The sequence below is a fragment of the Myodes glareolus genome, chromosome 6 (genome assembly GCF_982192425.1).
Source record: "Myodes glareolus chromosome 6, mMyoGla1.1, whole genome shotgun sequence".
Taxonomy (NCBI): Eukaryota; Metazoa; Chordata; class Mammalia; order Rodentia; family Cricetidae; genus Myodes; species Myodes glareolus.
Window position 1 is genome coordinate 41,195,668 of NC_142031.1, and position 72,089 is coordinate 41,267,756.

The window sequence follows — 72,089 nt, forward strand, 5'->3', positions numbered from 1 at the left end:
AGGAAAATGAAATAAACGAACAAACTGGAAATTATTATAATTATTACTAGAAACTTAAGGAAATTAAATTTTGTTGTAAAACTATTCATGAAAACTGTTGTAACTATATAAATAGAAACCATTCAGGCTATCCTGGGCCACTTCTCTGAAACAGGTGTGCAGAGTTTCCTCACTGAGCTGACTTCACACATCTGTCCCAGGTCATTGGGCCTGTTGGGAATTTGGAGTTAGTTTCCCAACACTGTGTGTGTGTGTGTGTGTGTGTGTGTAACTACAGAATTACAATATACTCAAACCAAATGATGTTTCTTGTACACATGCGATTGAAGGACTGGCCATTTGTTATTGGAAAATCAGTCTGGGAGGTTTATGCTGTGAAGACTGTCTCTTCAGTCTTTGACTGTCTCAGAATCCCTTAGTTGCCTGTAGCTCTATGTACATGGTTGAGGCCACAAAAGATTTCTCTAAGCCTATTTGATTTTTACAAGCCCTCATCAATCAACCTATTCAAGCACTAATATCTTCTAGAAATCCAGAACACGAACAAAGAAATAACAGTTATTGACTATTGGGACATTCTTTAGATCTGTTAAGTTAATATAAAATTAAACGTTACAAGTTAAACTATTACTTTTTGGGAATTATATCCAAATTCTTAAACTGTGTTTTTTTTTATTACAAATAAGGTTATAGTTCTGGCTCTTGTAATTCATCCAATGAATGAATGGAAACACACTGCCTCTTTTACAGTTGAAAAGGAAGGCGTTAAGTGATAATGTCCTCCACTGATACTCGATACACAAGACTATACATTGAACTATACTTAATACTTGGACATTTTATTACATTTCTTCTTTGCAATTTTATAGAGTCAAAGAGAGCATCTTATTTAGAAGAAAACATTCTAATCCTACTTATTACTTTTTAACTATATTATTCCATTTAATTGAAGAAATCAATATATTTATATTTATGGTGCCTCCTTTTTTTCTATTTTTTCAACTTTCATTATATACTCCAACCACAGTTCTTCTTCCCTTCACCCACTCTTTCTTTGTCTTTCCCCCCCAGTTTACCCTCCATCTATTCCTTCCAACAGGTAAGGGTTCCCATGGGAAATCAACAAAGTCTGGCACATTAAATTGGGGTAGACCAAGCCTTCACCCTCCTGCATTAAGATTGAGTATGGCATTCCACCATGAAAATGGGCTCCAATAAGCTAGTTCATGAACCAGGATAGAACTGCTAGGTGCCTCACAGATAGTTCAAGCTTTACTGTGGTCTTCCACTTACAGAAGGCCTAATTTGGTCCCATGGAAGCACCAGTGCTGTTGGGGTAGAGTTAATGTGTTTATGAGAGCTTGGTTCACCTGTTATTGTAGATTTTTCCAACATGATCTTGACCTCCTTGGCCATATATTCCCTCCTCCCACTTTCAATTGGATTCCTGGAGCTCTGTTTGGTGCTTGTTTGTGTGTCTATGTGTTTGGTTCTGTCAGTTGCTGGATGAAGGCTCTATGATGATCGTTGGAATATTCACCAGTCTAATTACATGGGAAGGCCAGTTTAGGCACCCTCTCTGCTAGGAGTATTAGCTGAGGTCATTCTTGTGGATTATTGGGAATTTCCCTAGCAATAATTTTCTCTCAATAGGTAATGTACAACTAAGTTTATCTTGTCATGTTTTCTAATTTTACTATTTTTTTCTTTTGGTTTACTCTAATAAAGTCTTTGAATCAGCTGAAGAACATTTAGACTGTTTCTGTTTTCTAGCTTTTGTGTCTAGAACTGCAATGAAGTTGGCTAAGTAAGTATATGTGTGGTGGGTTGTTGAATCCTTTGTGCTTATAGCAAAGAGTGGTACAGTCGGGAAATGTTATTTTATATTATTTTCATAACTATAGTCATTTAAGTTATATACTAGTGCCATAAACGTAGACCTGAAGACATTAGAAGAAAAACGAAGACTCAAGCATGAGTGCGAATGATTACAGTCATTTAATATTTCACTAAGATTACAACAAAAACAAACAAATAAGAAAATCTGGAGAAAATAAAGCATCAACATAACGGTGCTATGGGAAATGGATGTACACATGTAGAAGAAAGAGATTATATCTGTGTCTGCTGTCTGAAGTTTTCTGTTCTTCCCGGGTCCCTGTAGCCATTAAGTCCCCAAGAAATCACACAGAGGTCGACATTGGTTATAAACTGATTGGCCTAGTAGCTCAGACTTGTTATTAACTCTTATAACGTACATTAGTCCATTATTCTTGTCTATGTTAGCCATGTCGCTTGGTACCTTATCCGGTGATGCAGTCCCATCTTGCTTCTTCCATGGCTGGGTCACAACTGCGGAAAGCAGAATCCTCTTCCCAGAATTCTCCTATTCTTGTAGCCTCACCTCTACTTCCTGACTGGTTGTCCCACCTATACTTTCTGACTGACTACTGGTCAATCAGCATTTTATTAAAATACAATTGACAGGGTACAGACCATTGTCCCACAGCATGTCTCCCTATACAAATGATAACTCCAAATGCAACAAAGACCTAATGTGACAGGTGAAGAGCAAGTCCATAGAATAAGCAAAAATCTTTATTAGCTATACAATGTAAAGGAGATTAATATCCAGAGTATATAAAGACCTAAAAAAAATCAAAGGCAAATGTCTTATTAAGAAATGAGTCTGAGGCCTGAACAAAGAGTACTAAAAAGAAGGAAATGGTGGCCACCCAAACTGTCATCATAGAACCTATGCCCAGTAACTGATGGAAGCAGATACAATGACCCACAGCCAAACACTGGGCTCAGTTCCTGGAATTTCAGCTGAAGAGAGGGAGGAAGGGTCACATGAGAAAGTGAGGTCAAGATTACGATGGGAAAAACCAGAGGTAGTGGGAGCTCAGAGATCCTAAACTGACAGCTGGGGAACCTTCATGGGATCAAACTGACCCTCCTAATGAGTGAGACATGTATGTGGTTTGCTCTGTTGGGGGTAGACCCTGGCAGTGGGACAAGAACTTAGCACAGATGCTTGAACTGGCTTTTTGGAGCCGATTGTCTATGTTTGAATGTCTTGCTTGCTCAGCCTTAATACAGAGTGGAGGGGCTTGGTCCTGCCTCAAGCTGGTAGTCCAGATTTTGTTAACTCCCCATGAGAGGCCTAACTCCTCTGAGGAGTAGATAGGTCGTGGGAAGGGCAAAAATGGGGGGCAGAAAATGGGAGGAAAAAGGTAAGGAAACTAGAGTTGGTATGTAAAATAAAAAAATAAATAAAAATAAAGATGATTAAGAAATAAATTTCAAAAGATGTTCATCATCCCTACCAATTAGAGAAATGTAAGTCAAAACAACTTTGAGATGAACAAAACTAGCAATGACGTGTTGCAGTGCATGTTAGGAAAAGGGAACCCCCCCCCCCTTCACTCTTGGTACAATTGCAAACACTTCTAGACACTGTGCAAATTCTTTTTTAAACAATCTTTTCTCATTTTACATACCAATCTCAGTTCCCCTTCCCTACTTTCAACTTACCCCACCCATATCAACTCCTCAGCGGGTGATGTTTCCCATGGGGAGTCAACAAATTCTGACACATTGCTTTGAGGTAGGACCAAGGCCTTCCCGACTATGTCTAAAAGGAATGATCTCAAAAAGCCAGTTTAAACACTATAGATAAATCCTGGTTCCACTGCCAGTGGCCTCACAAACTGCCAAAGGTGAACAACTGTCACCCACATTTAGAGAACCTAAATTGGTGCTATGCAGATTTCTTTTCTATCAGTCTGGAGATATGAGCTCACACTAGCTCAGGTCAGCTGTTCCTATGGATATCCCCACCATGGTCTAGATCCTTTTGCTCATATTATCGCTCCTACCTCTCTTCTTCTGGTCTCCAGAAGCTCCACCCAGTGCTTACCTGTGGATCTCTGTATCTGCTTCCATCAGATGGAATGAAGGTTCTATAAAGACAATTAAGGTAGTACTCAATCTGTTTACAGGGAAAGGTCAGTTCAGGCACCTGCTCCACTATTGCTTAGGGTCTTAGCTGGGATCATCCTTGTGAATTCCTGGTCATCTCCCTAGTGCCAGGTTTTATACTAGGCCCAAATGGTTCCCTTAATCAAAGTATCTCTTTCCTTGCTCTCCCTCTCAGTCCTTCCCCATTCTGACCATGCTGTTCTCTCATGTTCTCTTCCTCCCTCTCCTTCTCCCCTCCCTCCATTCTTTCCCTCTCCCACCACACTCCCAATTTTCTCAGGAGATCTTGTCTATTTCTCTTTGCCAGGGGGATCCATGCATGTCTCTCTTAGGGGTGTCCTTGTTACCTCACTTCCCTGGGGTCATTGACTATAGGCTGGTTATCCTTTGCTTTATGTCCAGTATCCACTTATGAATGAGTACAAACCGTGTTTGTCTTTCTGGGTCTAGGTTACCTTACTCAGGGTGTTATTTTGCTAGTTCTATCCATTTGCCTGCAAATTTCAAGATGTCATTTTTTTTTTTTTACCACTGAGTAATACTCCATTGTGTTAATGAATCAAAAACCTCAACAGAAATCTAGCCACACCGAACCTCATAGAAGAGAAAGTGGAAAGTAACTTTGAACACTTGGGCACAGAAGACCACTTCCTAAATATAACACCAGTAGCATAGACACCGAGATAAGCAATAAATAAATGGGACCTCCTAAAACTGAGAAGCTTCTGTAACGCAAATTATTTTCTTTCTTAATGAAGTATTTTGACTTCTATTCCTGATTATATTTATAAAAATTTGATTGTGATAATGCATGCCAAGGGAATTTTAAATATGTGTAGAGGCCTCATGGGATTGCTCCTCTTTACGAGACTTATAACCAAACAGTGACATTCATATGATGACTTAGTAGATTCACATTGCTCATCAACTTCAAGAAAAATATTGGACAGATTTTCAATATCCTTTGTAGGATTTATTTTACATCTTGGTTTCTCAAGCTATAGATCAAGGCATTCAGCGATGGGGATGCCAAGGTGTATAATAAAGAAGTTACTTTCTCATTGCCTAGGAATGAGGAGACTGTGAGTGAGACATATAAATATCAGACTCCCATAGAAGACAGTCAGCACTTGTGGAGAGTGTTTAGATTCCACAGTCATAAATTTTTCTTTGTCCCATTACTTTCCTTTTTATTTCTCAGAGACAGAAATAGTTAGCCTTGCTTCTCTTGTCTTTCATTATCTAGAGATTTAGAAATTTTGAACTCATTTTAGTTACTATCTTCCCTCCTCTGTCCTTCACACAATCTAGTAATTTCTGTTGGTTCACTTTTCTAGTTTTCTCATACGTGAAGGTCTTTCGTATTTGTCTTTGAGTGTTTGTGTTGTATCATATTACAAAGCATGGTCCAGATCTATTTATTTTGCAACAAATAACAGAACATTATACATTTACACACATACATGCATACATATATTGTTTAACCATTCATCTATTTATGTGCATTAAGTTACAAAAATCTTTATTATCCTGGGTATACCAGTATTTCTTGGACATTCTTATTTTTTATTTCCTTTGTATATACAACCTGAACTGAAATAACTGGGTCATACAATGCTTAACCTATTCCTCCATTTATTATTTTGATGGTAGGGGCTCCAAACTGTTCTCCATGATGATTGTATTACCAGTTGTCTGAGTTGTTTCATTTCATGGTTTTGTTCAGTTCAAAATGAATTCACTAATAAGAATTAGTGGGGACAAATAGCTCTGAGCTTACGGTATTAGCCTCTCTATTGTCAACATTACAAGTGTGGGCCCTGTGTGTCAGCAGCGAGTTCATAGCTCTAAACTTAAGTTGTGGCATCTTCAGTATTCAGTCCTCATCTATTAATTCTCATATGATTTATGTGATAATTTTTGTGGGACATGGCCCTTTTCTCCCTTCTTATGCTTATCTTTCTTCAGCCCAAGGCCATGTCTCACACCTTCATGGCGTGTTTATAGTTGTTTGTAGTCTCAGCTCTCCACACTTGTCTGAAGTCCTCACACTTTGGCTCAGGTCTCTTGTTGATCAAGGAATTATTAGTTCTTTGATATTTTAATACAATATATTCTGACTAAATTTGTTTTGTCACTCTCAGACCTTCTTGAACTCAGTGCTCCTTTTGAATTCTTCACCTACCATCTGAATATTTTCAACTGTGTTTGGGGCTAACTCACATGAATAGTCACCGGAGCCAGTTCAGCCCCCTCTACTTGTCATCAAAAAAGAAAAATCAAAAGTAGGAAGGAATATAACTTCACAGATTGGCTTTATTGAGGTATACCTGACATTTTAATGTCTACATAGTAAGATTGGCTCTTCAATGATAATCAGAGTACAAAGAGCTTTGTTCATATGAAAAATCACTTTTCAGTGCTAGCTATCATGGATGTGGGCGAAATAGTGTATGCCAGTATATTAAGTTCATATGGCAGCTATCCAAAGCTGTCTTGCCTTCAGCAAACATTGGGGAATTAAGCTGTGCTTGAGGCTCTTGCCATGGCAGATACAGTGGTTTCCAGAACAAGAATGAAGTCTATCTGTGACATGTGTGGATAATTTATCTTTGCTATTATGAGCATATTTTATGTGTGAAATAAACTTTATTTACATTTAAAATTTTAGCTCATAATTTCTTTGATAGCTTATGAGCAATTTCTCTTTCTATCATTCACTTTTTTCTTTTATTTTTGAAATTATAATATACTTAGAGCATTTCTCATTTTCCTTCCACCCTCTAAAACTTCTCATATATTCCTACTTTTCTCTTTCTAACCCACTGCTTCTTTTTATTAATTGTTCCATGCATACATGTATATGTAAATATACATACATATTTCTAAAAAGAACCTTCTCGGTCCATAAAATAATATTTTTATGTATGTTTTCAGGGCTGACCACTTGGTGTTAGATAGCCAGTTGCTATGCTCTTCCCTGAGAACTTCTCTTTTCCTATGCTTGAGAACTTGTGGTTTTCCCCTGTTCTCTTTGGCATGCCTATTGTTGTCTTTGTTCAACCACGTTTAAGCAGTATCTGTTTACACTTGAATTTTTGCTTCCTGAATCCAATCATATATGTCGTTGTTTAAATTGTAAATACTATACTTAATGGAAATAAAAGGGACAATTATTCATAAGAGACATAAGAGTCCATTAAGTCCATTATTCTTATTGCTACTTTTATTAAGTTCATTAATACATATGAATTTTTACAAAACAATATTTTTCATTATATTTTCACTCACTGTATGTGAGTGTGGCATACACACACATATACTGTATGTATATATATATATGTGTGTGTGTGTGTGTGTGTATGATCCTTTGCTGTTACTTACTTACTTACTATCACATAACCCACCCTCATCCACCTTCCCTGCCCACTGTTCAGCTTTCTGTTTCCTAATGATCTTGTTTCTACTTTTATAAATTTTAAAAAAATCACATAAGATAAATTATGCAATACTCATCTTTATGAGTTTGGCTTATTTTGCTTAAAACGATGATCTCCATCATCATCGTGCTGTAAATGTTCATTTCTGACATAATCTCCCCCTTCTTCATGTCCAAGATAATTGTGTATATGGGTCACATGTCTTTATCCATCCAGTTGCTGTTAGGAGGTGACACTGACTTTTTTGTTCCGGCTGCTGTAAGAATGTGAGCGCAAACACTGATATTCAGATGCCTCTGCTTTAGCCTGTTTTTGTTATTTCTCTGTGTAGATATTCAAGATCATATTAATGGATCAGATCTTGTTTATCCTTTTGATTATTTAGTATTATAGCAATACTCTTTGCAAAGTATATGTATAGAACATAGAACAGGGATAATATTTTTACATATCAGCACTTCAGTACTTGATATGTACTTCTATATGTAGGTCACATAGGAAAGAAAACTGCTCATTTCAATACATTAAGATCTCATTAGCCAAATGAAAGTCTAAGGTGAGGTACATATGTGAATCTGTCCTTTCCATTTCACCAGGGGTGGCTGTGAATGTAAGGCGAGTGGCAGAATTCAGGCACTAGCATGGAACGTGTGAAAACAAGATTAATACCAAAATGAGAGCCAGTATTTATACACTGCATATTGAAAACAAGAGAAACATTTCAACTTTTCCAGTCCAGTGCATTTAGAAGTCTAACACATATTATATGCACTTGAATATAATAGAATTTATTAGATAAACAGTTTGGGTCTATTTTTGTTTTATTTATTTAATTCTTGTAGGACTCAGGATTTTCAGCATGGATGTGCATGTGTTAGGCAGGCTTTGTGCTGGTAGGCTACCTCCACTTTCTATTGCATTTCAAATACAAGCTTTACACAGTTTTTTCCATAGCTTCTGAAGGGCATCTTTTACCTCTTTGTTTCTCAAGCTGTAGATAATGGGATTCAGCATGGGGATTACCAAGGTGTAGAACACAGAGGCCATTTTATCAGTCTCAAAAGAGTGACTAGATTTGGGCTGTACATACATAAAAAACAGAGTACTGTATAAAATAACTACCACCGTCAGGTGAGAGCCACAGGTAGAGAAGGCCTTGTGTCTGCCCTCTGCAGAGTTCATCCTGATGATGGCCACCAGAATCAATATGTAGGACACAAGTACCACAGAAAGCGATGAAACCAAATTAAATGCTGAGAAGATCAATATTATGAGTTCAATGTCATGTGTACCTGAACAGATCAAGGTTAACAAAGGAAGACTGTCACAGTAGAAGTGACTGATGACATTATGGCCACAGAAAGATGAAATGAAGATTTTGATGGTGGTGATCAGAGAGAGGAAGGCACTGAAGAGATAGGGAATTATCACCAATACCCAACAAACTTTCTGAGACATAATGACTGTATAGAGCAGGGGGCTGCAGATGGCCACATAGCGGTCATAGGCCATTGCTGCCAGAACGAATAACTCACTAATGATGAAGAAGATGAACAAAGATAGCTGAATGGCACACCAGTTGTAGGGGATAGTATTTTCTCTTGTTACAAAACTTACCAACATTTTGGGTCCCACAGCTGTTGAATAACCAAAATCAATGAAAGCCAGATGTCTGAGAAAAAAGTACATAGGTGTTTGTAGCCTGTTATCCAACTTGGTGAGGATGATCATGCCCAAATTTCCCACCATGGAGGCAACGTAGATGAGAAAGAACAGTACAAAAAAAGGAGCCTGTAGTTCAGGGAGGTCTGTGACACCCATGAGAATGAACTCATTCAGCACAGAGAGGTTCTGCTTCTCCATCTAGACTGCTAAGGAAATGTTTACTTGGAGGGATCTTCAAAGACCACTGAGATAAGGAAATGTTTACTTGGAGGGATCTTCAAAGACCACTGCGATTCCCGGAAGTTACCTGTTAAAAAATCAGAATTTGTCACATTGTATAAGAGAGTACTGTATTTTTATGTTCTTCTTTTGTTTGATTTTTAACAGGAAGTAATGGTGTTATGCCTTCTGGACATGACATGGCCATCACGCTTTTGAGATCTCAGCAACCGTATTTACTTGCACAGCAAGACCTGCATAGAATCAAATCATCAGAAATCCTGGCACAGAGAGGGAGCACTCTCCTCCAGGCCCTTCCAGTTACCAAAGAACTATTGGGAACTGTATTTTCTGGTGGAGAGAAATTCATTCTTCATCATGGACATGTTTCCTGGTATGTTTCTCATGCTCCAGTGAATGGCCTCATAGCCATTTGTCTTTGAGCAGCATTAAGGAGATTTAGGAGATTATAAGAAAGATGAAATGATTTTAATGATAGTCATCCAGCAACTGAAAGAAATAGATGCAAAGGCCCACAGCCAAACAATAGGCAGCGCTTGGGACTCCTACTGAAGTGAGAGAAGAAGGATTGGAGGAACCAGAAGAGTGAAGGACACCACAAGAAAACTCACAGAAGCAACTAACCTGGGCTCAAAGGAACTCACAGGTATTGAATGACAACCAGGGCCACTGCATGGGACAGATACTGGCCTTCTGCATGTATGTTACAACTGTGTTACTTGGTCTTTTTGTGAGACTACTAACAATGAGAGCAGGGGCTGTCTGGGACTCTTTTGCCTGCTTTTGAGGTGCATTTCCTCATACTGTGTTGCCTAGGCCAGCCTTGATAAGAGGGGCGGTGCCTACCTTACTACAAGTTGATACACCATTTTTGGTTGATATCCATAGTAGATCTGCACTTTTCTGATGAGAAATGAAGGAGTAATAGATGGGGAGTATAGAGACGAGGTTGAGTGAGGACTGGGAACAGAGAAGGGAAGGGAAACTACAGTTGGATGTAAAAAAAAATGTAGGAAAAAAATAACAGAAATGAATTTGCTAAAGCTGTGTACAGGGAGATATATGGGAGAACTTAAAGGGACAATATGAAGGATATCCTTTATCACAATTATTTTTATACATGTCTGAAACTCTCAAAAATAAAGGAAAATTTGAAAAACACACATAGTAACAATTTTGGATAATTTATAAGTAGCATTAATGCATCATTGATAGCAATGTCTAAAATAAATTATATCTATATTTTATGATTAAAATTAAAAGAAGTATAATTTACAATATTGCATTGAGAATAAATAACATTAGGTTGGGTTAATGAATTTAAGAATGGAAAATCTGTGCATACAATTTAGCAAGCTATGCAGTTAAATAGGATACAAAGGGTATTTGAGCATATGAGTGAATAATGCAGTTATAATGTCTTCCAAGATCATGATTGGTAAAATATGTTGTAAAAATTATAATACTAAATTTTAGTACTTCCTAAAAGGGAGAAGTTAAAGTTATATGGAAAAAGATCATAGAATTTCTAACTAAATTGGCAAAGGAAGTATGTTCCTGGCTCTAACATCTCAAGGTTATAAAACTGTCCATTTTTTAAATTGAGACATATTTGTAAATCTTCAGGGTATGCATTTAAAATTTGGCATGTGTGAAATTTGTGATGGCAAAATCAATTGATTCTTCTATTTTCATCCTCAAATGTTAATTATTTTAATGTTACTAATTTCATACTAATCTTATATTTTCAGATATCAGCTAGATTCTTTTATTTTCCCCTAATATTTTTTTTTAATTTTTGAGATTATAATTTGATTATATTTCTCCCTTCCCTTCCCTCCCTACAAACCATACCATGTAACCATCACATTCCCCTTCAATCTTGTGGTCTCATTTCCACTAACTTTCATTGCATGCATAGAAGTGAGGGATTCTTTTACACAATAGCTACCCAACTGTACAGTTAAAATCATGGCAATTTCTTCTGCTTGGAGTCCATCTCCATTTTTCCCATCTTTCATCCTTCTTATCCCACTGAGTCCCTAATTAACTTTCTTGTCTTTCAGTTCTGTCGTGAAGATTGGTTCTGTTGTGACATCAGTTCTTTTAGTTTTCACCAATCTGAAAATGCAAAATTTATTTCTTGTGCCTTGTGTATGTCATTCAACATAATGACCTCTATTTTCCTCCATGCTGCTGTAATCAATACAAAAAGAGTTTATTCCCTTTTTAACAAGATCTTAATATGCTTACTTTGTAGAATTTCCTAATGAATATGACATTTATCTAGAAAAATGTAGCTATAACCCTAGTATTTGCTTATTTACCATTATCAGAGTTTCACGTAGTTATGTAGGCTATACTGAAAATAATGATGCCTTTGCTACAGCCTCTCAACTAGCTAGAATATGCCCAAGAGCAGGGTCTTAACCAGTCTCACTTAGCCAGTCTCACTCTTACCTGACAGAAGCACAAATTCCAAGGAGACACCAAGTGTTGGGTAAAGGATTTGAAGTACATGGGTTCCCCGTTATGTAGATAGTAACAATCAATGCCACTAAATTAGCCTATAAAATTAAGCAAGTAGAGTAACTGAGGTCAACAAGTGAGAAAAACATTGTAGCCAAAGAGAAGAAAGAAAGATGCAAGAGAAGGAAGAATTATCAGTTACTTAAAATATACAGCAGACTCAGCTGCCTAGGTGAGTAAACATTGCTAAAAATGTCAGAAATAAAAACATCCCTGTTTCTGAAATACATTTCACCACATACATCTGAAAAACTCAGGAGACAATGCTACCCCACCCCAGCACATAAATTAAAACCAAAATCTACTACTTTATCTAAATAGGTAAAAACCAATTGCAGCATGTTTGTGAATTACATAAAACCAGTATAAATTGCCTCAGCTTTCAAATTTGGAAAATGTGATAATGTACAAATTTTATATCTCATGAATTCATCTAATTCAGGGGGAATCTGTGAGTCTTATATTTTAATGTCAGCCTACAAATCAATATTATGTGCCTTCTGATGATTCCTGTATGTATTTCCTCTACTACTGCGTACTAAGCCCAGATGATAGAATCAATCTCTACCAGTAAGCTAGATTTCTTAAGACTTTTGCCATCTAAATATCTATTTTATCCTTTCCGAACAGAAACAGAGGAAGAGGAGTGGATTGGAGGAGGGCAGAGGGGAAGAGGGGAATGGAATGGGATAAGAGTTGGGAAGGGAAAGTGTGAGTGGGATGTAAAATAAATAAATAATTTATTAAAAAGTTCTACTTTATCTGTGCTACTATAATTCATAATTTTAGGATAAAACTGTGTGACATAAGTTTTACTAATTATCACCTTGTGTGTATATATATATACACATAATTATATAAAAAACTATATATAACTAATATATGTAAATATATAACTATAACTATTTATAGTTAATGCTATTAAGTATATTCCTATTAGGGAAAGATTACTTATATTTTCAAAGTTGTTTATAATTTCTCCTTAAACATTATATGAAATTAACAAAATTAGTTATTTTAATTTTTTATTTTTAAATTTTTTTTTTATTTTTATTTTTATTTTTATTTTTATTTTATTTTTATTTTTATTTTTTTTATTTTATTTTATTTTTATTTTTTTATTTTATTTTATTTTATTTATTTTATTTTATTTTATTTTTATTTTTATTTTATTTTATTTTATTTTATTTTATTTTTATTTTTATTTTATTTTTATTTTTAAAGTTATTTTAAGATTGCTTTTATCCATTATACCTCATTGAGTGATTCTCAACTGCTTGGTCAAGCTTCTGAGTGTTCAGATGACTTGCTTTTTGGTCCCCTGACATATATCTATTGTCTGTTATTATTATCTGTATTAGCCTAAATACAGTTTATTCTTACCTTTGAGATTTTGTGTCTCTTCCTACTGTAGGTATGACTGTGAATAACTGTCTCTATCTTCTGCACTTACTATGTTGAGCCAGTTTGCACTTGCCCTGCAGAAATGTTGGTATATATGACAACTATGTTTCCCCCTAAACTGCTAAGAGTGTAAAATGTAACTGAAAAGAGGGTGGGATTTAAAGTGATAAGAAGCAATATGTAAGTCATTAAGGACTGGAATGAATGAGTCAAGACTCAAGGTTCTCTGTTCTCTGTAACAACTCCGTAGAAGTTTCCTTAAAGATGTCTTCATATGTTTTGAGCTTGCTTTCCACTTTTCTCTCTCTCTCTCTCTCTCTCTCTCTCTCTCTCTCTCTGTGTGTGTCTGTCTGTCTGTCTGTCTGTCTCTCTCTTGTTGTTAAGTGGTGTGTTTTTTACAACCATGATATTTGTTTCTGTGCCAGCTCTTGTGTACAGTGGTACATATCTAGGCTTGTATAATACTAGTAAAACAAACAGTTTCAGAAAAAATGAAGATACAACTGCAGAAAAACTAGGGAAAGTGACATGACTTCACTGAATAACTGGAAACTCCCTTTAAAAACCCTTTTTATTGGAAATATCTATACTCACTTTACATTATCCCTCTGCTTAAAACAAACATATGGACAACACATTTTCTGCAATAACATTCTACTTGACAAATTAAAAAAAATGCTCATATTTCATAGACTTCTCATTTGTGTGAAAATAAATAGAAACAGAACTATTAGTAAATGAAAAATGGCACATACATGTTTAAATATGATGACCCTAATTGTGGCTGTAGCTGAACTGAAGACATCAGGAATAATCTGCCAATCTAATTTGATACCAAGTAGACCATTAAAACCACTCACCCAGAATGATAGAAGGGTTTGTGTTCTACTGTTGGATTAACCACCAAACTGCAATCAAGGGCCCTTCAACGTGGCTCTTACTTTTAAGCTATGCATCTAAGAACTTGAATGCAATTTCTTGATTATTCCCAAAACATCTTACAACTGACAGCAATGTCACTGGGTATTTGTTAATGATCCAGGGACCGATTGATTTCCCTGCTGAGAAATTATCTTACACAGCATTCAGTTTATTTCCTCTGTTATTATATTTAACTGGAAATATTCATATACATCCATGTAAGTATCATATATTTTGGTAATTCATTTATTCACTTCTCAGTGTAACCACATAACTTTCAGTGATTCCCACCGTGTGTTGAAGCAAGTGGCATATGCATATTTGTGGTTAAAGAACAATTTACATATGCCTAATGGTTACTTTTAAATATAAAAGAGTTTAGTATTATCAACTTTTTAATAAAATGACAGTAAATGACAGGGTAATGGTCTATCTAGAATTATTAAGAATCCATCAGTCCTCATGACTCATTTCTTTCTTATAGAGAAATACCTCTACTGTAAAACTGACAAAAGTACCTGAAATAAAAGTGTTTTTATGAAGTGGATACAGTACATATTTTAATTTTCAAAGTCATTTAATATCTTTTGAATAGACAAACTTTTGCTTAAATATAATTTATGAATTACTTATTTTCAATATTTTATTTAATTTCACTGATCAAAATTATGATAATGTCTCTCAGAAAACATATATTTATTTTACAGCAATGGATAATCTGTTAGTTAGAAATTCCTGATTTCTCCTTTTGAGAGGTTTTTTTAATTCTTTGTTCTTTCTACTCTGATATTAAATATTCCCGGAATTTATGGAAATATGACAGAAACTAGATCTGGAGAGTTGACTCTCTACTGACTCATGACATCCTTTCTCTTGACTATCAGGTGGTCAGATCCATCAGTTGCATTTCCTATTGTATCCTTTGTATCTGGGATGTGATTTAACACATTTACCTTAAGAAATGACAAGAATGAAACCCAGTCCTGGCTGTTCTTAAATTTTCTTTAATGATCAGGAGGGGACCCGTCCCCCTCACTTTTTGGAGATTTCATAATATTGCCTTCATATAGTGAATGAAATTTTCACTGCACTAGGTTTCTATAATTGAGATGTTTGCCAAAGAGACTCACGGAAATCCCCAAACAATTTATGCTGTTACTAAAAAAATAGGTCTTTCCCACAAAAACAATTGAAGACAACACACTCCCAACTAATTGAAAATGGAGGTCAAGGTAGTACCTATAAAGAACCTTCACCCTCATGTTCTAGTGTCTATGACTTGGGAAGGTACTCTGCAGGTTAGCAGAAGAAAAGAGTGAACACCAACCCAACCTCATAACATTTTATCCACAATCTATTTTTTTCCTGTAAATTATGCTAGGGCAATTTTGGTACAAAGATTGTGGAGTAACCAAACAAGGTCTGATTTTACTTAAGGCCAACTCCATATGATGAAACCCATACCTGATACTGCATGGGTGACCAAAAACACTAGTCTAGACAGCACAGAGTCCTAAGGCATGAACAAATACTTCTGGTCTAAAAAATCTAATAATAAATGACTCATTATGATTATTCTATTATAGTCATAAATTGTTGCCATATTCAGTCATCATCAGTGAAGATTTCCCTCTATTTGATGGGAACAAATACAGAGACCCAAAGCAATACATTACACATACAGACATAGACAGATAAGAGACACACACACAACTTCAAACACACAGCTCTAAATGAGGTTTCTCTATTAAATTCCTCCCCTCAGGAAACACTGAAGTAGAGGAGTCAGAATGAGTGGCAGAGACAGGGAAGATTGAAAATACCAGTAGAACAAAGGTTTTTAATACAACAGAGCAAACCTATTAGGAACTCACAGAAACTGAAGCTAGCCGCAATGGGCCCACATGGGTCATCATCATGTCCTCTATGTATCTATTATAGTTTTATATTTATTCCTTTAATGAAGCTCCTGCATTTTAAAAGAGGTGAGTCTCTGGTTCTTCAACCTTCTCTTAGGGATTTTTTTCCTTCTGGCTTGGCTTGTCCAACTTTGAATATATAGTTTTATTTTATCTTCATGTATTTTACTTTCTTATTTTTGTTGTTATCTTCTAGAAGTTTTTTCTTTTCTAATGAGAGACAGAAAGAGAGTAGATCCAAATGGAAGAGGAGGTTGGGAAATACTAGAAGGAGTAGCCAGAGAAGAAAAAGTGTATTCATATTACATAGCATGAATAAATAATCTATGTGTTTTAAATGGAAGAAAAAAGTGACAAGGACTATTTATAACATTGTCAAACCTTTAAATTAAATTTATTTATATTACAAGTAATAAAGCTTCTGTGTGTTTACATTTAGCAAAATCATTATACCTAGGAGGCACGGTACACAGTGTCTAGATTTTCTGTGAGATTATGATATTGAATACTAATGGATAAAGAAAGGCAGATTTTTATATATTTATTAGTCATACAGTAAATCAAAGAGATGTGGCAGAACAGTTCTTTTTCCAAATACTGATATTCTACAATACAGTGTTTATGCCCATATGCTGTGGGTCAGACTTTTTGTTGTTTTTATTCATTTGTTTGCTTGTTTGTTTGTTTTAAACCATCATAAAATAAATAGAGAAAAAGGAATGGAGAAGAGACCAATTTTGGCTTCTAGATTCCAAGTTTTCTGTATACAAAGATTTGGTGCTATTTCTTTGGACCAGAACAAGGAAGGAACATAGTAAGAGTGAGGGACTTTTGTAGAAGAACATATACTCCTGGTAAAATTGAAAAAGAAAGACATCAGAAGTGGGATGGGCCCTCTATCATTGACTTGTTTCTTAGTTAGTACCTATCTACTCTACCTCATCCAGGACCTACATATTCAAATTTCTATCACTGTCAAAAGTTGTACCACCAGTTACAGACTGAGTGTTTAAAGCATGAGTTATTGAACCAATTTTCAAATTCAAATGACTTACAAATCATTTCCATCTTTTAGTGCAAAGTGTACTTATTCCATTCCCAAGAATATACAACCTTAACAGAACTTTCAAAACTCCAAGCTTATAGTCTCCTCTGAAACTCATGGGTATTTATTCTGTAAGACCATGTAAAGTTTATAAAGCAAGTTACTGAGTATAACCAAGAGCAAGAGAGAGGGTCTTCCCCTAGCAATAACACACAAATTTGTTTTCCAGCACTAATCTGTCAGTCCTAAAGCATACATACAAGTAACATCATATTGACTGAGCAAATTATATTAAAACATATCTATCTATCTATCTGAATATATGTTCATACAAATATATATAAGCATACAATTGCAACTAGTAAAAGGAAAGACTGTAAATGTGAAGAAGAATGGGGAGGGGAGTGTAAGAGGCATTGCATAGAAGAAGGAAAAGAAGAAATCAATGAAAACAATTTGAATCTTGAAGAAAAATGTTACAGATTCCTATTGAACAATTGCCCACGAAACATGACTTCACTTCAAACTAAATGTGATGTGCATAACCATAGCTTAGGTAGTTGGTTTTCTATGGCCATGCCTACCATAATACCAAGAAATGAGACCATTTTTGTAGAAAACCTGAATATGTGGCTCTCAGGCCTTTGAAGGAAGTTTATGGAAAGAATATGAAAGATTTTGAAATTTTAAGCTGGAAAATATTTACAAAGCTTAAGTAGAATTTGATGAACATTTTTGGTGAGAGTCTGGAAGATTAGAATGCCTAGAGAATTCAGACAGTTTTGGAGGAGCAAAGAGATTTATCAAGAACCAGTCTAGAGGTCATTCTTTGGTTTTTTTTTTACTTCTTTGTTTTTATTTTTTAAAATTTATTTATTCATTAAAAATTTCCATCTCCTCCACTCCTCCCATTTCCCTCCCACTCTCCCTACTCCCCTCCCCCTCCCTCTCCAGTCCTAAGAGCAGTCAGGGTTCCCTGCCCTGTGGAAAGTCCAAGGCCCTCCTCCCTCCCTCCAGGTCTAGGAAGGTGAGCATCCAAACAGACTAGGCTCCCAAAAAGCCAGTACATGCAGTAGAATCAAAACCCAGTGCCACTATCATTGGCTTCTCAATCAGCCCTCATTGTCAGTCACATTCAGAGTGTCCAGTCTGATCACATGCTCTTTCATCATTCTTGTCCATGGTATGTGGTGTAAGACCCTACACACATGTGCATATAAAGAAGGCAGGGACATGATGTTCGATGAGTGTCTGCGTGGGTATTTGGGAAGATTCGGAGGGGATGGGGGAGTATGATTTTATCACACCACACACATATATGAAGTTAAAAAAATACTTAAACTATATTATTTAAATCACTGCTTGGCCAACCAGTTAAGTGTATTGCTAGCAAGCTCTTATATCTTAAATTAAGCGATTTCTATTAATCTGTATATCACCATGTGGCTGTGGCTCACTGGGTAAAGTTCCATCCAGTGTCTGTCTCTTGAGGGGTTCCGTGGCTCCTCCCTGGCTCCACCTTCTTTCTTTCAGCTTTTAGTTAGTTTTCCTACCCAGCTAAACTCTGCCCTATCACAGTCCAAAGCAGCTTCTTTACCATCAACCAACAAAAGCAGCACATATACAAAATGACTTCCCACATCACAGTATTTCCTCACTATGCTCTGTTTCCCACATTTTTTAACAGTAATGTTTATCCTGTAGCATTACATGTTGGAAGTATGATTTTTTTATTTTGAAATTATAAGGGGTTGCAGTTAAGGACTTGTGTGAATCTCAAAATATATAAAATTGTATACTATATAATTTGGCCAAAGCTTAAGCATATTGCTAGCTAGCTCTTACATCTAGAATTAACCTATTTCCATTATTTTATATTTTACCACAAAACTTGTGGCCTACTGGCAAGGTTCCTGTTGGCAGCTCCTGTCTTTCCCCTCTAGCAGCTACATGGTGTCCCTGTGACTCCACCTTCTTTATCCGAGAATTGAGTTTAGCTTTCCCTGCCTAGCTCTGTTCTGCTCTATCACACAAGCCAAGCCAGCTTCTTCATTCATTAACCAATAAAGGCAATACACACACACACACACACACACACACACACACACACACACATACACACACACAAGGACTTCCCACACCTGTCTGTTGAAGGTCATATAACTTTTCTAAGCCATTTCTGACAAAACAAAAATCTCACTAATGATGAAGAAGATGAACAAAACTATCTCAATGGCACACTTATGGTATTTTCCTTTCCTTCAAATTTCCTAACATTTTTTGGCCCCAAAGCAGTTGAGAAATCAAAAGTAGTGAAAGCTGAATGCTTATGAAAAAAAGTTCATAGGTGTTTTTTGGTTGTTGTTCAACTTGGTTAGCATGATTGTGCCCAGATTCCATTCAAAGGAAATGACATAAATGAGAAAGAACAGCACAAATAAAGAAGCCTGTAGTTCAGGATTCTCAGTACACCCACAAGAATGGAAGCATTCAAGATGGAGGGGTTCTCTTTCTCCATTTAGGATCCTGAGAAAATATGTTGTGGAAACAGTCACCAGATTTAAGAATCACCCATTAAAATTGCAGTGTTTAAGTCATAAGTGTAAATCACTATTAATTTATCCCATGAGGAAGTTTAAAAGGGTGCACCTCCAATGAGAACATAGAACTAACTTTATGCATTGTAATGTGTATACAGCATAAAATAGACATTTTTTCTTCTTGTTATGTACTGACTGCAAATGAAAAATTAATATCATGTGTTTAATATCATTTAAAACATCCATTAGAGGTAAATATTTAGCCTAGAGTAGAAATACTGATCTTCTAAGATGATTTTCAAAGGGCTAAAGAGATTTCTCAGTGGTTAAGAGCACTGACTGCCCTCCCATAGGACCAGAGTTCAATTACCAGCACTCACATGGAAGCTCACAATTGCCTGTAACCCTCACACTGACATACATGCAGCAAAACATCAATGTGCATAAAAATAAAAATTAAAACCAGCTATTTCACCTGAAAATACAATTTTTGAAATATACTTCTTATGAAAGAACATATGATAATGAAATATATCATCCAATCGTTTCTCAGATTGAAATCTTTAGTTCTAATTCAGAAAGTAGGTCTTCATTTCAGTTAAAAGTTGTGTTTGTAATTATCACGGTAGCATTATATATCAAATGACAATGCCTTTCTCTTATTTCTTTGAATTTTAAAATTATATTCTTATTTTACTTTGTGTTTAATATTTTAAAACATGTTTAAGAGAACTTCATTTTGACAAAATTGTAATTTAGATGGGCTGTGGGTCTCCTCTGTCTAATGAAGCACACATGTAATGTATCAGAGTCCTCCATAATCTTTTCTAAAAATTTCGTACCAAGAATGATTGTTTGGATTCTTAGTTTTAATATTTACGAAGTATAATTGACTGAGATGAAATTGAGGGGAAGTCTCACATGTGGTTTAAGATTCACAATTCCATGGTTGAAGCGTCCATTTTCTACCTTAAGCTCTCAAAGTCCTATAGCATCCTTCTCACAGTGTACATTTTCTCCCTCAGTTGGTTTTGTGCTGAGTAGTTCTATTGATTATTTTCAGTTTGGGAGCTCAAATTTTTCAGTTGTTAAATAAATGTGGAAAAACTTTGATATGGGAAGTAATCCATCAGAAAAATGATGACACATACAGACAAGATATCATTACACAGAAGGAACAATATTTTTATATCTTACAAGAAATTTTCTCAGTTTTATGACTCATAAATCACTTACCTTATATAATGAATTATCATTTCTTTTGTACAGATAACTATTACTTTATTTCAATTAATTTGATTTTACAGGTACTATGAACATTATATAAAACAATATTATATAGTTTGAAGTATCTTTAAGAACTAGAAAATCCTATTTGACCACTGTAGTTCACTATCCCATGGCTGACAAAATGTTTTGAATTGAGTGAGAAAATGGGAAGTGCCAGGAAAGGTTGGTGCTGACAGGAGTGAGGGAAAACGGACTAGTGGTAGGAAGAGCTTCTTGAATTCACTTAAAATTGTAAAGAATGCATTCAATAAAGTTTTAAAACAGGATAGAAAAATGACAGAAAGATCCCCTAAAAAGTCTGTCCACATATTCCTTAGATCTCCTTATGCTGCCTGTTATCTATCTATACAGATATTTATAATACACAATACCTAATTTCTGAAAAAGTATTCTTGAAGGATATTGGCTTTCATAAAATAATAGTCCTGTTTAACCTCAAGTAAGAAAAATGCATAGATTGGCAAACAGAAATGTAATGAAGGCAGCAGGAAAATACGGGTTAGAGAGAGACTCCATTGGTATTAGTTTAATGCGAGCAAATTTTCAAGATTGCTACATATTCAGCAGGCATAATGCAGGGTTCTCATCCATGCTATAGCATGTGTTAGCTAATATTAATTGTAATAGCTGTTATCATAAACCTCCATCATGGTGACATGGTGACATATTCACTACATTGATTGTATTCTGGTGTCATATGAAACAGGATATTACTATTCCTAAAGAATATCTTTGTGCCATTTTTGTGACTTCTATCTTCTCTTACCGCCTCAATTATTCTCCCCAATTCCTAGTGAAATTAATTTTTCCAATTGTTCTTTTGAATGTTAAAGTACAATATTTGTCTGTCTTTACCTTGCTTATTTCTCTTGCTATCTTCAGTGATCATCTGAATAATTACAAATGATAATGATCTCATGTTTTTAGTGCCTAATGACATTTAATATATAACTGCATATTTTCCATCTGCTAATCTGCAGATGAACGTGTAAGCTGTTCATATACTGGCTGCTGTGGCAAATATTATTACACTCAAGGGAATGTAAGAAGGATTCCAACAAATTGGCAAACTTTTCTTTGCTTGAATACAGAGTAGTGGAATTATAGAGTTGGTAATTGTTCTTTATTTCTCATTCATATTTGCATCACTATGGGTTTAACTCAGATTAGTATGCATGGTATACAATTGCTACACTGCTAATCTCTATTCCAAGCCTTTCTTCAATTTTTGAGGAACCATTACATTGTTAAAATTAATAAATTTTATTAATTTATTATACACTGTTAGACATTGATGATTACAGTGTTTGAATTCTTTCTCTAGAGTCTCACAAGAAGTTTGTCCTTTTGAAAATAGTCTTATCACTGCAATTAATTGCATTTTATTGTGGTCTGGATGTTCATTTTTTAAGAATTAAGAATATTGAGAGTATTTTACATATATTATTTTTAATTTGTAAACCAAATTTTGAGAAATATGTATTCAGAACACTAATGACGGTCTAAACATTTTGAGCTTTTCTTTCTTACTATAGTTAGCTATGATTTCCTTGCATATTCTCAACATTGAATCCTTGTTACATGTATGTTTTTGCAATATTTCATGTGTTTCTTTGCTGTTTCTCTGCTATGTATTTTTTTTATATATTCATAATGAGATCATTAATTTCAATGTCAATTTTATTGTCTATGTGTTTGTGTTCATTTCTGAATTTTCTATTGAATTTCTGGAGTTCTTCAGCAATTTCTCAACTTTTTTTTATTAGTTTCACTAGGCTCAACTAGCAGAAAGGCCTTTGGATTTACAAAGATGACATTAGTTTCTCAATTAACAATATTCAAATATTAAAGAGAAATAAAAACAATTATAAGTCTTAAGTTTCTAATTTAAAATTAATTAGATAATTATTTTGTTAGTGTAATAAAATTACTGAGGCTCAATGATCTGAGTTATGAAAATGAAAAAAAGAGTCATATAAACACACACACACATACTTTGTTGTACAAATTTGTATGGTTCAAAATCAAATATGTATACTTAAAGAAAAGAATTGACTAGATGATATTGGCTTATATGATTAGTTCTTTTATAATTAAACAATTGCCTTCATCTCTACAAACAAAGTACCATGTTTACTAAGCAAAGAGCCTCTCCAAGCAATGAGTCCCCAAACAACAGGGTAGAAATCAATAGTACAGTAAGTGTCTGGAAGATCTGTAAAGCAGCTGGTGTGACCAATATTGGAAAGGTAAAGAGAAGTTGGAGTCCGATGTCGAAATATAATGGGTGCACATTTGGGTGTATGGACCATGAATACAGTGGCTGTTTCCTCTTTTCCTAGTTTCATTTTATGGTGATCTTCACTACTTCATGGAATGCTCACATTAAATAAACAGTTTTCTGAGAAGTTGCTATGTTACATTTTAAACATTTCATAGACAAACATAAAAGTTTCTTTCTACTAGTAACGGGAATTTGGTTCACTCAAGTGAGGAATGAAGATTATCTATTAGAATATTGCTTTGCTAAAAAAACATCATTATAAATGTTACTTTACATGGGAAAAAATCTATTGGTATAAGTACTTTTATGTGAGTTGGTTCTGTGGATGACTAGTTTTATTCAATAGTAATAACAAAAAAAAGAAGAATGAAAAACTGTCTACGTCAGAAAAGCCTTGGCAATAGAAACAGTGTTTAGAATTCATATTTACAGTCTTGAAAAGAATAAAAGCGAACGATTATGAATGAGTTCCAGGAGTTGAGAAATTAAAAGGAGGAGATAATGGTGTTGAGTTTCTAGAAGGAATACCAAGAAGACACGAATAAATAAAATAATATAAAAATATAAACATCACGGGCAACAGCAATAGTCTCTGTAAACAAGGAATTCCCATGGTGTGAAGTGAACTTTCCTTTCGCTGGTCCTTATTTAGTTCCAACCCAGACAGAGGATTGCTGATCTGAAGTCTGTGTATTCTGAACTCTTTGATTTCTGATGTTCCTGGAAATGCAGTTTCTTCCTAGATACTGGCTATACTTCTCATGTCTTCCAATCTGTCTTTGTACCAATGCATACATACACATTCCGTACACAGCATCTTTTAACTTTTAGAGCAGTTTTGGTTTTAAGAGCCTTCATGAGTTTGTGATAAAAATTATTTTTATCATTACTCTGAATGGTACTGAAAAATTAAATTGAAGTAATATTTCATGCAATTCTATCACCACAAAAGTAACCATATGTAATACTTTATCAGATTCGTAGTTATACACTTACGTTAGGTTGAACCGTGGGCATGGATTTTTCAGGAATTCTTTCAAGGCACACTTTACATCCTTATTCCTAAAGCTGTAGATGACTGGGTTCAGCATCGGTATCACCAGGGTGTAGAACACAGAAGCCATCTTGTCAGTGTCTAGCGAGTGGTTGGTCCGTGGTTGCAGATACATGAAGAGAAGTGTGCCATAGAACACCGTGACTGCCATCACGTGGGAAGCACAGGTGGAGAAGGCTTTCTTCCTTCCTTCAGAGGAACGGATCCTCAAAATTGCAAGGATGATGTTGAAGTAGGATATAAGAACAATAGTCATAGAGAAAAACAAGTTTGTTCCCGAGAAGAAAAATACTACAGTTTCTGGAAGGTAGGTGTCCGAACAGGACAGTGCCAACAGAGGGACATTGTCACAGTAAAAGTGGTTGATTACATTGGAAGAGCAATAACTCACAGAGAAGACACAGGGAGTCACAACGATGGCTGTGAAAAAGCTGAAGAAGTATGTGAGGGAGACCAGCAGAAGGCACATGTGCCGAGACACCACCACCATGTAGAGCAGGGGATTGCAGATGGCCACATAGCGGTCATAGGCCATCACAGCCAGCATGAAGATGTCTGCCACCATGAAAAGCAGGAATCCTCCCAGCTGGGTGGCACATTCATAGTACAAGGTGGTTTTCTTACTGACTAAGAAGTTGACCAGCATTTTTGGTGCAATGACAGTTGCATCGCCAAGGTTGATGACAGCCAAGTGTCTGAGGAAGAAGTACATGGGAGTTTGAAGTCGTGAGTTCACGGTGGTGAGGGTGATGATGCCCACATTTCCTGCTACTGTCAGTGTGTAGAGGACTAGGAATACAAGGAAAAGTGGTACCTGCAGGTCTGGACGTTGGGATAACCCCATGAGTATGAACTCAGTGACATGAGTGAGATTCTCAGGAGCCATTTAACTGCTATGCACATCTTCTAATCATTAGAAACAAAAGTATTAAGACATTGTTAAAATTATTATCTTTTAATATGTAGTTAAATGTTTTATTGTGGATCAATGTGCTTAAAACCAAAACAGTTATTTATAATAAATATTAGTTATATCTTGCCTCATTTGTTTTAATATGAACTAAAACTTTATCAGAGGGTAATGAGTGTTTAGAAAGGTTTGCATTATTTATTTACCTACTTTGTCTGCTATAAGACTCCAAAGGTTACTTTAGTCTAAGCTACGTATGTTTTCATATGTAAAAATGCATACACACTCTCTCTCTCTCTCTCTCTCTCTCTCTCTCTCTCTCTCACACACACACACACACACACACACATACACACTCACACACACCTACCTCACTAGTCAAGCAGTCATAGGTTTGAACAGATTGTAGACTGACTTTAGAGCATGTATTCCTTAGGATCAGCTGCTCAGAGTATCCTTCACTGATTTCTCCTCCGGTTTTCTGTTTCAGTTGCCCCAACTCAACTCTAGTCCTTGATCATCCTTTATGTTAGATACTATACTATTGTAAATTCTCATTATTTAATTTTTATCATTTGCTTCTGGAATCTCTTTCTGTATTTGACTACAGCTTACTCACATTCTCTTTAAATTATTTTTATTTCACTTAAAATGTTCTGCATATTTTTATGGTATTGGATCTCACTTAACATTCCAGTCTGACTTCTAAAATGAAATCTTGAACCCCACCCCACCCAGTCTTGGTGCAGGATTGCTGACATGTGTAACCACCCTTAATAATTTTATATTACATATATAAAAGTATTATTATTTTATATAATATTAATCATGCATATTAGCTATATAAATCTGTTTTAATTGTTTCAATTAAGCAAAATATGAAGCACAGGCTATTTCTTTTTTGTAAATCACATACTCTATCAATAAAATTATATCAAGAAAGTTTTGTATGTTACTATTCCACAGGATCATGCTACAGTACATTTCCAAGTATTTTAACATATATGAGATAAATGAGTAACGTCATTTGAGTATCTTGGTAAAACAGGCACTAATGTTATAGTCTTTGCATTATAAATTTGTGGTTTTTATTGCTTTATGAACTATCTGTTGTTTATCCTCTTATTTTAGTACATACATTAAAAATAAATATTTAATACATTATTTAAAAATAAATAATATGATTCAAATGTATATGTTTATATACTAAAGAAATCTTATTTGTAATTGTTCTACATTTCAATATTCCTCTATTAATGATCAATAATCAATTATTTCTGTGAAGGACCTTTGAGCCTGAAATTTAAATGACAAATAAATTATGGATTTGTATACTGAAAAATTTTAGAGCAGATTATAAAATAACATAAAAAATGAGTAGAACATGTTCCAGATCAGAGAAGTGATAAATGTCTGAGTAGGTGGAAATGTGATTACAGTGTTGTACAATGACCTTGTACATGCATTAAAATTTCCTATTGTACCATATGATAACTATGCACAAATACCATGTGTCAATAAACATTGTGTGTTTATAATACTATGTCACATAATATCAAGCAACATATTTAATAATACAAAACAATATAAATCTGGAATATTGTTATAATATAAATGCAATTTATTCAATCCATATGTCCTATATCTGAAAAGTTGATATGTCTGTTTCCCTGTTTCTCCCGTATTTCCTGTGACATATCACTCTGCCTTTATACACATTTGTTTTGGTAGGAGGATAGCTTACACTTGATGTCATGTGACTAAACTTACATTAAGGAGTCTATTTCCTGTCAAGTTGTACACATGAAACTCAAGACTTTATTCCCTTTGACAAACAATGCAGAGAATATATGTACTCTTGTTTTAACAATAAGAACCAAGGATAGAATAAGCAATAGTTAATTGACTTTTTATAAGAATTTGTGCAATTTCTATACTGGTGTTTGACTACTTATATATATCTAATATCTTTAATTACTACAAATTTATCCAAGTACTGAAAAATGACTAAAGACATGGCCAAAACAGCATCATTGTTATAAATACATATTGTTGAAATGAGTATCAGGTAGAACAGAATAAGACTTTCTTTTTGTTTTAAAAAGTATCTTATTTACTTAAACATTTCTTCCAGAATAAAGCATTTTGAATTTTTATATTCATACAAATTTAGTTTTAGTTAGAAATATTTAATCAACTAAATCACACAAAACCTCAATAGCATTTAAAAACAATGTTAATCATGTCACAGTCCCATATTAACTCTGAAAGTGTCAGGGTTGATTAAGAAATGAAACTTAAAATGTTCATAATTTATTTTTGAGATTTTGAGAATTTATTCTATTGAGTCCTCAACATGTATTTTGTCTTTTTCACTCAATTAACAGTGTTCTAGAAACAAGATGTAAGTCTTGGTAAACAAAAGACTGGCACCCTACCATTTTGTTAAACCCTTACACATTCTCAGACTTATAATGTCTGTGAAAAAACTGAAAGTTTATCTTCCAAAAGTTCATTGGAACAAAAAGACTAACTGTTAGCACTAGGGTATGTTTAAGTTTTATGGTTTCTTACACTTGATTATGCAAAGTTAAAAGAGAGAAGAACAAAATCAGTAATTTTGCAATTATTTTCTAGAATAGTAGAACTAAATGCAGAGATAGTTTAGACACAACCTAGCCACAAGTTCTAAGGCAGATGAGAGCTCTCTGTACCTATGAAAAATATACCTCTTTCATTATCATTTCTTCCTGAGAATAAACATCTCTATTTAATTTATCAATAAATGTATAGGATATTATTGGGGTCTCTTAACATCACTGAAAGGGGAAATCAGAACTGATGCTGAAGTTACAAGGTAAATGAAAATTCCAGCTTGAATATATTTTAAATTAGTTGTTTTGGAAGACACGTGGACTCTGCGTCTACACTAACAATAAATAAAATATTTGGTATAACCAACCTGCATGGAGCAACCATCAAGACTTACCACCAGTGTTCCCATTTTAAGATAAATGAAAAGTTTTGCATTTGTCCTGTCCCTGAAGACTTCCTCACTGAAATGTATTTACTTGTTTCCTAAAGTCCCTGAACACAAAAAATAAATTTTCCAATAAAACATTGATTCCAGAGGGATAGGCAAATGGTAAGCTCAATTAGGCAAGTCCCCATTCAAGTTTCCACAAAAAGTTTGCATATAACTGTTCCCGAATGATTGTGCTATTTGATGGATTAAATGATTGTTTTGTTTTTTTACTTTTTTGTGTCTTCTATGCTATAACTCAGTATGACAAATTGATTAAGAGATACTGACGTTTCCACAGGGAAAAGGCGACTGTTTAAAAGAGCAGCATATTTAGCTTTCTTGGACAAGTTGTCTTGGACAGTGTCTCATCACAGTAATAGAAATGTAATTAAGGCAAAATTTTTGTTTTTTAAATTTTATTTTACAAATAATATAAAAGAACATGATGAAAATAGTTCAACTTTGCCTTTTCATCTTTTTCAAATCATTTTCATTAAGTATACCAAACAAAAGGGTTTTTGTGGCATATTCATACATGTACATGATTTACCTTTCCATTACTTTTAAACCTAGCTTTGTTGATATTCTTCTATTACCCAAATAATTCTCATTTCATGATATGCAAATATGTATGTGTGTATGTAAGAGGAGTTTCTTGAACTTCCAGCTCCTAAATAATGACATGAAAATTCTTATTAAGCATGAAATCTTGGCATTTGTTTAGGCTTGTTTTAAATTAGCTCTTATAAGTTTAACCTGTATATAATAGTCTACATTCTGACAATGGCATGTTACCTCTCCTCAGTACATTAAGTCTGACTCCCTACACATCTTGTAAGCAAATCGCCTGCCTCAGTTTCTTCCCTGGGGCTCCTATATCTCCTGGGACATCCTGCCCATCCTCTTCTGCCTAGCTACTGTCCATTGGTCTCTAAATTAAGCCAATCAGAAGATATGTTAGCAGATGAGGTAAAACAGTGGCACATCTTCACACAGTGTGATCAAATATTATACATGTGCATGCATACATAAATTTATATTAGGTCAAATTTGTTATCTCTATGTAAGAAAAATGTGCAGCATCTTGTCATTTTTTCTATTATACTCTCTTATTCTCCTTCACTCTCCTCCTAAACCCTTTCTATTTACAAATATAAGTATTAATCTTTCTAATATTAATATCTAATATAATTCAAAAGAGAAAATTGATGTTAAAATTTAAATGTTACCCCAAATGCTGAAAGAATTAATGAATAAATGTGTAGTAGATATAAAATGCTATTCTGATGGTTTATTACAAATGGCATGATCAATCTTCAATGATATTTTAACATTGAAAAAGAAATTGTGAAAAGCTGAATAACATAATCTGGAATATTTATTAGAGAAATGTACTACATTTCTACCACATAAAGGGATCAGTAACTTTTTCTCTGCATTGTGACCATATTTGAGTGTGTTCATTGTTACCCACTGAAAAAAGCAGATTTTTCTGCCACAAGTTCAAAGTTATAATTGTCTTTGGGTATAAGTATAAATATGTTGGAAGCAGTTTTACTTGTTTATTTTATAAAGAAAACAGTAGTGAATTTTCTTCTTTGGCTAATCACATGAAATGGGAATTATTTTAAAGCTTAAGCAGTGAGACTGTGCATGCAGAACAAGCGTCCTGCCATTGAAATTCGTGACAGTACTCTCACTCATAATATTTTGAGCAAATATATAATTATCCACAAAGGCTGTACTAAGTCATATTCCATGGAATGTCTTTTCATTTTTCTTAATGATTATTCTCATTAAAATGCTTGTGTGTGTGCATGTTTGATTATAGCCATGGTTATTGCCCTAAGATTATAACTCAGGATTACTATTTATATTTCTCTAATAGATAGTATTGAGATTTTTATATAATTAGTTGTCATCCATAGGTCACATATTGAGAAATATATTTTTAGAATATTACTTAGTTTTAAAATTTTGAAGATTTATTTTCTTTATTTTACTTTTTTATTTTTTCTTTCAAAAATTTAAACTTCCTCCCCACCTCCCATTCCTCTCCCGCTCCCCCACTTCCCCTCCTCCCTTCTCCTCCCTGCCTGAGAGAGGGCAGTGCCCTGTGGGAAGTCCAAAGCCCTCTCCCCTACATTCAGGCCTAGGAAGCTTTGCTTCCAAATAGACAAGGGTCCCAAAAAGCCAGTACATGCAGTAGAAACAAGTCCCAGAGCCTTTATCAATGGCTTCTCAGTCAGCCCCCATTGTCAGCCACATTCAGAGAGTCCAGTTTGATCACATGCTTGTTCAGTCCTGGTCTTGCTGGATTTGGTGAGCTCCCATTAGAACAGGCACACTGTCTCAGTGGGTGGACCAACCCCTCAAGGTCCAGACTTCCTTGCTCATCTTCTCCCTCCTTCTGCTCTTCAACTGGACGTTGGGAGCTCAGTCCTTTGCTCTGATGAGGGTCTCTGTTCCTATCTCCATCTGTCGCCAGACGAAGTTTCTATGGTGATATTCGAGATAATCATCAGTGTGATAGTGGGGCAAGGCCAGTTCAGGCACCCTCTGCTCTGCTCCCCAAGAACCTAGCAAGGATATCCCCGTGGACACCTGGGATTCCCTCTAGAGCCAAGTCTCTTGCCAACCCTAAAATGGCTCCCTGAGTGTAGATATCTTCTTCCCTGCTCCTATATGCATCCTGCCTCCATCACCACCCTCCCACTCCCCCAGGCTCTCCCCAGTCTTTCCCTCTGCCTTCTTCTCTCCCCCTTTCCATTTCCACCAACCCCACCCAATCCTACCCCCACCTCCATGCTCACAACTTTTTGCCCAGCAATCTTGTTTAATTCCAATTTCCAAGAGAATCTTTATCTGTTTTTCTTTGCGTTCACCTTGTTATTTGGCTTTTCTAAGCTTGTGAACTATAGGCTTAATGTCCTTTGTTTATGGCTAGAGTGTGCTAATGAGTGAGTATATACCATATTCATCTTTTTAGGTCTGGGTTATCTCACTCAGGATAGTGTTTTCTATTTTTAATTATGTGGATGCATGCACCTGTGTGTAGATGTATGCATGAGTGCAGGCATCTGCAGAGGATGGAGAGTGGCACTTGTTTCCAGAAATCTGCAATTAGATCCAGTTGTAATCAGCCTGACATGGGTGCTTGAAACAAAACTCAGAACCTATGCAAGAATAATACGCATTTTAACCGCTGAACCGTCTGTCCAGCCCCTATAATTATTTTTACAACTATTTTGCAAATATTTTCTTTTATTCAGCATCACCATGTGTTGTCTACACGTGTGCCAGTGTATATACACAAAGGTCAGAATACAGCTTTCTGGATCAGCGCTCTCTTTCAAGCTTTGGTGAGTCCTGGTTACAAAACTGGTGTCATCACGTGTGGCAGTGCATTTAATGACCGAGCCATTTTACATGTAATCTACTCCACATGTTATAATCTCCAGGAATGAAAACCTATTGCATCACTACTGTGTCCTCAACTCAGGCTATGTTTTCATGGATACTCTGTTTTTCTCATTTATTTTAAGGTTCTTCTTCTAACCAGCATTTAATACTTTGGATGGCCTTTATAAAGAATATTATAATTAAGTGAAACAAATTTTCTTTGTAATTGTTTCATCTAATTCTATTTTTTGTGAAAATTGTATACTATAGGAAAATATATGAAACATTTTGAAATTCTCTTGACTTTGCATAATAATAAAATATAAAATATTTTTCAACATAATTGATATGAATAATTGCAAATGTCATCACACTTTATTCTTTTATGATCTGTCATTTGATGTGAAATCAAAAGTGACATTGTTTATATTAGAAATGTACTATTGAGGCTCATTCATTTCAGAATGTTTCTTCAAGTGTGGATGTCAGTGAATTTTTATCTCTCTCTGAAATATAATTTATACCTATTCACTGAAATTGTTTGATGTAGAGAAAATATGTTAAAACTGCAGTAATTTTAATGTTTTATTAATTGATGGATACCAACAACAAATAGTGTCAATTTACCTTTTGGTGTTGAACTTTCTGTTATTAAATTACAGTATTTTCAAAATATAAGTCTTATGTATTCTTGTGATTTAACTGTATAATTTTATTCTAAGAAATTCAGTTGTATGATTGACCTTTCCTAACTCTTCATTTACAGATCGCCATCTGATTATTCATACACTTTTACTAACCCAAAGAACTCTTACTTAGCCATTGATTGGTGGCACAGATGTATTTAGTACATTATGCAAATAAAATGACATGAAACCTAAGGAAGAAATACTTTTCTGAGCCTTGAGGGATTAGGAAGAATATATATAAGGAATTGAAACAGTACATTAAAATGTATTTCTTAACAGTTATTACTGAACTATTGTAAGAAATATAGCACATTGTTGTTTGTGAAAATATGCTTGTTCTAACAAATAATATGACTATCATATTATTAGGTATATATCAATGATTATAATTAATATAATATAATAGTTTTATTTTGTTATGTTTGTTACCATCAGCAAACATACTGAATCCAATAGGTCACTCAGTGTTGTGTGGGTCAAATAAAAGGATGTACTCTCATCAGAGAAGAGCAAGAAATACATTCATACATTCAGGTATTATATGCAAGAGTAAAGACAATAGGACATTTACAGTAATTTTATTATTTTGATTTAGAGAATTAAATAATATACAAAGAACAGGCAATAAAAATAAAGATTGAGCCACTGAATAATAAATAAAAGGAACATTTTACAAACTTTTGCAGCAGAACTTAAACATTTATTTGAAGTGATATATGCAGTTAAAGGCACATATACACTGAATTATTAAAAAAAGGACATCACAAAGAAACTACAGGTTATTTGAGAAGCAGAATATACCAAATTAACCAGAACTATGGGTATCATAAACGACATTAATTTTGTTATGAGAAAAAAAGAAAGAGGTCATAGATGCCCTTCTCGGGATCGGGCAATTAAACAAGGTCTATGGTGATTTACAAGCCAAGTGGGGGAACATGCTTTTAGATCAATTTAGACTTTCACAGAACTCATAGAAATGAATGAATCCCAAAAGGAAAATATGTTTCCATAAAAATTGCAATACATTACAAAACTTGATGAATGTATGAAGAACACAACGAGCATTTAACCACTCTACCGCTCCTGCTCCTGTTGTATCTAAGTGTGTAAAGTGCTACAGACAAATCATGTGACCTTTATATTCTAAAAATATTTATGTGATAACATTTTTCCATTATTAGAACTAGAGTTCAACTCTCTTCAGTAAAATGAGATAAAATCTATTGTACTCCTTATGAATTCATTTATAGCATTTAGATATTTGACTACCAGGACGAATGTTAACATTTAATTTTATGTTGATCCTTTGTACTTGTTAGCATCTTTGTGGAAAACAAAGATGGAAAGACTCCACTCCTCAGTGTGTTTCAAAGGAAAGCACTGTGTATTTTTTTCCCTGTCCTATAAAGGGCATCTTTTACATCTTTGTTCCTCAAACTGTAGATCAACGGATTCAACATAGGGATGATGAGGGTGTAAAAGACTGAAGCCACTTTGTCAGTGTCAAAGGAGTGACTGGATTTGGGTTGCACGTACATAAATATCAAAGTCCCATAGAAGACAGTGACCACTGTCAGGTGGGACCCACAGGTGGAGAAAGCCTTGCGTCTGCTCTCAGCAGAGTTCATCCTGAGAATGGCTATCAGAATGAGCAGGTAGGACACAAGAACAACCAGAAGAGAAGAAATCAAATTGAAAGCTGCTAAGAACAACATTATCACTTCAATTTCCTGTGTATTTGAGCAGACCAAGGATAACAAGGGGAGACTGTCACAGTAAAAGTGGCTAATGACATTGTAGCCACAGAAAGACATAGTGAAAATCTTAATTGTAATCAGTAGAGCCACAATTGTACAGTAAACATAAGGAATTACTACCAGTACCCAGCAAACTCCTTTTGACATGATGACCATATAAAGCAGAGGCTTACAGATGGCCACATAGCGGTCATAGGACATTGCAGACAGAATAAAAAGTTCACAAGCGATGAACAGAAGAAAGAAGGCTAACTGTGTAGCACAAAGGTTAAAGGAGATTTTGTTTTGATCAACAATAAAATTTGATAACATTTTTGGCCCCACAGCTGTTGAATAGCCAAGATCTGTAGTAGCCAGGTGTCTGAGAAAGAAGTACATAGGTGTTTGCAGCCTGGAATCCACCATAGTGAGGATGATCATACCCAAGTTGCCCACCAGTGATATCAGATAGATGATGAGGAAGAGTCCGAACAATGGGGCCTGAAGTTCAGGGCGGTCAGTGACTCCCATCAGGATGAATTCAGTCACCACTGTGAGGTTGTGCATCTTCATCCTAGCTTATAAGAAAGCCTGTTCTGATTAGAGAAATCAGCATCATAAGTACTGTTTTTTTATTGTTATTTGGAGAAACTTTTATAAACTATTATAGGTAAAATAAACCCAATTCTTTTGATTTTCAGTATTTAAAATCACATCTTTAATATGCAGCTATAACATACCCCCATATGCCTTTAAAATAGAAACAGATGAAGATTTCAAGAATGGTGCTAAAGAAGATTTGCGTTGTTAAATAATATAATTAAATGTATACAAATATCTAGGTGTCCTTTTTAAAACTTTTACAGCTGGATTAGATATTTAATTGAAGAGCAGTGTGAAATCTAAAATGATTTTTATCATTATTTAAATTTGTAGGGCTTTCCTTCATGTGGGTTTGCAGGGGTAAGCAAAATCTATTCTTCCCTAAGAAACTCTCAAAAGTTACATGTGGGTACTGTTTGGCATTTTTAACCAGGTGTAAACTTACCCAAAATAGATTTTGTTCACTAGATTTTTTGCACATCCCACTGGTCACTATTGAAATCTTTATGGATCTGAAATGATAATGATTTGGGAAATTAGGTCAAACATCTTGTTTTTCACTGGACCTATTTTGGGCTTTGTCTTCACTATGCCAAGAGTAAATAATATAGAATTGTATGCTGTGTTTCAATTGCTTCCTGAGTATTTGTATAATCCTTAAATAAATGTGTATGTGACATAAATATATGGTCTTATAAATTTTTCTTTAATATATGTTTCAATATAATTTTGATAAATTTACTTGTATATTACAGTAAAGAATTTACAAACATATAAAGATGTCTGAGCAAATTAGGAAGAATGATTTTTAGTATTGATTTAATACTGAAGACTCAAAATTTTCCTTTTACAAATAAAAAAGAAGTGTATGGTCCATAATAATAATATTTAATACTTCATGTTACACATATTTTATATTTTTAGCACCATTATAAAGATAAAATTAAATAAAGCTTTAATTGCACAGATAATTTGATATGATTTGAAATCTTCCTGGAAATCTTCTTGTGTATTCTGTACACATTTTTTGGCAAATACAATCCAGAACACATAGGAGGTAATTTCTAAAAATCATTATATATATATATATATATATATACATATATATATATATATATGTATATATGGATGCATCCCACATCTCATAGTTCATAGATTGAAAATACATAGGAGTAGAAATTATCAATTTTGTTGAATATTTCAAGCATCAGCTTTGAATGAGTAAGAAGAGATTAAAAATGTAGTTCTTTGTGAAGATGCTGAGTATAACTATTTATATAATCTCTAAATTAGCAGTAAGAACAAATATTTTACAGTGTTATATGAAAACATATTTAATTTGCTCTCCTCACTTAATTTTTGGTTGTAGTTTATAGTCCCAGATACCTTCCATATATAAAAACATACAATACATTATAACAATCAAATGCCTTAAACAAAAGGTTTGTTTCCATTTTATTGTTTTATTTTGGTATTTTACAATACCAAATACTTAAAAAAGAAGCTCCAAAACATAACATATTTCGAAAGTGATAGTTAAAGCTGTTTCCTGTTTGTAAATTTAAAACTCAACACAAGAACCAAATATCTTTTTAAGAGTGACTATCTTTACTGAGTACTGGAAGATTGCTTTTAAAACTCTAAACAAATCAGTATCAAAATGTAAAACAAAGTTTTCATAATCATAAAACTGAAAAACCATCATCTCATGCTCAAATAATATTAGAAACACCTTTGATGACCTGAACGTTTCTTTTACCTCTTGAGTAATTTAGACTCTGATTACCTGAAACAACAACAAGTGAATGTTATTGCCTCAGAGGTCCTGTAGCAAAAATAACTGAAAATTAGACAGACACAGAATGTGATATGGATTCCTAGTTTTTCAATTTTTTTCCATTAAAATATCAAGAAAGTAAATTCATATTTAGATCATATAAAAATCCAACTCATCATTATATATGGCATAATATGTAAAAATAAATTATATATATTGCATATTTTCATATACTGTATACAAACATAAATTTGACAAATAATTCACCAAAATCTATGATTAGCATATACAAAACCAGCATGTCTTATACTTGATTTGTGAAAGAAAAATGAATAATATTCCAATATGCCTATGACATATACACACATTAAAACTCTTCATATGATAATATTACTTGAGTAATTTTCAAAGATGCTTAAATGAATTGACATTCTTTAGATATAATTATTTAAAATTATCATGAAGAGAAACTGAGAGCATCCTAGAGAATTTAGAAAGCATATAACTGATGGTAGAAATGGACACTTAGAAATTGCTGTGAAATGTTAAAATCTGAAAATATTCCAAATCCTTGCTGACATAAATGGCTAGGTCACACTCTGTTACCTCTATGAAACCACTGTCTTGAATGTCCAATGTGGTTCTTAAAATGGGTTTTTAGGTCAATTTATGCTTTATTTGAAAGCACAGAATTCCTTCTCCCTATGGATCTTCTAAGCATAGCAGTGATCACATTTAAATAATTTGAGAGTCTAATTAGATGTCTAGAGGTTATTAACTAATTATCAGGGAATGCTGTTATTCAACTATGACTTTATTCATTTATTTATACATCTATCTATTCTATAATCCAAAAATATACTTATGTACATTTCTCAATATATGTTTAAATGAACATATGGTTCATTAGGTATAGGTGTTGAAAACATTATACTAGTTAAACGTAGTCAAGAAACTAAGGTCATCTTTACCATGAATTATTCACAAAAAATAAACACAACATAAATAAACAGGGTTAGAAAAATTATTTCTATTTACCAGACAAAGTGAAGAGTTGTAGAAGAATGATTACCAAATAGCTTTGCAGTGGGAAAGCTTCTTTTGTTTGACCTTTTTTGTCTTATTTGTTTATTTGGGTTTTTTTTTTTGTTTTTTTGCTTGTTTGTCCTAATTTTTTCCTGTTGTTGCTTGGTTTGTTTTTATTTTTGAGAAGAGGGTGGGGGGGTGAGGTAGGGATAAGGAGAAGGGCAGAGAGAGGAAGAATCTAGATTGTTGGGTGTGTGGAGGTGAGGTGAGGTTCTAGGACGGTTTGAGGGATGTAAAAATGTGATCAAAAAATATTGCATGAAAAAATTAATAAAAATAGAGTGTAATATCAGAAGCTTCACAATAAAGTCTGGTCGATGTGACTGAGCAAATGTGAAGTGTGCAAAGATGCCAGCAATGATCATGGCAAATGGGATGGAGAAGAGCACACTAGGCCTTCTTCTACACAAAGAGCTATAGACAAGAGAATAAAGCTGAGGAAAGCAGAGATAACTTCCTCCAGGAAGAACACAATGATTGGTTGTTTAGTGACAAACTGTTAGCTCTGTAAACTTACATGTATGTAACATTACGTGGACTTGAGAAGGTTATATTTAGGAATTTATATGCATATCCTTATACTTATATTCTTGCATTAACAAATAGTGAAAAAAGAGATCATGAATTTGAAGGTAAGAAGGAAGGGGTATATGGGAGAATTTGAAGAAAGTAATAGAAAGGGAGAAATATTTTCTTCAAATTAGCATCCCAAAAATTTCAAAGACAGAATTTTATTTAGCTAGAGAGAGGTGATTGGTCATAATGTTGAAGAGTAATGATCACCACTATGATTGTTTATGGCATGTGAATTCACCTCACTAAATTATTTTTCCTTCAACTTGCATACTATTTCACAAATTACTTGTGTAACTTTTTGGAGACATGGCTATCTTATGTTGAACCCTTATAACTTGTTGACTTTCCCCCAAATGAGTTCACATTTTTCAGTATATCATTCACTCTGTGTTGGAGGTAAGTACTAGAAGGTATCATTCAAATGCAATGTGTCATAAGTGATCACAAACCTATGCTCTCATCAATAAGAGCTAATGGGTTAGATATATTTAGTGTAACATTGTGCTATTCAACTTAATCTCATATACAAATCCATAGCTCTTTGGAAGGTGGATGCTTTCAAACCCATTCAATGTCCATTAATTTATCTAAAACATCTTCTGTGGAGAAATATAATGCTGTAAAACATTTTACTCTTTTCTTTCTTACTTTTTTAACAGTTGAATGAAAGTGTCTGCTATATTTATTCCTTATCCTTTTCTTTCTGAAGTGACCAACATATAAATTTTGTCAATTTAATAACTATAACATTATTACTATAATGTTATTAAAGTAATATACAGTAATACAATATTACATATTACTCATGTATTGTATATTAAATATAGTAATTAATATATAATATATAGTAGAAGTTACAATAATTATATATTATAATTGTATTATGAGTAATTACATAGTATAGCCATAATATTATGCTATAATACTATTACATCAAAATTACAGATCATGATAAAATATGCTTATTACTTAAAAAGTTTCTCTTTTGTGAGTATATATGTGTTTGTGTATTTCATGCAGTTTCCTAAGATTAATAGACTATTATTACCTTAAGAGAAGTGCCTACATTATCAGTGATTTAAAGCCAAGGGAGATATCCCAGAGGGAATATACCTCATTTATCTTCCAGTTAAAATGTAGCAATGCAACAATTCCCTTCCTGCCAGGTAATAAAGAAGAAGCTATGGGAAAAGGGCTGGCTTGTTTCTCTTCACTCAGAGAATGGTTTTTGCCCACCTATTGAAATGCTTACTCCATAGAGAGCTGCCTAAAGTCTTAAGATTGCATGGTGCTCTTGTCAAGGATCTGAAATGTTTCCTAGCTCCCACAGCATGGGGCTTACGAACACCTACAACTCCATTTTCAGGGGACCTGAAATTTTCTGACCTCTTTGGACACCCCTATTCACATGTACATACCACCATAAAAGTGAAAATTAAAGCCGTGTGGTGACGGCACACATCTTTAATCCCAGCATTCAGGAGGCAGACACAGGTGGATTTCTGAGTTTGAGGCCAGCCTGGTCTACAGAGTCAGTTCCAGGACAACCAAGGTTATAGAGAAAAATCAAACTATATTAGTTAATTAATTAAAACTAAAAGTTAAATATTTAAATGAAGAACTCCATGATGGATTGTGTTGCCACCAGATAGTGTTTCAAATATTTCATCTTTTTGCCTTACAAGCAAAGTAATATTCAAACTATTCGTCACATTTTAAAAATTAGCTTGTTTTGTAAGTCGTAATATTTTTACTTTGATGAAGATACTCTTTGCCACAGATATATTTTACTTCAATTAAACATGACTTATATGATGTATCTATTTGGCTTTGATGACACAGCCATGGTTTAGTGTAAAGCAACACTTCAAGCAATTCCTTTATGCATGCTACTCGTGTTTCATTTTAAAGTCATCTTTTATATCCCAGATTGGCCTCGGCTATGAAGCAAAGGCTGACCTTGAAGTTCTGCTCTTACCGCCATCACATCGTGTGGTAGGCTTCTCATTCCATAGCCACTTTAAACTGTGACTTTTAAACAAATCTATTTTTTTGTATGTAAAGAATAAAAACCTTATCCATAAGAGAAATGGGTAGTAAGGAATTAAAATTAGGCCATTAATAGGAAGAAAGTACCATAATAGATGCTTTCTTAGAGAACTCAATCTGTTAAAGAAGTCTGTTACAACTCCCCCTCCCCTTTTGAAGTGAAATATATAAATAAGCATGTGGAAAATAAACCTGGAGGATTCAGGATTCAGTATTCACTGAATGTCGAGTGTTCCTCTCTCTTATTTCTCATATATTTCTGTATCTTTTGATTAATAATTCTAACCCTTGCCCTCCTTCCCTGGAATGTACAAATTTCATCAAGGCTGGTCTTTGACATCTGACTTCTCTTTAAAGAGCATATCTTCTACATTTCCTTTTATGAATACTTATTTACTATTGTTAATTATATAGCTAGTTTTCAACAATATACAAACTCTATAAGGCAATATTGCATAGCTTTTCAACTTTTTTTTAAGGACATCATATATAACATTGTTCATCAACTATAGATTAAGGGAATTAACATGGGTATAAAATATGGAAGTCACTTTATCAGTGTCAAAGGAATGAATTTACATAGGGGGCAAATATATAAATGTTAAAGTCCTGTAGAAGACAGCTACTACTACTGTCAGGTGGGAACCACAGGTAGAGAAAAGCCTTCCTTTTGCCCTCAGCTGAGTGCACTCTGAGAATAATTTTGTGAGGAGGAATAGTAAGGACAATATGGCCACCAGAAGAGAAGAAAGCAAATTCAAAGCTGATAATGTTAAAATTTTCAGCTCATTTTCATGTTTATTTGTGAAGCGTATCACAGTAGAAAAAACTAACAATGTTGTGGCCACAGATGAATAAATTAAGAATCTTTATGATATGTAGAAGTGAGACAATCATATCATAGAGGTAGGGAATGGGGACTAGTGTCCAGCATACTCTTTGTGACAAAATGACAGTGTAGAAGAGTGGTTTACAGGTGGCAACGTAACGGCCATAAGACATTGCAGAGAGAATAAAAAATTCACCACCAATCACTATAGTAAAGAAAGACACCTGGAGATCACAAAATAAAATGATATTGTATTTTGATCCACAAGAAAATCCCTTAACAGTTTTGAATCCCATGGCAGTTCAATAACCATATCTGACATTGTGAGTTATCCGAGAAAGAAGCGCTTAGATGTTTCCAGCTTGAAATCCTCCATGGTGAGGAAGATCATGCCTAAGTTGCCATCTAGCGATATCAGATAGATGATGAGGAACAGTCTGCACAATGGTGCCTGCAGCTCAGGATATGATGCCCATCAGGATGAACTGTCACCACTGGGAGGTTGTGGGCCTCCACCCTAGCTCATCAGAGAATATGTTTTAAATAGAGCCAACAGTTTCCTAAGTAGTTTCGAAGTATATAGGATGATTTTATTTTGATTTTGGAAACCAATATAAGCAATATATCCAGCATAAACTATTATTAGTGATTTGATCTTAGCCATTCTGACAGGTGTAAGATGGTATCTCAGAGTTGTTTTGATTTGCATTTCCCTGGTGGCTAATGATGTTGAATATTTCCTTGAGTATCTTTTGGCCATTTGAGATTCTTATGTTGAGAGTTCTCTGTTCAGTTATGTACCCCATTTTTCAATTGGGTTATTTAGAAGTTCAATGTCTAATTTCTTGAGTTCTTTATATATTTCAGAGATCAGTCCTTTATCATATATGGGAGTATGGGAATAGGGGGAGGGTGGAAGGTGAAGAGGCAGGGAGAGTGAAGGTGAAGAGAACTTGAAGGAATGGGATAGTCGAAAAGGAGAAAGGGCAGAGATGAGAGCAAGGAAAGAGAAATTTTGATTGATGGAGCCATTATAGGGTTAGTAAAAAACCTGACTCTAGAGAAATTCCCAAGAATCCACAAGGATGACACCTGCTGAGACCCTAAGCAGTAGAGGAGTGGGGGGGGCTTATCTTGACTAGCCCTGTAGTCAGACTGATGAATATCTTAAATATCACCATATAACCTTCCTCCAGCAGCTGATGGAAACAGAGGCAGACACCAACAGTGTGGGAAGAATGAGAATAAGAACAAAGAGGTCAAGACCATGATGGTTATACACACACTGAAAATCTACCTGAGCTAATGGGAGCTCATCAACTCCAGCTGGACTGGGGAGGAACAAGCATAGGATCAAACTAGTCCTTCTGATTGTGGTTGGCAGTTGCATGACTGGGGAAGACTGGGGGAAGGGGCATTGGCAGTGGCACTAGAATTTATCCCTACTGCATGTACTGGTTTTTTTTGGAACCTATTCTCTTTGGATGATACCTTGCTTAGCCTAGATATAGTAAGAATGGCCTTGGACCTTCCCCAATGCAATGTGCCTTACCCTCTGGATGGGGCTTGTGTGGGAGGGTATGCAGAGGGAGGGGAGGAGTGAGTGGGAACTTGGATTGATATGTATAATGAAAAAAAAAACAATAAAAGTTAAAGAAAAATCAAAACTCATATACTCACTGAAAAAAACTATTTTTACAAAAGAATAATTTATATAAAGAGGGCTTTAGAAATTTTTTAAATGATATAATAATAGCTTGGATTTGTTGTCAAATCCACAAAGTGATTTTTCAAACAAACCTTAAAGATTGTTTTATGAGTGATTCTGGTCTTTATTTCTATTTTAAGATGTAGCTCTGATTGACCCCAGCCTAACTATGTAGTCAGGACTGACCTGCATTCCACTTGACTCCACATTCCAGATAATTATAAGGGTGGCATTTTATCCAATAATTAAAACTTAGTATCTATCTTACAACTATTGTACTTTTCATGTAGAAAGGAAACATTAAATCATACAGTAAAGAAAAATATGAACTAAGGTATTAAGATTTATTAATCAGTTACTAGACAAAGGAGGTAAAAGCTGCCATAAAAATTTTAAGTCAGCATGAACACACACACACACACATGTATGCTTGGACTTACACAAAATTAGATGATACATTTAACTTATGAACTACCAATACATGACAATAAATATTGCTATTGCAATTATATAGGAAGTGAGTGAAAGAACAGAGATGTAAAATCAGGGCATAAGTTTCCATTTGAAAAGAAGGCTTCTGAGTGCTATGATTTACAGGGATCTCAATCTCAAAGTGGTTTCCTAGCATTGTGGTCAAGATTTTTAAGAGTTTATAGAAATACATATGAATATCATCTGTATGTAAATATTAACCAACTGTATGTAAATAATAACAGTGCAGGTAAAGCAAAAAGTCAGATATTCGTGAACACCAGACAATTTATTGTAAAGTTTAATCCACAAAATAAATTTAAATTATCTGAGATGCCTGTCTCATCACATAGAGCAAACACAGTGTTACCCTGTTTAGGTTTATACACTTTAAAATATATTCTTTGTGCTACTTCAATTTTTCAAATGCTTTGTTTATAATCTGTCTCCTCTTCAGAGAAGCGTTAGCTTTTAATGTTTTCTTCTCTGAAACTTATAACGCATATAAATTTATTTCTGGTGAAGTATGACAACATTTTCTACCTTTGATTTTTAGGAGAAGATATTTTGTATTCTTTTCCCTGTCCTTCTTAGGGCCTCTTTTACATCTTTGTTCCGCAAACTATAGATCAAGGGATTTAACATAGGGATGACCATGGTGTAAAAGATAGAAGCTACCTTGTCAGTGTTGAAGGAGTGACTGGACTGGGGCTGCACGTACATAAATATTAAAGTCCCATAGAAGACAGTGACCACTGTCAGGTGGGACCCGCAGGTGGAAAAAGCCTTGCGTCTGCCCTCAGCAGAGTTCATCCTGAGAATGGCTCTGAGAATGAGCAGATAGGAGACAAGGATGATAACTGGAGAAGAAATCAAGTCAATAATTGATAAGATTAAAATTATCATTTCACTTGCCTCTTTATTTGAGCAGAGCAGAGATACCAATGGCAGACCATCACAGTAGAAATGACTGATAACATTGTGGCCACAGAAGGATGAAGAGAAAATGTTTATGGTGACTATGAGAGCAACAAATATACTGTAAAGGTATGGGATTGCCACCAGGATCCAACATACTCTTCGTGACATAATGACATTGTATAGGAGTGGTTTGCAGATGGCAACATAACGGTCGTAGGACATTGCAGAGAGAATAAAAAATTCACTAACAATGAACATACTAAAAAAAGACAACTGGGTAGCACAAAAATAAAGTGATATTGTATTTTGATCTACAATAAAATTTCTTAACATTTTGGGTCCCACAGAAGTTGAATAGCCAAGATCAGTGATAGAAAGATGTCTGAGAAAGAAGTACATGGGTGTTTGCAGTCTGGAATCTACCATGGTGAGGATGATCATGCCCAAGTTGCCTATCAGTGAGATAAGATAGATGATGAGGAAGAGTCCGAACAATGGGATCTTCAGCTCTGGGCGGTCAGTGACACCAATCAGGATGAACTCAGTCACTACTGTGAGGTTGTGTGTCTCCATTCAGGTTTATGACAAAATCTGTTCTGAGTAGAGATCATTGCACAGTCAGTTTATTTCAAATGTCACTTTGTGGGATTTTATTATTCTAATAAGTTTTAATGAAACATCTCCAAATATTTGAATTTAGTCTTAAAATAAATCTACTTTTGAATGTGTACATATAGCCTTAAACACATCTATACACATACATATGCAAATACATGGCTTGAAACAAATAGAAGCACATATATGAATCTTTGAATCTCTATAAATGAAAATTTTAAACAGAATAACAAACCTTTGCAAAGATGCAAGCTTTTCCTAACTGTGATGAGAACTATCCCTTTAATTCAATATTAGACATTAGTTAACCTAAAAGACATCATTGTATATCAAATATCTACCCCAGGATTATCCAGCCTCAAACACCAGTACCTTCTGCATCTGAAAATATTGGTATACAGAGAGATGTACATGTATAAATGGATACATATGGAATAATTAGATAAAAATTCAAATTGTAAATAGTTTTATTTACATAAACATTGATTAAATTTATTTTTTGTTTTTAGTTCTGATATGATTACTAATACACTTTGACATAATCATTATATACTCTTAATAATAGGTAAGGTGAATACTAAAATAGTGCATGTCCATAGGGAAAACCTTAATAAATGCACATTGCTGGATGGGATAGCTCATTTCTCTAATCCTCACATTTGAGAAACAGAAACAGGCAGATCTCTGTAAGTTTGAGGCAAGCCTAGTCTAGAAAGTGTGTTATAGGATAACCAGGACTGTCTCAATAAACCATTTCTTGAACCACTCCTTCCCCCAAATCAACCCACATAACTCTAGTTCCATAAGTAGATCTACAGAATTTTAACAGGTAAACATGGAACATCTGCTATTGTTATCACAACTCATTTTGATCAGATCTATGAAGAACGCTGTTACACAACACACTCATGACTGTCTTGATATGAATATATCAAACAATATGCAAGAGTTTCTTTGCTATCATCTCAAAACACCACCTAGTATACTCAAGTATTCTCTGAGAAAATAAGGTGAGTTGTATAAAATACTTTCATGGAATATAGAAAATCAACATGTCTCTCTCTATACGGAACTTTGAAAACTTGAAGAAGAAGTAAATGAGTCAACAAGTCTGTGCTCTCTGGCCATAGTCACAAAAATAATGAACATGAGTTTTAAACAGTCACTGGACTCACAAACCTACCTGAAAGTAGTTTTCTTATAAATGTATGTGTCTATCATACACGTAAAGATCCTACTTCTTTGTTAGATATGAAGAGATGAACAAATGAAGAATTGGTCAAGAAAACAGAATGCACATCAGTTACCACAGTGTGTAGCTTAAAGAAACAAAAGGAAATGTTCGTAATTTGTTATCATTTGGAATTAATATTTTTTCATTATATTGTCAATATACATAATAAGGATATAGTATGTGAGAAAACAATCTATTTTCAATAAAGGGAAAATGTTTCATATGAAACTTAAAAAACAATAAAAACATTTAAATTGTCCTCTTTATATAAATTATTCTTTTTTTGAAAAAACACTTTTCTTATAACTCAATTCCTATATTCCTATATTTTATATATATACATGTATATATATATATCATGAAGAAATCTGAAATAAAAGTGATTAGGTTTATTAAAATTGTCTAATTAATGACCTCTCAGTATCTTCATAGTGTAATTTTTAGTAGTAGCAGTTCTAAATATGGGTGCCCAATGTTGTGATAGATGCTCAATGCTTGATATTGGATTAAACTTTAACTGTGGTATAGATATAAAGAAATCAAAGGGCAGTATATGGCATTTGCATGGATACAAGTGAGGGACAGGACGTTCACAAGTATATCTTCCAAATATCCGATAGAACACAAGGCATTAAATTTCTACACTTCAGGAAGGATTGTCTGAATGCTTCCAACGCACCAGACAGATGGGGGGAAACATTTATTACTTTTGTAAAAATGTGTATGTGTCAAGGTTTGTTGGGTAAAACCAGAAATAAGATGATTTACAGCGGCAATCATAGTGAAAGCTGCAGCCTCTGAGAGAATGGGAGTGGTATACCACAGAGCTCTCTGTTCTGTGTACAGGTAATTGCATTTCACCTACACCTCAGTCAGTTACAGGGTTGTTTTAAAGGGTGGCTAACTAATGTTACTCCATGCTCAATATATACCCTTCATATAGTAGACATGTAAAACTATCAATTGTTGCATAATTGAAACACCACCTCTTTGTTCCTTTTGTATCGGTTTGATTTTCAATCACTGACTGAGAACTTTCTTATAGGCAATGACAAGAAGGTTTTCCTCTGAATACATTTAGCACTCAATGAAAAGAAAAGAATATTTTATTATAGATTATTTTGTTCACTAATTACTTAAATGTTATTTTTCAAATCTATAATCTCTGGAAAATTAATAGTATCTAGCAAAAGTAAGTATGCATTCACAACCTCTTTGAGATACAAATCCACTTCCCTCATCAAAGGTTCAGGAAACAGGTCAGAGAGATAAGTCAGAGGTAAACATCTGAGTGTGTGAACTTGAGTCTCAGCCTGAGGACACAAACATGGAAGGTGAAAACTGACTAATGCATTATTCCTCTGACCTCTGCACATGGGCACTCACACACACAGTAGTAAATAAATGCAAAAATTTTAAAGAATGAAAAGCAATCACATCTATATATTTCATCCATAAAAATTACTTGTTAAAGATTCAATTATTTAAGTTAGTTTAACATAATTTGCTTATTTAAAGTAATTTCATTCATATTTGTCATTACATATTGTTCTAATTGCTCCCTCTCTCTCCTTTCAGTCTCTGGATAGTTCTTTTCTTTATCCTAGATGCTCAACCAATCTGGATTAGAATAATATTTTAAATCTTAGGAAATATTGGGTCAAATATAACTGAAGCTTTGAAAGACAACATAATAATAGACTTAACGCTTGTGTTCTCAAATTCTTCTATTAGAATTACTTTGTTATTTACTTTCTATCTCTTTTCTTCTATGTCCTTTACAAGTTATAAACCTCTGTATATGTGTATGTGGCAGAGAAGAAGAGAGGGAGAAAGAGAGAGACAGAGAAAGAGAGAGACAGAAACAGAAGGAGAAACAGAGAGAGAAAGGCAGATGAGATGCTATATAAAAAAAATATTTAAGAAAAATTTTCTTTGTATGCTAAAAAGATAGATAATAGCGTTAGCCCTCTCAACTTCAGTGAATATGTTAAAAAATAATATTAAATAGAGAAATTAAGAGGTATTATTACTTCCCAGCCATTGAGGAATATTCGAAGAACAGACAGCAAATCTCAAATGAGAAACTCTAGATGGGGAAAGCCTAGCAAAGGATGCCTACATCTGCTTATGCTTAAACTAGAGAGCTCCCTGTGACACTTTGTTACCTGCTGTGAAACTCCTGCTTTCATTTCCCACTGCGGTTCTTAGCATGGGCTTCTGAGATCTATTTATGTGTGTTTCTAAACCATAGAGATTCTCCCTGAGGAGAAGTTATTATTACCAGGTAACTGTTGAGAGTCTAATGAGGTGATGTTTGATGGTTATATAAACTGCCAGGATCAATTTGTGTTAAACTGAGATTTATTTATTTGTTGTATAAGCAAGTAGAGTGGAATGTGGATAGATGAGCACATTGACATGAATGAGACCTTATGATCTAAGCAATCCATATCACCTCTTGATAGACTGATAAAGTTTGATTTTATGTCAATTTACAAATGTGTAAAAGTACTGAAATATAAAGAGTGCACTTGCAGGAAGTAAAACCAAGACACATATTAATAATGAGTGATTTATTGTAATACCCAAAATACAGTATTCATTTAAATCCTCCTGACAAATCTTATTCCCTTCACTCACACATAGACTTTAATGCTGTTAGCACTTCTCTTGTACTTTCCTTCTGAAGAAATGCTTCTGTACTGCTATGCTTATTTATTTTTCACAACCACACACATATGTATGTATAATATATGAATACACACACACAGACACACAGACACTCACACACACACACACACACACACACACACATAGGGAGAGAGAGAGAGAGAGAGAGAGAGAGAATTTTTTTTTAAGGGAATTTTTTACATCTTTGTTCCTCAAGCTATAGATTAACGGTTTCAGCATAGGTATAACTTGGCTGTAAAATATAGAAGTTACTTTATCAATGTCAAAGGAATGAATGGACGTAGGCTGCAAATACATGAATATCAAAGTCCCATAGAAGACAGCGAGTACTGTCAGGTGGAACCCGCAGGTAGAGAAAGCCTTCCTTTCGCCCTCAGCTGAGTTCATTCTGAGAATAGCAGCAAGAATGAATAGATAGGACACAATGACTGCCAGAAGAGAAGAAAGCAAATTAAAAGCTGATAATGTTAAAATCATCACCTCAATTTCATGAGTATTTGAGTAAGCCAAAGATGACAAGGGGAGACCATCACGGTAGAAATGACTGATAACATTGGGGCCACAGAAGGACACAGTGAAAATCTTTGTGGTAAGCAGAAGACCATAAAGGTAGGGAATGGTGACTAGTGTCCAGCATACTCTTTGTGGCATAATGACAGTGTAGAGTAGTGATTTGCAGATGGCAACAAAATGGTCATAAAACATTGCAGAGAGAATAAAAAATTCAGCAACAATGAACATATCAAAGAAGCACATTTGGGTAGCACAAAAATAAAATGGTATTGTATTCTGATCTACAATAAAATTTCTTAACATTTTGCGTCTCACAGCAGTTGAATAGCCAAGATCTATAGTAGCGAGATGTTTGAGAAAGACGTACATGGGTGTTTGCAGCCTGGAATCCACCATGGTCAGGATGATCATGCCCATGTAGACCATCAGTGAGATCAAGTAGATGATGAGGAAGAGCCCAAACAATGGTGCCTGCAGCTCAGGACGGTCAGTGATGCCCATCAGGATGAACTCAGTCACCACTGTGAGGTTGTGGGTCTCCATCCAAATATATGGGAAAATCTATTCTGAGTAGAGACCATTACACAGTCAATAGATTTCAAATATCATATTACTAAGACTACCTTAAATAAAATATTTGCAAAAATGTTGACTACTTTTTAAAATAAGCCTATTTACCATGATATACAATCATTCATGCACATCTAGACACACAATTACAAACATGTGACTTTAAATAAAGACACGGATATGTATCTTTGATCCTCAATCAATGGCAAATTTATTAGAGATTGACATAATTCATTGCCAACAACACTGGCTTTCCCCAACTTTGATGAAAGTTATACCTTTTATCAAATATTAGACATTAGTTAATCTTGAAAGAAAATTTCTATATCAAATGTTCAACCCTGACAGTATACAAACTCAAACTCTGTTACTCTTGGTATAAATTAAGCTGAATATGCATATATGTATACATATATGTATGTATTTCATATATGTACATATATAAATATATGCGGAAAATAAGATTAAGTCTTCAAAATGTGAATAATTGGAATTGTAGGTATTTGGATTTATGTACACATTGATCAAATTTATTTTTATTTTATTTGTATTTCTGATATGATTAGTACCATGGTCTGACACTTGATAATTATATATTTGGAGTAACATGTATGATGTATGTATGCCATACATAAATGCACCAAAATTTTTTAAATGCACATACAGCTAAATTTCTGTGTAGATCTACAGAATTTTAAGATGTAACATGGAACATCTTCAGTTATTTTCCCAACTCATATTGATCAAAGCTATGAATAAGAGTAGTACTGAACACCTAATTTAGAAATATCTTGATATGAAGATACCAAACAGCATGTAAGAATGTCTTTGCCATCCTTTTTCACACTACCTATTATACACAAATATTCCTTGGGAAAATAAAGTGAGATGCATAAAACACTTTTTGTCATAAATAAATTCAAGAAGTCTCTGTATGTACCTCTGAAAACCTGAAGTAAATGATCCAACAACTTTGTACTTTCTAGCCTTAGTCAAAAAATGATGAACTTGGATTTTAAACAGTCTCTAGACACACAAACCTACCTGCAAGAATTTTCCTTATAAATGTATGTGTGTATCATGCACAATAGGATTTTACTACTTTGTTAGATCTACAAAAATGAGCAAAGGAGAAGCTGGTCATGAAAACAGGTACACCCAAGATGTCACAGTCTGTTGCTCTAAGAGACAAGATGCAATTTTCATAGTTTTCTCTAATTTTGAATAGATGTTTTGTTCATAACTATGTTAATAAACATGATAAGGATATATTATATAAGAAAACACTCTATTTTCAATAAAACAAAAATAAAACTTTTTTCATTCAATGCTTTATTGGAAAGGCTAATGGTACAGACTTTTGACATGGTCTTTAGTGAGGGCAGTTAAGATGTATACAATGCTATGTATGTTGTGGCCTGTGCTGTGCATGCTGTGACCCATTTCATGTATGGGATGGTTCTTTTTATTTATTTATTTATTTATTAAAAATTTCCACGTCCTCCGCGCCTCCATTTTCCCTCCCCCTCCACACCTCCCCTTCCCTCTCTAGTCCTAAGAGCAGTCAGAACATTTGAGCACTAAAAAATACTAAAAACTAAAAATAGATTTTTTTATACAAATTTGTCTTTTGTTATAGCAACACTTTTGATTATAACTTAAGTGGTTTTTATGTCATGATTCAGACACAATATATACCTAATAACCTACAAAAGTATAAGGAGGTCTTGAAAAAATTAAGGAAGTTTATTAAATTTTGCTTATTAGCAAAATCTGGATGTTCCCCATTTATAAAGAGGTACTATATTACAATAATGTAACTTTTAGTATTTGCATTTCTAAATATGATTGCCCAGTGTTGTCATAGATATTTAATGCTTGATACTGGATAAAACTTTAACTGTGGTGTAGATATCCCTAAACGAAACCAAGGTTCAGTATGATGTCTTTTGCATGATGCAACATCTTTCTGTATCATTAGGTCGCAGGACCGTCTTTCAAATATGACATAGAACACCATGCAATACATTTCTCTATTCCAGAAAGGCATGTCTGAATACTTCCAATGCACCAGAGAGAAGGGAACAATTATTACTTTTGTAATATATATATATATATATATATTTTCTCGGTAAAACCAGAAATAAAATGATTTGCAATAGTAATCATGGTAGAAACTGCAGTCTCGAAGGAAAACGGCTGTGAAATTCCCCAAATCTCACCATTCTGTTTACAGGTGATTGCATTTAAGTTGCACATCACTCACTTAAAACGCTTCAAATAATCAATTTAAAAACATCTTTTATTGCAGAACTGAAAATCACTCAATCTTTGTCCCTTTCATATTGATTTACTATTCAATTATATATATATATGTATATATATGTGTATATATATATACACACACACATACATACACACACACACACACACACACACACACAAACTTACGTACAGGTACTGGCAGTCAATTTTATTATAGGTAAGGAAAGACAAAAATGGTTTCCTCTGAATAGATTTAGTACTCAGTGAAAAGCAAAATATACTTTTTATAGATTGTTTTGTTCACTGATTACTTGAGTGTTATTTTTCAAGCATAATTTCTGCAAAATTGATAGTATTCAGTACAAAATAAAGAAACTTTCCCATTGTCATAAAGGTATGAAGGGTGTCTCTTGACACTCAAGTAATGGTGTTTACACCTTTGTGAAACACAAACTCCAGTTCCACATAAAAGCTTCAGGATATTGGTCAGAGCGTCTGTCCAGAGAGAAAACCTCTGAGTGTGGGGAGCTGCATATGAGCCTGCAAGAATGGAAGGAGTGTACAGTCTCAAGCTCTTGTCCTCTAATCCAGCAGAAGTGTACTTACAGATAATCAATCAAAAATAAGTAAATAATGAAGAAATAAATATTATAAAAGTTAAAATATTGAAAAGTAGTCAAATGTATACCCTTACTCTATGAAAATTACTTCTAAAGTTTCAGTTACCTGATTTAGATTAATATAATAGGTTTTCTTGTGGCATTTCATTCATGTGTATCATCAAACATTGTCATAATTTTTCTTTCTCATCTTCCAGACTCTGGATAGCTCTTCTCATCCTAGATGCTTTGTCACTCTGGGCTACTACAATTTTTGTAGGTGTTCTTTAGTAATTCTCTGGCCAACTATAACTTAGGAAGGAATAGAAAGCATAATGATGTACTTAAAACTGCTGTTCTCAAATTATTTTCTCTAAATAAAATATCTCATTTTATTCATTTTCTATCTCTTCTAATATAGACCATTCACTAGTTATAAAATTGTGTGTGTGTGTGTATGTGGTTGTGTGTGTGTGTGTGTGTGTATGTGGTTGTGTGTGTGTGTGTGTGTGTGTGAGAGAGAGAGAGAGAGAGGGGGGGGGGAGAGGAGGTATTTTATAAAAATATATCTGTATATGATTAAAAGATAGTAGCATTTGACCTCTCAATCTCAGTGAAAGTGTACAAAAACAACATGGAATGCAGAAACGAAGAAGTACTATTTCTTTTTTTTCTTTTTTTATTCATTTATTTATAAAAAATTTTCACTTCCTCCCCTCCTCCCAATACCCTCCCATTCCCCCCACTCCCTCTCCTCCTCCCTCCCCAGTCCCAATAACAGTCAGGGCTTCCTGCCCCTTGGGAAGTTCAAGTTCCTCCCCTACTCCTAATACCCTCCCACTCCCTCCTCTCCTCCCTCTCCAGTCCCAAGAGCAGTCAGGAGAGAAGGGAGAGGGGGAGGATTGGGGATGACTTGGGGGAATGGAATGAGGGGAGGGAGGAAGGATGGATGTGGGAGCGGTGCGATGTGTATCTCAACTAAGGGAGCCATTTTGGGGTTTGCAAGAGACTTGATTCTGGAGGGGTTCCCAGGCCCAAGGAGAGGTTCTCAGATTGTTCCTTGGGCAGCAGAGGAGAGGGTGCCTGAACTGGCCTTAGCCCATAATCATACTGATGAATATTTTGCATGTCACCATAGAACTTTCATCTGGCGATGGATGGAGATAGAGACGGAGACACACATTGGAACACTGGACTTAACTCCCTAGGTCCAAATGAGAAGCAGAAGGAGGGAGAGCGTGAGCCATGAAGGCAGGAACGGAGGGAACCTTCATCCGAGGATGGATGGGGATAGAGACGGAGACCCACATTGGAGCACAGGACTGAGCCCCCAAGGTCCAAATGAGGAGCGGAAGGAGGGAGAACATGAAAAAGGAAGTCAGGACCTCGAGGGGTGCGTTCACCCACTGATACAAGGAAACTGGTCTGGTGGGAGCTCACCAGGGCCAGCTGGACTGGGACTGAACGAGAGTGTGATTAGGCTGGATTCTCTAAATGTGGCTGACATGGGGGCTGATAGGGAGGCCATTGACAATGGCGCTGGGTCTTGCTTCGTCTGCATGTGCTGGCTTTCTGGGATCCTGGTCTGTTTGGATGCTCACCTTCCTGGACCTGGAGGGAGGGGGGAGAAACTTGGACTTCCAGCGGAGCAGGAGAAGTACTATTTCTTTCTAGGCATTGCAGAAAATTTGTAAGAATAGACACTGAATCAGAATTAGAATCTCTATATGGGGAAAGTCTAGCAATAGATGGATTCCCATATCTTCTTATGCTTAAACTACAGAGCTCTGTGAGATACTTTTTTTTTCCTGCTGTGAGACTTCTGACTTATTTCCTACTGTGGTCCTTAGAATAGGTTTCTGAGGTCTATTTATGTGTGTTTTAAACCCTAGAGATTTTCCCTCATGAGATGCCCAAAATTTTAATTACGAGCAAACTTTTGAGAGTCTAATGATATGACACCTGGATGTTCCAAACTCTCAGGAACAATGTGCATTCAGATATTTGTTGTGACAGTATACAAATAAAATTAAATAAAAATTGCAATTACATAGGCAATTTGGTGTGATTTGAAGTCTTTCTGTATATTAAGAACAAAACATTTGTTTGGCAAATCTAATTTAGAACACTTTGTAGGTAACTTGAAAACCAAAGTTAATATGTGAACACATCCAATATCTCATAGACTAAAATATAATGGAATAGATATTATCATTTTGCTGAATATTTTGAATACTAACATTTATTGACTAAAAAGAGATGGTAAATAAGACAGTTCAGAGTGAAAATGCTGGAAAAAGCTGTTTGTTTAATCTACAAATAAATAGTATGGTAAAAATGCTTTCAGTGTTCTGTGAATAAATTTTTTATTATAGATAATTTCCCACAATATGTTTTATATGTGCATATGAAAGTGTTACCATATATAACTTGGGAAAATTTTCAACAGATGCTTTGTTTCTATTGTATTTGCTTTAGATTGCTATGCTGAAAACGCAAAAAAGAACTGTACATCCTAAAGATCATATTTTCTAAATGTAAAGACAAAGTTCTGTTCTGTCTAAAATGTTAAAAGTAAATGGCAAGAGCCAAATATTTTTTTCAGAGATTCATAGTAGTTTTTCATCTACTATGATGATCCTGACAAAATGATGTAGTCTTGAGGAAACTTTAAAGATTTATATTCAAAGGTAAGAGTGTCTCCCAACACACATCACAGAAGGTTTTTTATTCCAGTAAATAGTGACTAAAAGAGACCCAAACTGCTCAGGGTGTGAACGATAAAAGACTTCAAAATACTCAGCCCTATTAGATCAGTCCCCTTGTATCAGTGGGTGAACGCACCCCTCGCGGTCCTGACTCCCTTATTCATGTTCTCCCTCCTTCTGCTCCTCATTTGGACTTTGGGGGCTCATTCCAGTGCTCCAATGTGGGTCTCTGTCTCTATCTCCATCCATCACCAGATGAAGGTTCTATGGTGATTTACAAAATATTCATCAGTATGGTTATGGACCAAGGCCAGTTCAGGCACCCTCCCCTCTGCTGTCCAGGGAACAATCTGGAGACCTCTCCTTGGACCTGGGAACCCCTCTAGAATCAAGTCTCTTGCAATCCCTAAAATGGATCCCTTAGTTGAGATATATACTTCCCTGCTCCCATATCCATCCTTCCTCCCTTCTTCCCATCCCATTCCCCCAAGCTTTCCCCAATCCTCCCCTACTCCCTTCTCTCTAATGAGAGCTCACTAAGGCCAGCTGGACTGGGACTGAATGAGCATGTGATCAAACAGGATTCTCTGAATGTGGCTGACAAGGGGACTGTCTGAGGAGCCATTGATAATGGCACTAGGACTTGTTTTGTCTGCATGTACTGGCTTTTTGGGATTCTAGTCTGTTTAGATGCTCACCTTCGTAGTCCTGAAGGGAGGGGGGAGGAACTTGAACTTCCCACAGGGCACGAAACCCTGACTACTCTCAGGACTGGAGAGGGAGGAGGAGAGTGAGAGGGGGGAGTGGGAGGATATTGGGAGGAGGGGCGGAAATGGAAATTTTTATAAATTAATAAAAAAAAATACTCAGCCCTAAATGTGACATCTGTGTCACACTATGTGCTACCAAGTATCATCCTAGGAGAGGTATGGGTCTTAAAAGAGTATAAGCATCAGGTGCAGCCCATGATAATTGGCAAACTCTGGTTTCCAGACCCATCAGGGCTGCTGTGCTAATGAATTGAAAGTGACTGTGACTTTGTGCGCAACAATGACAAGAGATCATGCCACAAAAGTGTTAAAGCACGAAGGCATAATTGGTGAGGGAGTACTAACCCTAGCTGAGAATCTATTGATGCTATGTTATGATTGCTTAATAAGGGAGATTCATTGTTCTTCAAGGATATGCCCCCAAGGAAATACCCATACCCAGCTGCATACAAATTTTAAAACCTTACTATGTGTATTTTCTTTTTATCAAAACATAATACATAGCTGGTTTAGCACATTGACTCTAAAGGAATTTCAGTATTTTCTATGCATTCAGATATATCCTTATTTTAAAGTATATCCATTAATTGGGACTATTACAACTCTTTAAGGAGAACTGTTTTTAACCTCAATAATGAAACTTTTGAGTGTAGATTTTCTTTACTAGGTAAAATATTGATTTTAATTGCTAGGCAATACTCTGAGCAAATCAGAATTTGAAGAAAAATAACATGGGATTTTTACTCGAGTAAAGAGGCAGCATGTTTATTAAATGAAATATCTAACAAAAATGGTACACTTAATCTTGACATTTTAGATTGTAGCCCCCCAAATTGTTCAGATATTTTGGAGTTCACTCTAACTAAAGAAACAGCACTTGAAGGTTTGAATACACTACAAATACCTCTAATTCACTTGTTTATATCTACTTAACCATTAGTGATAAAACCTACAGGAAATGTCCCAGAGGGATTGTATTTCATTATCTTTTAGTTAGAAATTAACAAAGTGAAAATGTGCTGAATTAAAATAAAAACTAAACAAACAGCCAAACAAACAAAAATTCTGGAATAAAGCCTTTTCTGTCGCTGCTTACTGAGAGAATGGTTTTGAGCACTATTTACAACACTGCAGATCAGGAGGATTTATGATGTAGAATTGCTTTTCCCATGCGGTTTGGAGGGTTTTTTCTTTGTGACAATACAGTGTTCAAATTAATTGGCAAGTTTATTAAATTAAACTATTATTAAGTTTTAATAGTTTACTACATGCTGCTTATGTAAATATTGTACTATATATATTCAGATGATACACAATAATGTTTATCAAAGATTGCCCAATACTCAGTCTCTAGTGCAAGAATGACAAAGCTTGATAATTTATACCCACTGTAAATATTACATTTTCATATTGTTAATATCAGCTTTATTACTGGCAATGATTTTATTTAACACAAATATTTTAAAAGTTATATTTTTCTACAATCTGATAATGTTATAAGATTTGATTTGTTTCAAACCCACAAAATGACTGTCAAACAAAACCTAAAGTCATTTCTTTATTGGTGATTTTGTGTTTTTTCATTGTTCAAGTCACTCTATGTAGTTCAGATTGACTTCAGACTAACTATGTAGCCGAGACTGACCCTGGAATCCTCATCAACCTCCCGTCACATTCCAATTAATTACAGAACAGGCTTTTCATTCAATTATCAAAACTTAGCATTTGACTTACAAGACATAAAATTCCCATCTAAAAAGTAAATGCCAAATAATTCAGTAAAGAGAAATGAGGGGTAATGAATTAAGATAAATACAACAGCAAGATAAAATAAAGTAATAGGAGTTCCCATGGAAAAATCCAGCCATGATGTTACACACACATACACACACACACACACACACACACGCGTGTGCACTTGTACAGCATTAATTGATACATTGTAAGTATGAGCTATTTAAACACTGCACAGCAATAAATGATACATTGTGATTATGGGCTGTTTAAACACTAAATATATGATTTTAATTAGTGCAGCTGCAATCATATCTGAAGTGATGTGAAAGGGAAATAAATAGAATCAGGGGGTAGGATTCTCAGTGACAGGAAAGCACCTGTGCTCTCTGATATTACTGGGACCATAATATCAAAGTAACAAACTTCACTTACTCAATATTGTGATCAAGATATTTTTACAATACAAATCATACAAATGTGTATGAAAAGCAAATAAATACAATTACTAAAATAATTACCGTGCATTTTAATATAAATAAATGCAAAGATACACATGAACACCAGACAGTTCACTGCAAAGTTAAGTTGACAAATCTTATTTAAATCTTACAAGAAACCTTTCCTTAACTTTCTTCATACATTAATAAAACCACATTGTTACCCTCTTTAAGTCTGCAGTCTTTAAAATGTTTTTCTGTGCTACCTTCTTTCTTAAATTTTTTGTCTATAATCTTTCTCCTCTTCAGAGAAGGGTAGTTTTTCTTTAGTCTTTTCTTCACTGAAACATACAAAGCACTTAAGTTTACTTGAGGTGGAATAAGATGACCTTTAATTCCTGTGACTTCTATGAGAAGTAACTGCATACAGTTTTCCCTGTCTTTCTGAGAGCATGTTTTACATCTTTATTCCTCAAGCTGTAGATCAAGGGATTCAGCATAGGGATGACCAGGGTATAAAAGATGGAAGCTATTTTGTCAGTGTTGAAGGAATGACTGGACTTGGGCTGCACATACATAAATATCAAAGTTCCATAGAAGACAGTGACCACTGTCAAGTGAGACCCACAGGTGGAGAAAGCCTTCCTCCTCCCTTCGGCTGAGTTCATCTTGAGAATAGCTCTAAGAATGAGAAGGTAGGAGACAAGGATCACCAAAAGGGAGGAAATCAAGTTGATAGCAGATAAAACTAAAATTATCATTGCGGCTTTATCTGTATTTGAGCAGAGCAGAGATATCAAGGGCAGGCCATCACAGTAGAAATGATGGATGACATTGTAGCCACAGAAAGATGAGGTGAAAATATTTATAGTAACTATGAGAGAAACAAATAAACTGTAAACGTAACGGACTGCCACCATCACCCAACATAGAGTTTGTGACATGATGACATTGTAGAGCAGAGGGTTACAGATGGCTACATAGCGGTCATAGGACATCACAGAGAGGATGAAAAGTTCACAAGCAATGAACAAAAGAAAGAAGGATAACTGTATAGCACAAAGATGGAATGATATTGTATTGTGAATGACAACAAAATTTGCTAACATTTTAGGTCCAATAGCAGTCGAATAACCAAGATCTGTGATAGCCAGGTGTCTGAGAAAGAAGTACATCGGAGTTTTTAGCCTGGAGTCTACCATGGTTAGGATGATCATACCCAAGTTTCCCACCAGCGAAATCATATAAATGATTAGGAACAGTCCAAACAATGGGGCCTGCAGCTCAGGACGGTCAGTGATGCCCATCAGGATGAACTCAGTCAAAACTGTAAAGTTGTGGGTATCCATCTGTGTTCATTGGAAAATCTGTCAAGAGATTTCAAATATTATCATATTTGTGGGTTTTTATTAGTATTATATTGTATTCACATATTTTAATTTAATTTGTGAAAATAAATATATTTTTAAAAAACATGTACAAATGTAATACCATTTAAGATGCATGCCAGTAGTAATACACATAAATGCCAAATACTTTTAAAATGCACTCAACTCTAGTTATGTGTGTAGATCTAGAGATTCTTTAGACACACAGGTAGAACATTCAGAGTTATTAATAACAATCTATAATAATCAGGTGCAATCAATAATTTTCTTTGTCTGAATTAACTAAAGGGCATGTAAGTAAGTATATCTGTGCAACCCTCTTACACACACTGACCTATGATGTACCACAGTCTTTGGGAAAATAAGGTTGTATGCATAAAATATTTCCACATATATAATACAAAGAGAACTCTGGATGGCCTATTCAAAACCTGAAGTATGAGTAGGTGTGTAAACCAAAGAGTCTGTGCTCTCCAGCCATAGCACCCAAAAATGATGAACACATGGATTTTAAACAGTCACTAGTTACACTAACTTACATGAAAGATTTTTCCTTATAAATATCATTGTGCACATCCTTCAGGGTTGGGAATCTTTGTTAGATCTGTAAATACAACTAAGGATTAGAAAGACAACATAATGACACACAGAACATTTGCTTACTCAAATTCTTTTCTGTAAATAAAGTCATGTCATTTTATTTACTATCTAGCTCTTCTTATCTGGGCTGTTCATTAGTTATAAGTGTGTGTGTGTGTGTGTGTGTGTGTGTGTGTGTGTAAGAGAAAGAGGTGGAGATCTAGAAGGAGAGTGACTGAGTAACTGAGAGAGATGCTTTCTAAGAATAAGATATCAAAAATAATTCTGAGTATACTTCAAAGGCAATTAATACCATTAGTCATTTAAACCTCAGTAAAAAATGTTTTTAAAATTAACATGAAATAGAGAAAGAAGATATTCTAAAACTGCTCAGACATCATTGATTATAAAAAGGAATAAACAATGAGTCATCTATTAGTATCTCCAGACTGTGAGAGTTTAGCAAAGGATGCCACATTTCCTTATGCTGATACTACAGGGTTCTTCATGACACTTCGTTACCTGCTGTAAAATTCCTGTCTTCATTTCCCACTGTGATTTTCAGCCTGGATGAGTTTCTGAGATACATTTATGTGTGTTTTTTAAAGAATAGATACTCTCCCTGAGGAGATACCAAGAAATAATTACAAGAAATATTTTTGAAACTCTAATTGGCAATGCTCTCCACTGGAGTCAAGAAGCCTCACAGCTGTTTGGCACAATTCCAACATAGCTAAACTGAAAGTTGCCATGTCTGTCATCCTGTCTCTCACTTTTGGTTTTGACCACTGCTTGATGCATGCTTGGGGGCAGGAGCTCTTTATATTATAATTCATTTTATAATATAATATAATTATAAGCTTTTCCTGAGACAATTATATCTGAGTCTCTTTAGGAGTATCCTGAACTTTTTACCCCTCTCACTTTCAGGGAGATGGTTTTAGCTGGGCCTCTTCAGAAATCTCCCATTATCCCTGGAGATTGTGATAAGTGCAAAGATGCTAGAAACTTTCTTTATGAGGCTATGACTCCAGGATCAGGATCTTCTTGGAACATCTCCTTTTAAGCAAACTCAAACAGGATAATTCAAATAATGTAAACTTAAAGAAGACTGACGAGCTCCAACTAACCAGAAAGTTTGACAAACTCTTCTTACATTATTCTCAGAGTTTGCTGAATAAGTAACATACTAAATGCGAGAGTATGCAGGGTATGCCCCTAGAAAATTAAAAGTTCAGTGTCAGGCTAATTAATGAATAGCACTTTGTATTTTCAGTACTGACAATACACTATTCAGTCAAGGCATGGTGATTTACCTGAATGGTTCAGATATTTTCTATTTACTCATCTCTTTGAAACTGCAAATGAAACCTGTCTGAAAACAGGCTGTTACATACTAAATATAATTTCCCTAACAAAACAATCTAATATATTTTTTAGGTTTTTTTTTAATTTTTTTAAAATTTTTTTAAAGTAATTTTATTAAATTATAAAAGTTTCCATTTACGCCCCTCTTCCCAACACCCAACCACTCCCCCCACTCCCTCTCCTCCTCCCTCTTCGTCCCTAAGGGCAGTCAGGGTTTCCTGCCCTGTGGTAAATTCAAGTTCCTCCCCTCTCCCTCCAGGTCCAGGAAGGCAAGTATCCAAACAGACTGGATCCCCAAAATCCAGTATATGCAGAGGAAACAAGTCACAGTTGTCAATGGCTTTTCAGAAAGACTCCGGCCAGCCACATTCAGAGAATCTGGTTGGATCACTTCCTCATTCAGTCGCAGTCCAACTGGCCTTGGTAAACTCTCATTAGATCCGTCCCCTTGTATCAGTGGGTGATAGCATCCCTCGCAGTCCTTATTTGTTTTTCATTTTCTTCATCCTTCTGCTCCTCATTTGGACCTTGGGAGGCTCAGTCCGGTGCTTCAATGTGGGTCTCCATCTGTATCGCCATCCATCGCCAGATGAAGGATCTATGGTGATAAGCAAAATATTCATCAGTATGGTTATGGGCCAAGGCCGGTTCAGGCACCCTCTCCTCTGTCCAGAGAACAATCTGGGGATCTCACCTTGGACCTGGGATCCCATATATAATCAAGTCTCCTGTAAACCCTAAAATGACTCCCTTAGTTGAAATATATTCTTCCCTGATCCCATATTCAACCTTCCTCCATCCCCCCCCGCCCCGTCCCGGTCAACCGAGCTTTCCCCATTCCTCCCCTACTCCCTTCTCTCTAACCCTCTCCCCTTCCAACAACCCTCCCACTCCCCCACCATGCACCCGAGGTTACCTGGGACTCTTGACTATTTCCTACCTCCTGGCGGATAGCTAAATAATCTTCATCAGGATCATCTTCTTATTTAGCTTCTCTAGAATCACGAATAATAGGCTCAAAGACCTTTAATTATGGTTAGAATCCACTTATGAGTGAATACATACCGTGTTCCTCTTTTTGGGTCTGGCTTACCTCAATCAGTAAAGCGTTTTCTATTTCCATCCATTTGCATGCAAAATTCAAGATGTCATTGTTTTTTACCGCTGAGTAAAACTCTAATGTGTATATGTTCCAATCTAATATATTTTTTTAAAATAGAGCTATGGGACTATGATACTAGTAAAATCTGTCTGTTCTATCTGTACTTATTAATTGTAACTGAACCTGTACCCTAGACATGTTATAGAAAATCAAACATGTGCGTGGAGAAAAATAATATAATTTGCATCTTTTGAAAAAAAAATGTGAGTCTGCCTTCTTCCTGCGAATTTGTATAAATAAATAAACACTCTGTCTCCTAGTCAGTCAGGCTGGGAGATTCTTCGGACCACTGTGCCTGACTCATTTCTTTGCTTGTCAACATTTTACATCCTCATAGGACCTGTCTACTGTTGGAGCTGGCTCCCAGAATCTAATGAAGATATGCCTAGAAGTTCTAAACTGTCAGGATTAATTCATATTCAACTGGGATTTAGTTATTTGTTGTATAAGTCAAAATTTCCACTTAGAAAGACTTACCAAGAAGTATCAAGCTAGGTTATCAAAGGTAAATGTATTCTCTTCTTTTACTCTGATATACTGTGTAATTACCAGTATGAAAACAAATTAAGTATCCAAGTTTGGATGGATGAACAATAAAATACTTTACACAGAACAATAGATGCTGTAGAATAATTCTCTTGAACACTGTAAATATTTGCTACTCATATTAGTTTAATAAATCATTGATTGGATAGTAGCCAGACAGGAAATATAGGTGGGGTGGCCAGACTAAGAGAATTCTGGGAAGAGAAAAGGAAGAGATGCAGTGAGATGCCAGATGCAGAGGAAGAAAGATGAGAATGCCTTACTGAGAAAAGGTACCAAGCCACATGGCTAAACATAGGTAAAAATTATGGGTGAATTTAAGTTGTAAGAGATAGTTAACAATAAGCCTGAGCTAATAGGCCTAATAGTTGGTAATTAATATAAGCCTCTGTGCATTTTTTGAGCTGGAATGGCTGAGGTATCTGATGGGACAAAAAGTTCTGTCTACACAGACTATTATTAAACCATCAAGAGTCAAGATATGGTGACAGGGATAAAATGGAGAACACCATACATAATGAAATAATCCTGTTATGAGAGGATAAATATAGTACGATTCCAATTATGTGAGATACATCAAACTCTTATTGAATAAGAATACTTAATCATGGCTCCAACAACCTTCACTTCTACATACAGGGGGGTTGAATAATTAATATATATGTAGTCCCAGTTGTCAAGAATAAATTGTAAGTTTTACAGAAAAGTTTTCACTTACAGTCCACTGCAAGATATCACATGTGTTTACTTTTTCATGGCATACATGTCATGTAAAGATCAATTGAATAAATTTATAGTGGGATAAAGTTTCAACGCACAGCAAAAAGATGTAGAATTTGAAAATATTACATTAATTTGAAGCAACTCTATGTCTTCCCAATGAAATAGCAGGAACTATGAATGTAGTACACATGAATGTAGTGATATTTTGCTTGCAATATAACAAACAAAGCTTTTCTGAAAATCAGATAACATGGCATTCTTTTCTGTATGCTGTGAATTTGTTTTATTACCATTGGTTAAGAAAGAATCTTCTTTGGCCTATTGCAGAGCAGAACATGGTCAGACTGTAAGAGATTTAGACAGATAATAGATAGAGTCAGAGAGATGCCATGTAGCTGCCAAAGGAAAGAGATACCATAACCTAACAGTAGGCCACAGGCTCGTGTTTATACATTTATTAATAGAAATGGGTTAATTTGAGATGTAAGAGGCAGTTATAAGAAGCCTGAGATAAAAGGTCAAGCAATGTTGTAATTAATATAGTTTCTGTGTGATTATTTGGATCTGGACACCAGGAAACAAAAGAGCAGACTCTGCAATTAGAAGCAGAGCTAAGCCACTAGTTAGCCTTGGAGGCCAGGCAGTGTGGACCATACCTTTAATTCTAGCACTTGGGAGACAAAGGCAAATGGATTTCTGCGATTTCAAGGCAGCCCTGGGCTGCACAAGATTGAATCTGTCTAAAAGGTGAACAGAGCTCATACAAAGGTGATTTCAACACTTCGAATCACAAGCCTTGAGTCCCAGGACTAAGCAGGTGGAGACGGGTGATATGGCTGGGCAGAAAGAGGAATATAAGATGGAAGGAGATAGGAGGTAAGATGCAGACTGAGAATTTAGTCTGAGAGGTAATTTGGGGATTCAAGCTGACATTCAGTTTCTAGTCTGAGGATGCAATCTTGGGATTCATAGAGATGGATGCAATCTGAGAATTCAGTCAAAGCAGGCAGTCTGAAATTTCATAGAGACCAACATTCAGTATGAGGATTTATAGAGACAGGATTGTCCCGTGTGGTTTGAGCATTAGAGGTAAGAATTCTCTATCTGCTGGCCAGTCTGCTTCTGTGATTCTTCAGCTTTCACTCCCTAATATTTAACTCTGAGTTTTTACTTTAATGAACAGTTAGACTCCAAGCTGTATTTGTCACCCAATGTGGGATACAAACTTATGAAAAAGACACTTGCCTGTGGCTTTGCAGTCACTGACACAGGCTGGGGTTATGCACAGCTGGAGTCACTGGGCCACCAGTTAGGTTTTCCTTTCTTCTCTCCTGATTATCTTTCCCTAGACTGGCCCCTCTTGGGCTGCTGTCAAACTAGGTAGCTTCCTTGAAATCTGGTCAGGCTTCAACTATCCTGTGCAGCGCAGTCAGTTTCACACTTCATTGGTGGCAGATCTTGTGAAAAAATTAAGAATTTTTAAAGGGAGGAAAAGGTTAAAAGAGAGTTTTTCCCACATTAAAAATGGAAAACACAATTACAATAGAGTAAAGTATCTTATGATTAAACAATGCATGATTTAAAAATGAAACAATTGAATAAAGGTATAATATGCTTAACCTGGATTGACATAATGTTTATCATCTTGATAATTCTTACTTTTTCTCAAATAAGTTGTTTGATACAAGTGCAAAAATACAGGCCTTAGAAAATCTAAATAAAACTGATCACAGAGATACTCCAATTCAGAAAGGGGAAATTTAATGGAGGACTAATTTCAGCATTGCATTAAAAGGCTACAGAGAAAGAGCTCATGGTTTACAATCAACCAACATAAGTATATTCAGCAATTTCATAGGAATTGTCAAATGATAGATATCCCTAATACTCTGTTAGAGCTAAATAGACTCCTATGCAAATGTTAGAATAAAGGAGAATCAAGCAAGACATAGTCTAATATGGCATGCATTCACCTTTTGTGAAGCAGATGCTACTATTACATGGATGACATTTTACTAGGTGATTAAAATTTAGATACATTAAAAATAATCTTTGAAGAGTTAAAGAAAAATTTTCCTTGTTGGGGAATATAACTTGCTCCTGAAAAAATACAATATGAGATTTTATTAATTATATAGGTTATAAAATAGGCTTACAAAAAATTAGATCCCAAAAGGTGCAAATTAGGAGAGGTTGATTACAGATTCTTAATGATTTTTAAAGATTGTTAGAAGACATTTCTTATCTATGGCCCACTATATGAATAAGTCCTAATAAACCGAATAATTTATTGAAAACCTAAGAGGGTGAGGACTTAAAAAGTCCCAGGATACTGTCAGCTGAAACTGAGAGAGAATTAGCAGAAAGAGAAAATACTAAAATCAAATGTTTATCAAGTGTATCCGAATCTTAACTGCATTGTGGTCATATTACCCTCCAAGCATTCCCCTGAAGAAATTTTAATGCAGGGGGAAGATATTATCTTAGAATAAATAGATCTTTTTACCACATAAACTGCAAAAATAGAAAATTTATGTGGAAATGGTCTCAGAGTTGATTCTAAAAGGAAAATTATTATTTCATCAATTAGCTGGAAGAAACCCAGCCAAAATTATAATACCTTTTAATAATGATGAAATTGACAAATTATGGGCAGGGAGGGATCCTAGCAAAGAGTTTGCAGTATTTTGGGGAGGAATGGGGGCCAAATATCCCCAAAACAAAATAATTAAACTTATACAGGAACAAACTTGGTTCTTGTTTGCATAGTATGGGAAACACCTATATCTGGATCCGCTACATTTTGAACTGTTGAAATTAAGACAGGAAAGGCAGATTACAAAACTGAAAATTCAAGTAAACTGGATCTAAGACCATATGATTCTGGCAATAAGGTAGAATTATGTACCATTTCCATGGTAGTAATGAATTTTATAGAACCTCTCAGCATAGTTACTGATTCCCAAGATGCAGAAAGAGATGTTTTGCATATTAAATCCACCAAATTTATGCCATATGACACAGGATTGACTTCATTATTAATTAAGTTTCAAGCAGAAATCAATGAAGAGGAGGACTATAGCATACTTCCAATCTCATATTGTCTACCAGGTCCTCTAGCACAATGTAATAAATAAATTGATCAACTATTGATTAGAAATGTGCAGGAGGTCTCAGAATTTTATGAAAAAGTTTTAATAGAAGACTTTCCATCATATGGCAACAATCAAAAAAAATTATAAGGAACTGTTCAACTAGTTCTTTATAAAACCAAACTCCACTACTCACAGGAATTAATCCAAACGGTACTCAGAGCAATGAAATCTGACAGAATGGTTGTGTTCCATTTTGTATTTGGAAAATTAAAATATGTACATCACACCATCGAACTACATGACCATTGAATCTAAACTAACCTATAATACTAACAAATGCTCTTCATTTATCACATATAACTTGCCTAAAAGGAAGCTCCCCAAATTTATAGTTGGTGTAGTATTTTGTTTCTGTCTTTTCAGGAGAATAAAAACTGGGTACTGGAAACAAATCTCTACAAAAGGAGGGGCATGCATGTACTTTTATCTGTACTTATAGTACATGAGAAGACCACTTCTAAAGTGGGCCAGGATTTTAAGACTACTGGCTGAAGGAACTCCCACAAACCCTACCCCTTTCATCTAAATAAAAGAGTTCTAAGCCTGATACAAAATTATATACAATAAAAAACAAATATCAGGTCCTTCGGCAGCAGAAGAGAGGGTGCCTGAACTTTCTTTGCTCCACTATCACACAGATGATTATCTTGAATATCACCATAGAATCTTTGTCCGGCGACGGATGGAGATAGAGACAGAGACCCTCATCAGAGCAACGGACTGAGCTACCAAAGTACAGTTGAAGGGCAGAAGGAGGGAGAAGACAAGCAAGGAAGTCAGGACCGCGAGGGGTTGGTCCACCTACTGAAACAGGTCCTGATCTAATGGGAGTTCACCAAATTCAGTTGGACCAGGACTGAACAAGCAAGTGATCAAACAGGACTCTCTGAATGTGGCTGCCAATAGGGGGTTGATTGAGAAGCCATTGATGAAGGCACTGGGACTTGTTTTTATGGCATGTTCTGGCTTTTTTGGACCCTAGTCTATATGGATGCACAGCTTCCTAGGCCTGGATGTAGGGGGGAAGGCCTTGGACTTCTCACAGGGCAGGACTCCCTGCCCTCTCTCAGGCAGGGAGGGGGAGGGAGGGGGGTGAGCGGGGGAGTAGGAGGGGATTGGGAAGAGGGCAGGAAGTGTAAATATTTGAATGGAAAAATAAAATTAAGAAATAGAAATAATTTAAGTATTTTATGCTATTTAAAAAGGCATCATAAATATAAGTTAAATTTTGAAAACTAAAAAAGTAAATAAAAACAAATATCAAGTATTGTTCAGGGAATAGAAGAGGTGAAATCACACATAAAAATTATAATTACAACCAGCATCAACAAAATCAAGTAACAAACATATACTAAATGTTATAATAGTTATTCTATCCTAGGTTTGTTTCTTGTATGCAGCAGAAGAATGGGTCCCATTTTCTTACCCATGTTGTAAGCCTGTGTCATTTATTAGGCGAATACAGTCCTTAGATGTTAAGAGATATTAATACCAGTGATTCTGAGTTCCTGTTATTTTTTGGTGATAGTGTGTGTATGTTTCCCTTCTTTAGGATTTACTGGTGTGGGATTATATATTGCCTGTGTTTGTGTAGCTACAGGTTACTCCCTGGGTTGGGCTCTCCTTCTAGTCTTTATGTAGTGATGGATGTGTGAATAGGTGTTTTTTAAATTCTGGTTTCGTCATGGAATATACTGTTTTCTCCATCTATGGTAATTGAGAGTTTTACTGGATATAGTAGTCTAGGTTAGCATCCATGGCCTCATAGTGCACACATAATACCTATTCAGGATATTCTGGCTTTCTAAGTCTCTATTGAGAAGTCAGGTATAATTCTGATAGGTCTGCTTTTTTATGTTACTTTGATTTCGTTTCCTTGGCAGCTCTCATATCTCTTTTTTTTCTTATTTATTTATTTATAAGAATTTCCACTTCCTCCCCTCCTCCCAACACCCTCCTGTTCCCCCCCCCCCCCCCCGTTCCCTCTCCTCCTCCCTCTCCACTCCTAAGAGCAGTCAGGGTTTCCTGCCCTGTGGGAAGTCCAAGTTTCTCCCCCCTCCCTCCAGGTCCAGGAAGGTGAGCATCCAAACAGACCAGGATCCCAAAAAGGCAGTACATGCAGACAAAACAAGACCCAGTGCCATTGTCAATGGCTTCTCAGTCAGCCCCCATGTCAGCCACATTCAGAGAATCCAGTTTGATCACATGCTCCTTCAGTCCCAGTCCAGCTGGCCTTGATGAGCTCTCATTCAATCAGTCCCCTTGTATCAGTGGGTGAACGCACCCTTCGCGATCCTGACTTGCTTTTTCATGTTCTCCCTCCTTCTGCTCTTCATTTGGACCTTGGGGGCTCAGTCCAGTGCTCCAATGTGGGTCTCCGTCTCTATCTCCATCCATAGTCGGATGAAGGTTCACTCTGGTTCTGCCTTCCTTGCTCACATTCTCCCTCCCTCTGCTTCTCGTTTGGACCTAGGGAGTTAAGTCCAGTGTTCTAATATGTGTCTCTGTTTCTATCTCCATCCATCGCCAGATGAAGGTTCTATGGTGACATGCAAAATATTAATCAATATGGTTATGGGCCAAGGCCAGTTCAGGCACCCTCTCCTCTGCTGCCCAGGGAACAATATGGGGACCTCTCCTTGGGTCTGGGAACCCCTCCAGAATCAAGTCTCTTGTAAACCCCAAAATGGCTTCCTTAGTTGAGATATATACTTCCCTAATCCCATAACCATCCTTCCTCCCTCCACTCCTCCCATTAACCCAAGCCATCCCCAACCCTTCCCCTCTCCCATCTCACTAACCATCTCCCCTTACTTCTACCCCCCGCCCCGTGCACCCAAGTTTGCCTGGCAATCTTGTCTACTTCTAATATCCAGGAGGATAACTATATGATTTTCTTCAGGTTCAACTTCTTATTTAGCTTCTCTAGGATCAGGAATTATAGGCTCAAAGACCTTTAACTATGGCTAGAATCCACTTATGAGTGAGTACATACCATATTCCTCGTTTTGGGTCTGGGTTACCTCACTCAGTAAAGCGTTTTCTATTTCCATCCATTTGCATGCAAAATTCAAGATGTCATTGTTTTTTACCGCTGAGTAAAACTCCAATGTGTATATGTTCCACATCTCCTTTAACCATTCTTCTATTGAGAGGAACCTAGGTTGTTTCCATGTTCTGGCTATTACAAATAGTGCTGCTATGAACATAGTTGAACAAATACTTTTGTAGTATGATTGGGCATCTCTTGGGTATATTCCCAAGAGTGGAATTGCTGGGTCCTGAGGGAGGTTGACTCCCAGTTTCCTGAGAAACCGCCACACTGATTTCCACAGTGGCTGCACAAGTTTCCATTCCCACCAACAATGGATGAGTGTTCCCCTCACTCCACATCCTCTCCAGCATAGGCTATCATTGGTGTTTTTGAGTTTAGCTATTCTGACAGGTGTAAGATAGTATCTCAAAGTTGTTTTGATTTACATTTCTCTGATCGCTAAGGAGGTTGAGCATGACCTTAAGTGTTTTTTGGCCATTCAAAGTTCATTTGTTGTGAATTCTCTGTTCAGTTCAGTACCCCATTTTTTAATTGGGTTAATTAGAGTTGTATTGTCTAGTTTCTTGAGTTCTTTGTATATTTTAGAGATCAGGCCTTTGTCTGATGAGGGGTTGGTGAAGATTTTCTCCCAGTCCGAAGGTAGCCTTTTTGTCTTACTGACAGTGTCCTTTGCTTTACAGAAGATTCTCAGTTTCAGTAGGTCCCCTTTATTCATTGATTCTCTTATTGTCTGTGCTACTGGGGTTCTACCTAGAAAGTGGTCTCCTGTGCCTATATCTTTTAGACTACTTCCCACTTTCTCTTCCATTAGGTTCAAAGTATACAGATTATGTTGATGTCTTTAATCCATTAGGACTTGAGTTTTGTGCATGGTGATAGATATAGATCTACTTTCATTCTTCCATAGGTTGACATCCAGTTATGTCAGCACCATTTGTTAAAGTTGCTTTCCTTCTTCCATTGTTTACCTTTAGCTCCCTTGTCGAAAATTAGGTGTTCATAGGTTTGTGGGTTAATATCCGGGACTTCTATTCGATTTCATATGTCGACTTCTCTGTTCTTATGCCAATACCAAGCTGTTTTCAATATTGTAGCTCTGTAATAGAGTTTGAAGTCAGATATGGTAATGCCTCCAGAAGTTCCTTTATTGTATAAGATTGTTTTGGCTAACCTGGGTTTTTGTTTTACCATATAAACTTGATTATTGTTCTCTCAAGGTCTGTGAAGAAGTTTGATGGGATTTTGATGGGAATTGCATTGAATCTATAGATTGCTTTTGGTAGAATTGCCATTTTTACTATGTTGATTCTCCCAATCCAAGAGCAGGGGAGGTCTTTCCATTTTCTGGTATCCTCCTCAATTTCTTTCTTCAAAGACTTAAAGTTCTTGTCAAATAGGTCTTTCACTTCCTTGGTTAGAGTTACCCCAAGATATTTTATGCTATTTGTGGCTATCGTGAAAGATGATGTTTCTCTGATTTCCCTCTCTGCTTCTTTATCCTTTGTGTATAGGAGGACAACTGATTTTTTGGAGTTGATCTTGTATCCTGCCACATTACTAAAGGCATTTATCAGCTGTAGGAGTTCTTTGGTAGAGTTTTTGGGGTCGCTTATGTACACTATCATATTGTCTGCAAATAACTAAAGTTTAACATCATCCTTTCCAATTCGAATCCCCTGATCCCCTTATGTTGTCTTATTGCTATTGATAGAACTTCAAGCACTATATTGAAGAGGTATGGTGAGAGTGGACAGCCTTTTCGTGTTCCTGATTTTAGTGGAATGGCTTTGAGTTTCTCTCCATTCAATTTGATGTTAGCTGTTGGCTTGCTGTATTTTGCTTTTATTTATTTAGGTATGATCCTTGTATCC

The 72,089-nt window shown here is 35.3% G+C and overlaps 6 protein-coding genes across 6 annotated transcripts; all 6 read right to left on the reverse strand.

Annotated features, from left to right (window-relative positions):
- Nucleotides 1–8,345: 8,345 nt before the first annotated feature.
- Nucleotides 8,346–9,287, reverse strand: LOC125406995 (olfactory receptor 8K3-like). Its single transcript, XM_048444284.3, has one exon. It carries the CDS (start codon nt 9,285–9,287, stop codon nt 8,346–8,348), a length of 942 nt encoding a protein of 313 aa, XP_048300241.1.
- Nucleotides 9,288–24,253: 14,966 nt separating this feature from the next.
- On the reverse strand, nt 24,254–25,201 carry LOC125403532 (olfactory receptor 8J3-like). Its single transcript, XM_048438971.3, has one exon. The coding sequence runs from the start codon at nt 25,199–25,201 to the stop codon at nt 24,254–24,256; it is 948 nt and encodes a 315-aa protein (XP_048294928.3).
- Nucleotides 25,202–33,711: 8,510 nt separating this feature from the next.
- Nucleotides 33,712–34,653, reverse strand: LOC148121725 (olfactory receptor 8K3-like). Its single transcript, XM_087906711.1, has one exon. It carries the CDS (start codon nt 34,651–34,653, stop codon nt 33,712–33,714), a length of 942 nt encoding a protein of 313 aa, XP_087762837.1.
- A 9,078-nt stretch (nt 34,654–43,731) lies between these two features.
- On the reverse strand, nt 43,732–44,673 carry LOC125407115 (olfactory receptor 8K3-like). The gene has a single exon (XM_048444507.3). The coding sequence runs from the start codon at nt 44,671–44,673 to the stop codon at nt 43,732–43,734; it is 942 nt and encodes a 313-aa protein (XP_048300464.3).
- A 2,584-nt stretch (nt 44,674–47,257) lies between these two features.
- Nucleotides 47,258–49,699, reverse strand: LOC148121726 (olfactory receptor 8K3-like). Its single transcript, XM_087907549.1, has 2 exons — nt 48,766–49,699; nt 47,258–47,262 (listed from the first exon to the last, which is right to left on the reverse strand). Exons 1-2 carry the CDS (start codon nt 49,697–49,699, stop codon nt 47,258–47,260), a joined length of 939 nt encoding a protein of 312 aa, XP_087763675.1.
- Nucleotides 49,700–58,649: 8,950 nt separating this feature from the next.
- LOC125407263 (olfactory receptor 8K3-like) lies at nt 58,650–59,591 on the reverse strand. Its single transcript, XM_048444727.3, has one exon. The coding sequence runs from the start codon at nt 59,589–59,591 to the stop codon at nt 58,650–58,652; it is 942 nt and encodes a 313-aa protein (XP_048300684.3).
- Nucleotides 59,592–72,089: the final 12,498 nt, after the last annotated feature.

Bases quoted from the DNA above. Each gene is read 5' to 3' on its own strand.
- LOC125406995 (XM_048444284.3), bottom strand. From the start codon at position 9,287: ATGGAGAAGCAGAACCTCTCTGTGCTGAATGAGTTCATTCTCATGGGT.
- LOC125403532 (XM_048438971.3), bottom strand. From the start codon at position 25,201: ATGGCTCCTGAGAATCTCACTCATGTCACTGAGTTCATACTCATGGGG.
- LOC148121725 (XM_087906711.1), bottom strand. From the start codon at position 34,653: ATGAAGATGCACAACCTCACAGTGGTGACTGAATTCATCCTGATGGGA.
- LOC125407115 (XM_048444507.3), bottom strand. From the start codon at position 44,673: ATGGAGACACACAACCTCACAGTAGTGACTGAGTTCATCCTGATTGGT.
- LOC148121726 (XM_087907549.1), bottom strand. From the start codon at position 49,699: ATGGAGACCCACAACCTCACAGTGGTGACTGAGTTCATCCTGATGGGC.
- LOC125407263 (XM_048444727.3), bottom strand. From the start codon at position 59,591: ATGGATACCCACAACTTTACAGTTTTGACTGAGTTCATCCTGATGGGC.